The sequence below is a fragment of the Salvia splendens genome, chromosome 1 (assembly GCF_004379255.2).
Source record: "Salvia splendens isolate huo1 chromosome 1, SspV2, whole genome shotgun sequence".
Classification (NCBI taxonomy): Eukaryota; Viridiplantae; Streptophyta; class Magnoliopsida; order Lamiales; family Lamiaceae; genus Salvia; species Salvia splendens.
The window spans coordinates 31053109-31113867 of NC_056032.1; the positions used below are offsets into that span (position 1 = coordinate 31053109).

The following is a 60759-nucleotide window of genomic DNA, read 5'->3' on the forward strand; positions in this document are numbered from 1 at the left end:
TGTCACCACAGAATGGAATACTCTTGTGGCTGCTCTCATTGATCTTTTGAAACTTTCAGTGTTTCAATAAACATGCTACATTTATATTTTTATACAATTGACTAGTTGACATTTTTTAACAAATGACTAGTTGAAATGCACATTAACATTTCTTGTTTTGCAGTATGTGTTTTCATGCCAGAGTGACAGTCTGCCTATGAGCTGTGGAATGTGTTGTTGACATTATTTTTGTTTGTTTTTTGGTCATTGACTTAATGTATTGATGATTGCTACTTGTTAACATGTGTGTGTTGTGTGTGTGATGTGTGGTCACTGACATTTGTGTAGAGACGGTTGGATGCATTTTTGTAGTCATTCTACATTTGTGTTCATTGATGAGAATGAGGAATTGTTGATATCGCTGCATTCCCTTTGTCATTGTTGTTTACACTGACATTCCAGCTTGCCAACATTTCAAGGCTGACATGAAAGAGCTTACATTAACCCTTGCATTTTTTTGCAGAGGAATTTTCTCGGTTTTTATCTCGAGTCGACGGGTCTGAACGCAATGTCTGAAGTAATAATGAATGAGCAAATAACCCGACTGCTAGACTTGCCCTGGAAGACAACCCAGACCACCAATGACTCGGCAGTATTCCTGATGAGACACATGGAGGCCTACAAGGGTAACCCTAACAATTTAATGGCTATTGATCTTCAAGGAGCTAGTGTGAGGATTCTGCAGATTTTGAGTGGGAGGTATTGCAAGAACATGCTCCTTGCACCGTTCAACAATGCCAAAGAAAGGTTCTTGTCCTACATGAGTCATTACATCAACGTGACGTCTACTTTCAGAACAGATTATGCCCGACAAGTGAATGACATGTTGAACAAGGCTCCCAGCAACGAGCAATGCAATCAGCCTGCCAGGAAGATAAGCAAGATGAAATGATTTGATTTGAAGTTGATGATCTTTTTTTCAAATGTTAATGGTAGTTTTTGGATATTGATGTTGACTTGGTATTGGTATTCTCTCCAATTTGATTCGTTCAATGTACCTCATTTTGAACATGTTTCTTTATGACATGGTGTTGATATTGCTATAAACATTGAGTAACCTTGTTGACATTTGTTACTGTTGTTGCTATAATTGGGCTACACATTGACGTTCTGTGTTGAGGGTCTGATTATAGGAAAAAATCCTTGTTGAGAAAACAGTTAGAGACACAACATATTACCGTAATGTATTGACATTGTTGACATTTGTTAAGCTTGTTGACATTTGATGTTGCCGTTGACATTGCTTAACTTGGTCACAATGGAGATCACCGTGTCATAAGGTATCATGTTTCATGAATCGAAATACATTCCTAAGCTACATATCCTGTACACATATGCATTTCATCACAAAATGCCAGAATATGGAACCATTTCTTCACCAACAAAACGTCACCAAAATTATCCTACCAACAACAACCAATTCGGTATATAGCCTACTACTCAACCTCATTCATCAACTAACGCATAAACATCAAACATCATCGTCATTGCATTCAACAATGTGCTACGCCTCTAGTTCAAATTAGCATGAAAAATACCTTGTGGTTGAATGAGAAAGAGATGGTTCGGCAGGTAATAATTCTCATTCCAAAAATGAAAGTAATTGTATTTTGGTATAATGGAGAGGACTTAGGAACTAATGTTTGACCATTCATGTCAGTTACAACTCTGAGGAATCACGTCAGTTATGGAGAGGTAGGAGTAAAATGAGGGGAGTAGTAACCGTTGTATGCAATGAATTACACATAAGCCCCCGGTGACAGAATTTGTAATGTGTGTTGACATTGACATTTGAAGCCCTATGCCAACCGTTGATTGTGATAAAAGAGTGTGTAGGATTAAAGTTTGTAGTTTGTATCAAAGATAGGGGGTTTGCATTTGATCACACCTCCATATATACATATATATATATATGGAGATGCGGGTTATCGATCCCCGTACCTCTCGCTCTACCATTTGAGCGAGCTACATTCCCAATTGATATACAATGGTTGCACATGTAATAGATAAGTTAAACGATTATTTTAGGTTAATTCATTATCATACTCCATGATAATATGACTCATTTTAGTTTTTTTCTCTTTAATGGAAATTTAATCGGAAGAATAAAGGGTATGTGTTCACTGTTCAGCAATCTACTGAAAGGCTGTAGCTTATAGTATTATCTAGTTTTCCTTTTAAAGGAATCTACTTAACCTAGCATTCTAACATAATCCTTCACTTTTGGATCTTCAATTGAAGGTTATGTAGCTGTTGATACAGGCGTTGCATTTATAACAGAAACTACAGAAGTATATAAGTACGAAACTAGAAATATAAATAAGCTAGTGCTAAAATTATAGTGCATAAAAACAATTTGTTATTGCGTATAATAATAAAATATATATTTAAATTATATTTCAATATTTTAAACTCCTTATTTATTTTATAAATTATAAATAATGAAAACAAAAATACATAATGAATTTCAAATACTACAAAATTTAATACTATATATTTTTATATGAGATAATAGTCATTCAAATTACAAAATTTAGTAAAATAATAAGCGAGTCTCATCACATTTGAAATTAGAATATTAAATCATACAATGTCGTAGTTTGATAATGTTTAAAAAGATAATTTTTTCCTAAAATAAGAAAAATATGCATTCTAATAAATTTTATAATTCTACTCTATCCGTCCCTGAAAATTTGTCACTTATTTCCTTTTTCATCCGTCCCTAAAAATTTATCACCTTTCACTTTTACCAATTTTGGTAGTAGACCACACATTCCACTAATTCCTTCCATTCATATTTTATTTTAAAATTAATATATAAAAGTAGGACTCACATGCTACTAACTTTTTCAACTCACTTACTATTACATTTCTTAAAACCCATGCCGGGTCAAATTGTGCCAAATTTTAAAGGATGGAGGGAGTAGTAATTATTTTCTAAATAAAAGTGGACCCCACACAGCTGAAAATTTAATGATAATTATCTCCTCTAATTATCTCTCCTTTTTCCTGTGGTCTCCTTCCCCTTTCCCTCAGTCCTTTCTGTAAACAACGAAAAAGAGACATATGCAGGGGCGGCTACAGTGAGGTTACCGGGACCGGCGCCGGCCAAGCCCCTGCTCCAGTTCCGTCCGTGTGTGTATAGATCTGTTGGCTATGAACTTGTCAAGGCAAAGCAATGGAACACATATAGATAAGCATTTAGCCTCCATTTTTGTAGTCACTGCCATGGTTTATTTTGTTTATACCATTGTTGCGATTTGCTTTTCATCCATGTACAGTAGTATAACATTGCTATAAAAATCGAAACGGAAAACTACTGCAGAATACGAGCAGCATGACAAGAACTAATCATTCGAATACACATGCCATTCTATATGAGGAAACCATAAAGTTCTATAGAGTAAACTAGGACTAACGTTTACCGATATTCTTTAAAACTCTTGCATCGAGTGCCCTCCATCAGCCATAAAAATCAAATGATCAATCTTGAATTAACAATCCTACGAGCAACCAGTTCTTTCAACTCTATCTCTCCGGGGAACCTATTCTCCTTAAGTTTGGAGAATGCCTGCATAAGAGAAACAACGGATTGCTAAAAAACAATGATGTATGCGACTATTCAACTACCACCTATTTGACTCTATTATAAATATTCTAATCGACACCTTCTGCAATCGCTAACTATGGGGCAACATTGCACCTTTTGAGGGGCAACGCATAAAGGAAAAGATCCATCTTCCGCCCAGATTCAACTACCTTGTAGGAGATCACAAGCCCTAACTTATTCCTAATCTCACTTAATTTTTTAATATAGTAGTACTACAAAAGGTTGCATCCCCATAAATCCTATAGTTTCAGAATCTAGGCAAATATGAAACATCATATCTTCCGATAGACAGCAAATCTATAAAGCAAGTTGATAACGAAAATTTATCACCACAAACTATCAGTCCGTAACATATATAAATAAGAATTAGTGATGAAAGATAAGAGAAACATTACCAGTTCACCATTACAGTGCACTTCAAAAGCACCAGAATTTTGCAAGAAGGACTGGACGAAGTTTCCAAGTAGCCAAGTGCTTGCCATGTTCCCAAATCTATTTGCACGCATGGAATAGTACCATTGGGGTGGTGCAGCTAATCCTAGCCTCGGGAAAATATGCTCACCTCCCATTATGACGCCAATCACGCCAAATTGTACAACTGGCACGACCTTGCTCAACAAGCGCTTAGGCAGAGGAGGAGGATAATTTGCAAGAATAACATTGATCCCAGGAAACTGACTTTCTAACATATTCTTCATTGTGACAGCGGTCCCTCTGCCAAAACGGAGGCAGATAAATAAACTGCTACGATATAGGATAAACTTTATTTTTACACTCAATTTCAGCGACTTTCCACTCTTGACCACTCTGTTGCCTTCACGGTTACTCGTGTAACATTCTCAAGCATATATCTAGAGGACAAACAAACTTTTGTAGAAAGATAACAAATCCAATTCTAACATTCCTAAAAGATATTGAATCTCTCTTCATGTATTCTCACACAAGGCACGCTCATTGCACATTAAATCATTCCTTTTTCTTCCTCTTCAATACAAAACATAGTAAGCATAGAGAATCTATAAACTAGTACTCCGTACAAACATTACCAAATCTCAACTGAAATTTTTAACAAGTCAGCTCAACCATAACTACTAAATTTCGATTAGAATTGGGTAATATATATATATATGTGTGTGTGTGTGGTAGTGATAAAATGCAAACTCATATATTGTACAAACTCCAAACTTTTCAACACTGTCAACACACAGTATAAAATTTCAAGATTTTGATGTCAACACAATATCAATACAATGTCAATACAATATCAACACGGTGTCAACCGTTGACACTGTGTTGATATTTTCTACGGCTATTATTTTATAATAGTCCAGATCATAGTTTGGAGTTTGTACAATATTTAGAGTTTGCATTTGATTACATTGCTATGTGTGTGTGTCTATAAATACCTGTAAGAACAGGATGAACAAAAATCAATGCTAACAGTGTTTCCATAACCAATCCCGCTTGTTTTCTGAACCAAAAAGGAAAAGAAACAAAGTGGGTTAAGTCATAAGTGAAGTACACGAAATTGGTAATGAAAACTCATGATTCATAGATAAATCCACACCATCTCAATCCAAATTAAGGGAGCTAAACAAAACCTAATACCATCAACGAAGACACAATATAAACAAATACAGTAATTTACTCATAATAATTCGAATTCAGTAAAATTAAAAATCCATCTATCGCAGAATACAATTAATTCCAATTCACATCCTCAAATTGTTGATGATATCGGGGACCTGAGTAGGAAATTCCAGGGGGGTGTGGCGGGGCTGGATCAGTGGCTGCGAATCGGGGTGGCGGTGGTGGTAGTGGTGGGGAGCGGCTGGCTTCGACGGCGCTGGAGCAAAGAGGCTGAAGATGTCGGAGCAGAAGAGGAAAAGGGGAAGGCCTACCAATAGAAGCTGTGCCCGATCCATTTTTGCGACGGAGCTCCCGATTTTGCCGTGCAAGAGCTAACACTAGGCGAATACAGATATTTGAATTCGAGGGTAAATTTAATTCTTGTACTGCATCAATATAGAGTAAATAATTTAATTTTACCCAAATTGTATATCAAATCATAAATGTATATATTCAATCCAGTCGATCCAAGCCCAAAGAGATGTCTAAAATGGGCCAACTTATTAGACTAGGTTAATTCATAACTCCCTCCATCCGTGATATTCCATTTTGCTTTTGAGATATCCACCATTTAAAGTCACTTTTACTTTTTTTTTCCAATTAGGTAAATAGACCCCACCATTCAATTAACTCATTGCACTCATATTTTATTATAAAATACATATTCCCCCTTCACGAATTTTAATGTGTAATTTGTAAAGTAAAAGAGAATAAGAAAAAATTGTTGAAATTATGTAGTGAATGGTGAGACCCATAAATGATAAAGTAAAGGAGAAAGAGAAAAATGTTTTCATAAATGGATATGGACTATTTGTATGCGACAAACGAAAATGGAAATATGGTTATTTCTATGGGACAGAGGGAGTATATAAAAGTAGAGTCCACATTCCACTAACTCATTTCTCCATTTTTACTTCACGAAGTCAAATAATATCTTGAAACTCATATCGAGTCCAAATGAGAATATAAATAACAGACGGAGAGAGTATATATTTGAGCCACCCCTATCCTCGGTTGGTCAAGAATTTGGACTGAGCTTCTAACAAGTTTGACCCTTGGTCGATCCTGGTTTAGAAAAAGCTAACTCAAACTCGTTACAACATATAAGCCCAGGCACAGCTCAAGCTCCTTCCATTTCTAAAGTAGGCAGGTCCTACTTCCTAGACCAGCCCATAACCATAAGTCGGCCCGACCTATTTGATAAGTCTATGTGCGGTGCACCAAAATGTAGTAGTAGTAGTATGTCATTTTGCAACGCTGTTTCATTATGTATACGGTTTTATGCCTAAATTCAAATCTATTCTCCTCATTCAATGCTAAATTTGAGCCGTTCTTTTACATTCCATTTCGATAAGAATTGTTATATTTAAATAATAGAGGGAATATTTTTTTAGTAAATCAACTATCTTAAATGAGCAAATTTGGTCTGTAACATTTCATAATATCTGTTGAGGTCCATCAACTATAAGTTAATATCAATTCAACTACTTTTGACTATTTTCAATATTTTTCGGATGAAAATGCCCTTAAAGCCATGCAGGGCAATTCAATCTATTCACACTCTCATTTTCATTAAAGTATGTACTATTCCCTCTGTCCCACAAGAATATGCACTCTTTCTTTTTTAGTTCGTCTCACAAGAATGTGCACTTTCTAATTTTAGAAAGTCTTCTCTCTCTAATGAGGTGAGACCCATTATCCACTAACAATACTTTAATTACTTTTCTATTTACCTCTCTCTTACTTTACTAATTTTACATTAAAATCCATGCCGAACTCAAAGTGCATATTCTTTGGGGACGAAGAGAGTACTAATTTATTTTTCTTTCTTTATTCATCCACTTTCTTCTTTCTTCTTTCCCTTTACCCTGAAGACAAATGTTAATTTATGCACAATGCTCCTCCACCACACCACAGTATATTCAATAACCCTCTCTCTCTACAAAACATGAATATAACCCCCTCTCTCTCTACAAAACATACTTCCTCAGAGCATCCGCAGTAGTGCTCGCTGCGGAGGACGGCGTCCGTGCCGCTGGCATGGCACGCCCCTGTCCGCTGTTGTGCTCTTGCCAACGGCACGGCTCTGCTCTGCTCGATACATAGAGCACGTACGTGCCGCTGAGCAGGGCAACGTGGCCCGTTTCTATTGGCCGTTGGCATTTTCTTTTTTTCTTTTTTTAAATCGAAAATAATACCCAAAATTTAAAATATATATTTTCGGATTCCCAAAAATGTAGCCGTTGTATTACCGTTTTTTTAAAAAAATTTTGAAATTTTTTAAAAAAAAATTAATCCCAAAATCATCTATAAATACACACATCCATCATCCATTTGGGCGAAATTCGGGCACGAGTAGTGGGTTTTTTTAATTTTATGAATTTAATTATGTATTTTTTAATTTTTAGGATTTAAATTATGTAATTTTTAATTTTTAAGACTTTAATTATGAAATTTTTAATTTTTTTGTAATTTGTAATAGTATTCCGGGTATTTTTAATGCATTTTAATATTGTAGAAATGTTTTTATTTAAATTGAATAATAGAATGGTGGGACCCTTGAGCATGTCCATGCGGAATAGCATGGATGTGGGTGTTGTGCTCTTGGAAGAGTAGAGAGTGAAAAAATAATAAAAGTGGGTCCGGGCCCACATCCGTGCTCTTGCCAAAGAGCACGGATGTGGATGCTCTCATGCATGGCCCTTTCAATTCTCTCTTTGGAATTCCTTATGGAAAGATTGAATTTTTAGGGAATCTTGGTTCAGGATTTCGGGTCGTTGAAATGAGGTTCATGATTTCTGAGGCGGGGATTTGTTTGGACTGGAATTTAGAATGGTACAAAATTACATATTTTAATGAAGAATAGAGAGTAAATTACATATTTTGGGGTCTTAATATTTAAGGTATTAGAGTCTTTTAGGGTAAAGGGAAAGAAAAAATTAGAAAGAAGAAAGGAGATGAAGAAAGGAGGTGAAGAAATTACATTAGTATATTTTAATTAGACGTCTCCAAACCGAACCGGCCCGGAACCGTCGCCGGCGGTTCCGAACCGGAACCGGAACCGTCACCGGCGGTTCGAACCGGCACCGGAACCGCCGGAACCGCCGGGCCGGTTCCGGTTCCTCATTTTATGCAAACCGTAACCGGCGGGTCGGAACCGCCGGTTCCGAACCGGCGGTTCGGTGGTTTCTGACACAATTTCAGGCCTACTCCCTAGCCTTTTCACAATTTCAGGGTTAAACCGGCGGTTCCGGGCCTAAACCGGCGGTTCCGGGCCTAAACCGGCGGTTTCCCACCGCAATTTTCAAAATTTGAAAATTCAAACGGTCCGTAAACCGCCGGTTCCACCGAAAACCGGCGGTTTCGGCGGCGAACCGGCTGTTTCGGCGTTATTTTTCAAAATTTGATTTTTTTTTAAAAATTTTTAATCACAATTTTCCCCTATAAATACCCCTCCTCTTCCATTTCTACTCACCCCATTCTTGTGTTAATAAGAATTTCTCTCTCAATCTCAATTTCTCTATTCTCCATCCTCATTCTCTCAAGTTGTGTACGTTGTTTGCGCTCATAATTTACTCACGTTGTTCTTGTTCACGTTATCATATAGTCATATTCACATAAACACTACTATCTATTCTCTACTTCCAATTTCCATAATATCATGTCTTCATCTCGTCGTGGTGGTGATCGGGGCAAGGGCATTGCTCAAGATCAAAGTGACTCTCGGCGTCGTCGTGCCCCTTCTAGAGCACAAGTTGCGGAGGAGGTGGGAAGGCGAGCCGCTCTTCGATTACAAGTAAGTTCTAAACTTCTAAATTAAATGTTTTACTATGTTAATATGTTATAATAAGTTTTAATATGTTAGTAGTTTTTTAATATGTTTTATTATGTTATATGATATAAGTTTTAATATGTTAGTAAGTTTTAATATGTTTTAATATGTTATATGATAAGTCTTTAATTTGAGAGCACCATTTGGTATACTTGCTCGGAAAAAGATTATGTGCGGACTACCGCCTTTTCTTATATCCTTGTGCAAGATGGCCTATTGTGGAATGCCTCAGCGTGGTCCTTCCTTTGATTTATATGTTAGTATGTTTTAATATGTTATATGATAAGTCTTTAATTTGAGAGCACCATTTGGTATACTTGCTCGGAAAAAGATTATGTGCGGACTACCGCCTTTTCTTATATTCTTGTGCAAGATGGCCTATTGTGGAATGCCTCAGCGTGGTCCTTCCTTTGATTTATATGTTAGTATGTTTTAATATGTTTTAGTACGTTTTAATATGTTAATATGTTTTAATATGTTTTAATATGTTTTAGTAAGTTTTATATGTTTTAATATGTTTTAGTAATTTTTAATATGTTAGTATGTTTTAATATGTTTTAATATGTTATAATATGTTAGTATGTTTTAATATGTTTTAATATGTTATAATATGTTAGTATGTTTTAATATGTTTTAGTAAGTTTTATATGTTTTAATATGTTTTAGTAAGTTTTAATATGTTAGTATGTTTTAATATGTTTTAATATGTTATAATATGTTAGTATGTTTTAATATGTTTTAATAAGTTATAATATGTTAGTATGTTTTAATATGTTTTAGTAAGTTTTAGTAAGTTTTATATGTTTTAATATGTTTTAGTAAGTTTTAATATGTTAGTATGTTTTAATATGTTTTAGTAAGTTTTAATATGTTAATATGTTTTAATATGTTTTAGTAAGTTTTATATGTTTTAATATGTTTTAGTAAGTTTTAATATGTTAGTATGTTTTAGTATGTTTTAATATGTTAGTATGTTTTAATATGTTTTAATATGTTAGTATGTTTTAATATGTTAGTATTATATGTTTTAATGTGTATAATTCTCGTAGGAGGAAGAAGATCGAAATGCGGCCTTGTTACTTGCCACCCTCGGCGACGAAGAGCCACATTCGGCTTCGCGTTTCGAATACGATGTGAATCTATCATCGGACGAAGGCGACGATGGATCGCATCAATTCCCACCTTCTAGCGCCGGCCAAGTTGGAGAAAATGACGAGGAGGCCGAAGCTCCTCCTCCTCCTTCCGGGAGACAAAAGAAGAAGATGCCTCCAAAGTTGAAATCCGACATCTTCACCAAACATTACAAGAAGGTCCCAGTTGTAATTTCTAATCCTGATGATTCGACCACTACCGTGGAGACAGGCGAGTTCAAAGCTTATTGCAACTATTGCGATAAAGTCTATCCATTTGTAATCGGTGGGGGATATGGTACTCTCACACGCCATTTGAAGGCAAAACACCCCGTGGAATTTGGGCATTCTAGATCCCAAACCCAAATCAACTTCCCCGCCGACTCATCGTCTCAAACAGGTACGCCACTATTTAAATACGATCCCAAAAATACTACCGATACCATGGTAAGATGGGCGGCAATGAAACATTTGCCGTTCAATTTTTTTAATGACAGAAAATATGAAATGACTATGCAACAAGCTTTTAATGTTGCTGCAAAAAGAATTCCCCCCTCTACTGCTCAAAGATCTAACAACCGGCAGTATTTTAAAAAAAAATGGAAATTGCAAAGAGTCTATCCACCTTGGGGCACAAAGTTAATATTTGCTCCGATGTGTGGACGGATTCTTTCCAACGAAATTCTTACATGGGTATTTCTTGTCATTTTATAGACAATAGTTGGTCTTTAAATAAACGTTTGATTGGTTTTAGACAATTTCCTTCCCCACACACCGCACAAGCAATTGCTTCTTTAATTATTCAAGTTTTGAATGAGTATGAGTTATGCAACAAGATATTTTCGGTTGGTTTTGATAACGCAACCGCCAACACCGCAAGTATATCCGATTTAATTGCGGCTTGCTCCCCGGTGATAAGTGGTAAGTATTTTCATCAACGATGTATTTGTCATATTTTAAACTTATGTGTACAAGATGCTTTGTCTTTATGGCAAAGATATATTCAACCTATTACTACAGCTGTATCCTTGATCCACTGGAAGCCTCAAATTGGCAAGGCGTGGAAGAAGTATTGCTACTTGAAGAAAATAAGGTACACAAAGTTTACTTTAGACGTTTCTACTAGATGGAACTCTACATATGACATGTTGCAATCTACAATGGAGCATATAGACTATTTAGTTGATTTTTATAGAACTTACCCTATTGATGATTTATATCTAACATCTTCTTGTTGGGAACAAAGCCTGAGTTTATTTAAATTATTCAAAAATTTTCGAAGTGCCACTATGGAGTTATCGGGTGTGTATTATTGCACATCCGTTCGTGTTTTAGAACATTGCATGATCATATCACTTGGTTTTAAAACTGCAATGAAAAATTCCGCAAACAATCTTGAGCTTATGTGTGTTTTATATTACATGGTTGAAAAATGGCTCAAGTATTTCAATGAGATCCCAACAGTTTTTTTGCTTGCCAAAGTTTTGGATCCAAAGTGGAAACTAGTTGGTACTTTCAAAATTTTAGAATTTTATTACAACAGTTTAGCTTCTATTGATCTTGAACCACTCCGAGCTTTGCAAACTGACGACGACGACAACTACATAAACCTTGCCCAAACATTCCAAATAAACCTCCCCCACCTCCCAAGCCTCCAAAGAAATTTTGAGTTCGACTTGCGGGCTCTCTTTCACGATTACGAAGTCAAGTACAACACTACCCACCAAGTTCGACCTAGACCCCCCGTCAAACACAGAACTTTGGCTTCTTCCAAGTTGATGACCCCGACACCCAATCCCAATTGGCGGACCTATACGCCTTCAGCAGCGGAGGAAGGACGGCACATTCGGTAAGTGAGTTAGATTTATATTTAGACTCACACTTTTCATTCAATGAGGAAGAAGGAGGTCCCGTTCCCCAACAAATCGACGTCCTAGATTGGTGGTCTTCACACGAGAAAGATTTTCCCATCCTTGCATCAATGGCCAAGGAGATCTTTTCGGTTCCGGCTTCCACTGTCGCCGTCGAGTCCGCCTTTAGTGTTGGAGGCAACGTCTTGGACGACCGAAGAAGTAGGCTCACCGGACAAAACATGGAAGCCACCATGTTACTTGATGATTGGTGCTCCGCCGAAATTAGAGACCAAGAACCGGATTGGGACAAACTAGTAGTACAACCCGACCAAGACTACTTCCCCGACGAAGAAGAGTAGGCGCCAATACATCCGATCAAGCCAAATAGGTAAGCAAGGTAAGAGAACTACGTGGACTTTGATTCCAAAATGCAATTGAGCATTGAGGATACGTAGGCATCTCAACTTATATTTCAACTTAAATTTTAAATTTAAGTTTAAATTTAAGTTGAGCTCAAGTCCTTTTCCTTTATTTCTTTTTTCTCCCCTTTATTTCGAATATGTAATTTTGTAAATTGTAATGAAGACTTTAAGTCTTTTGTAATTTATAATTTTGAAGTTGTAATTTCTAATTTTTATGTTGTAATTTGTAAATTTTAACTTGTAATTTGTAATTTTAAAGTTGTAATTTGTAATTTTGAAGTTGTAATTTGTATCAATAAAATTACATTTGTACATCGCTTCATTCTAATGCTATTTACGCAAGTTTTTTTACATTTTAAACTTGAATTACAATTTACAAAATGCAAAAAAAAAAAAAAAAAATCGGATAAACTGCCGAACCGCCGAACCGGCCCGGAACCGGGTAACAACCGACGGTTAGGCCGGTTCAAGTGAACCGGCGGTTCACGGTTCATAAACCGGAACCGTGCGGTCTTCGACGGGCCGGTTCCGGTTCCAACAAATCTTGAACCGGAACCGCCGGTTCCGAACCGTGAACCGGCGGTTCACGAACCGTGGTGACGTCTAATTTAATTAAAAAAAGAGTAGATAGATTGAAATGACCTTCATTGCCTAGAGGGTACTTTGGTCATGAAAATATTGAAAATAACAAAAAAATAGTTGAATTGATATTAACTCATAGTTGACGAACCTCAAAAGATATTAGGAAATGTTATGGACCAAATTTGCTCATTTTCTTCTTTTTTCTATTCTTGTTACTTCCCCCGTTCCCAAAAAATATGAGCTTTGGGTTCGGCATGAGTTTTAATATAAAATTGGTAAAATAAGAGAGAGGTAGAGAGAAAAGGTGAATAAAGTATTGTTAGTGGAGAATGAGTTCCGCCTTATTAAAGAGAAAAGAGTTCTAAAATTAGAAAGTACATATTCTTATGGGACAGCCTAAAAAGGAAAGAGTGCATATTCTTTCTGAATTATCTAATAATTAAACATAAAAAAATTATAAATAAGACCACATCTGGATTCGCAATAAATATTGCATGTTGAACAATTCGACACAATAAATAAACTCTACTTACTTATTGCTTTATGTGATTTCAGCATTTGATCAGATTTCGTAGATGAATTCACCACTAATAATTTCTACATGTATTTTGAGTGCATGACCAATTTCCAATACAATAGTTCTTTATAAAAAAAACTAGATAATCTCGTATTTTGTATGACTACTTTATTATGTATCATATATAGTATATGTACTTTAATTATGATATGGATCCTGGACCAATGGTTTTCTTCATGATGCATTCTTTAATTAATTCATAATCTAGCTATAATTAATTAAGTCACAATATTATTATCTAATCCGTAATATTCCAATTATAATTGCCAATAAAGAAACATTTTCTTTTTATTCATCGAAGGATGATAAAGGTGAATTTGGATGTGGTGGTAGTTTTCTAAACTATTTTTTTACTTGAAATTAAAGAACGTGAATTTGATTTCCTAAGATTTTTATGTAACCCTCACCCTTTTTTATCCCTAGTCAATCCAATATCGCATTGCTTTAGTTGTTATTCTCGTTGGTTCCTGTTTTAAAATGCGCACAATCTCGATAAACATAAAGAAGACGTTTAATAGTTTTACTAAATGCGGTATAAAAATCTATGGGTTCTTTTAACATAAGTTCAAATAGAATTTGTAAAGTCCTACGCTATTACAATTTTAAATATCGAGAATATAGCAAAAAGAGGAGATGAGCCCCGAGTCTCAGCGGTTGTGCACATCCCTGACCTCCATCTTCATTTCGTGCTCCTATCGATTGCTACATCGCACACTTTCGGAACCTACAAAAGATAGATAAATATTAGTCGTATCACCATCACATCTTTCAAATTAAGAGAAGACTTTTGACGAAATCACATCACATCAAGCACGTTTATCAAACGATGACACGCGTTTCCCAAACGACGGCCGTACTTGCTGGCCGTTATTTTGAGTGACAAGATGTAAGATTCTTTCCCATTATGGTAGTATGAATGAAGGATGTGATGCCTTAAGACCCCTTAATTTGTGGGATGTGAAAGAATGATGGGTTGAAGAGACAACTTACCTCATTTGGCAATCAACTCTTTTATCTTTTAGTCAACAAATGTAACCTTCCTTTGATTCATCAAGTAACCATATTCTTTGATACACCAAGAATGTGTATAAATAGATTATCACCATCTCATTGTCATTCAATTTTCTTCAACACCAATTCTATACCACAATACCAAAGTTTTCAAGAATCCTTCATAGTAAGAAGGAGAGGATGGTGAAGGTAGCAAGATGATCAAGTCACCTCACCCGTTCCGTTTTCATTCTTTTCATTCAAGGTAACACTATCAAATCCAACTTCTTTCCATAACAATCCATCTCATTAGCCAAGCATGTACAAAAGGAAATAGAGAGCTTTAACATAGATTCTTGATTTTTTTGCTACCCCAAACAAATCTTATGTTTCAATATCATATTGCAAAGAATCTAGCAACACCAATTTCATTTTATGTAAACAAAGTTTCATCCTATATTCTAAAACAATTGTCAAGAACATCATCACTTTCTCATCAGTCAAGTTCCCAAACAAAATCAAAATCTATAATCACATAGCTACTGTACCAAATCAAATAACTACACTAAGTAAGGAAGGGGTGGTTAAGAAATTAGCTGATGTGAATTCAGGTATTCACAATCATAGAATGCAACGATGTCGAGGGCCATGGGTTGATTGGGGTCCGAGAAGAGGGTGGAGACATGGCAAGGAGCCTAGCCGGATTGGGAGGTCTGATTCAAACCGGAATTGTCCCATGAAGATAAAGTCCAAATCCTCTCTTAAGATAACCATTGTCTTCATCGTCGAAAGAGCTTCGCTTGGGTATCTTGCATGCCTCAATCGGAGCCCGGATGAGGAAGTTATGATCGTTTTAAGAAAGCCGCGCAGTGCAGAACAAAATGCGCGGGAAGGCGTTTTGCATGAGGAAAAACGCCCGGTCGGGCGTTTTTGTCCAGAAACTTCGCTCGGGCGGGAACCTAGGGAAATGCACGGTCGGGCGTTTTGTCCGGGATGTGTCTTTGTGACCAAGAATTATTTTATTTTGCTCCTTTTCCACTTCTAGTATAAATAGACATGTTAGGGTTTTTCTTTGGCAGCTTTGAACATTTTGTAAACCTACCAAAGACTCCATTATGAGCATTCCTCTTCATCTTTGAAGATTTATCAAAATCCCTTGTGGTTGCATTTTAATCTATTGCCGGGCTTAGATTGAATGTTAAGGTATGCAATTCTAGTTCTTGTGTTGCTAGTTTTGTGGAGCCATTAGATTCTTGTTTTGGTGAAAGTTGCCTTGGGTTGTCTTCATTGTTTTGTAGAAGGTCCATAGGTTCCAAGCATCTATCTAAATCATAACACCTTCACCTTCTCCCTTTTCCACCATTTTTATTGTTTCATTTCTTGTTGGGTTTGTTTGGGTTATTGAAATATTTACAAGAGCAAATTCGGGGCAAACATATGTGTCTTGAATCCTTAAGATTCACATTATTTGGTATCAAGAGCCATTGGTTCTTGTTCTTGTAATTGTTAGAAAATTATCAAAAAAAGAGATACTTCAAAATATATCCATGGACTTTAGCTATAAATTGATATATGTGTTCTTGGGTATGTCAATGTGATTGTTCCAAAGTTGTAGACCAAAAGTACATCAATTGTTGGGTCTATTGTTGTTGGGTGAAATTGTGCACACAAAGTGTTTGTTGATTTGTCCCATTGGCCTAGCACCTTACTTTCACTTATCTTTTGGCTTCTAGAACTAGTAATTACTTGCCTAGTTGCATATCTTGTTTGTGAATTGTGCTACCCTTGTGGATTATCATCGTTGAGAGCAAGTAAGGGAGAGTATCCTAGCCACCAAAATTTCTAAGCCTTCCGAGCGACATTGGGTGTGAGTTTTGGGGAAAGGGGTACATATTATGGGAAATGAGCTCCTCACTAAATTCTCCATTCTTGGGTGTGTGTGTTGTTTGTGTTACTAACAAAAAGGGACTTGTCCCTAGTCTTGTGCAATTTGTTTTGTAGGTACTTGAAATGGTGAACTCTAGGCATGACTCGCCTATAAATCAAGTTGTCTCACCATCCGATGTTACTATCGAAGAGATGTTCTCCTCAATCATGAAGGAGATGCATGAGGTGCGGGACAATGTGAATGCTATGCAAGGAGGATTTACGACATTTCATGAGGATATAAGCCTTCTTTGAGATAGAGTTAGGAATAACCATTCCATAACACCTAGTGACTGAGAGAGACATGGTAGGAGTGACTACAAGTCAAGGTACCATGATGATGGACTTGTTAGAGGGAGTAGGAGGGAACGAGCTCCAATGTTTCATAGAGAGTCTCACTCTAGGTGGATGAGGGATCATGATTGTCAAAAGGTGCATGAGTGGTTAAAGGGGGAGAAAGTCTCAAGTAAAGCAAGTACGAGCTCAAGCCCTCGACATGGTGGTGGAGACACAAGCCGAAGAAGCATCCCAACAAAGAAGGTGGACCTATCTCATCCTAGCTATCACACGAAGGTTTCGTCGTGGTTGTCATCCAATTTTCCTCTTTCAAAGAGCTTGATTCAAAGTGAGTGTGGCAATGTTAACTACATTATTAAAGAGCGTGTCAAGCATAAGGTGGATTTTGTTGCCAATGATGATGAAGAGCAATGTGAGGATGAAAAAAAGTCCATGGTCATGCATGAATTAGACGCACGCCCAACTTTTAATGATGGTGTGTCTAGCATAGTGAAAGTCGAAGACGAGTGTGAGCCATTAAAAGCCCTTCAAGTCTTGAGCATTGAAACGAAGCCCAATGAAATTGCTAAAGTAAATGACTACTTGGGGAATGAGCAAGAGAGAAAAGAAAATATAGAGTGTGAGAAAAGGCTAAAAAGTGAGATGCAAAAGCCAAGAGAGAGTGGTGGGGGTGAGTGTGAATCAAACAAACCAAGAGAGAAAAACTACAAGCATGTGAGGAAATAAAGTTGCTTGTTAGATTCTAATATCAACCTTGGGAGGGCTCTAAATCACTCTATTCCTTTTGCCATTGGTGAGGAGAATGACCCTTATTTTACTAACTCTTATGACTTGTCTTTTCTCTTTGATGACTTTAGGAGACAAGAATTGAGAGGATTAGAATGTGAACCCCGAGTCGTGGATGTACCGAGTAACTTCTTACCGGTAATAAGATCATGGAAGCAATGTCAAGATGAATCACTCATTTTTCAAGGTTCAAGTGTACTTGATCGGGATTTGAGGACAAATCCTTCAAAAGAAGGAAGGATATTGTGAATCCGGGTGTCATAAAGAAGAATCAAAGAACCGAATTTGAGGATAAATCCTTTCACAAAGAAGGAGAGGATGATGTGAATCCAGGTATTCACAATCATAGAATGCAACGATGTCGAGGGCCATGGGTTGATTGGGGTCCGAGAAGAGGGTGGAGACATGGCAAGGAGACTAGCCGTATTGGGAGGTCTGATTCAAACCGGAATTTGCCTATGAAGATAAAGTTTAAATCCTCTTTTAAGATAACCATTGTCTTCATCGTCGAAAGAGCTTCGTGTGGGTATCTTGCATGCCTCAATCAGAGCCCGGATGAGGAAGTTATGATCGTTTTAAGAAAGCCGCGCAGTGCAGAACAAAATGCGCGGGCGGGCGTTTTCCCTTATGCAAAACGCCCGAACGGGTGTTTTTGTCGAGAGAGTAGTTTTTGTCCAGAAACTTCGCTCGGGCGGGCAAAATGAACCTAGGGAAATGCCCGGTCGGGCGTTTTGTCCGGGATGTGTCTTTGTGACCAAGAATTATTTTATTTTGCTCTTTTTCCACTTCTAGTATAAATAGACATGTTAGGGTTTCTCTTTGGCAGCTTTGAACATTTTGTAAACCTACCAAAGACTCCATTATGAGCATTCCTCTTCATCATTGAAGATTTATCAAAATCCCTTGTGGTTGCATTTTAATCTATTGCCGGGCTTAGATTGAATATTAAGGTATGCAATTCTAGTTCTTGTGTTGCTAGTTTTGTGGAGCCATTAGATTCTTGCTTTGGTGAAAGTTGCCTTGGGTTGTCTTCATTGTTTTGTAGAAGGTCCATAGGTTCCAAGCATCTATCTAAATCATAACACCTTCACCTTCTCCCTTTTCCACCATTTTTATTGTTTCATTTCTTGTTGGGTTTGTTTGGGTTATTGAAATATTTACAAGAGCAAATTCGGGGCAAACATATGTGTCTTGAATCCTTAAGATTCACATTATTTGGTATCAAGAGCCATTGGTTCTTGTTCTTGTAATTGTTAGAAAATTATCAAAAAAAGAGATACTTCAAAATATATCCATGGACTTTAGCTATAAATTGATATATGTGTTCTTGGGTATGTCAATGTGATTGTTCCAAAGTTGTAGACCAAAAGTACATCAATTGTTGGGTCTATTGTTGTTGGGTGAAATTGTGCACACAAAGTGTTTGTTGATTTGTCCCATTGGCCTAGCACCTTACTTTCACTTATCTTTTGGCTTCTAGAACTAGTAATTACTTGCCTAGTTGCATATCTTGTTTGTGAATTGTGCTACCCTTGTGGATTATCATCGTTGAGAGCAAGTAAGGGAGAGTATCCTAGCCACCAAAATTTCTAAGCCTTCCGAGCGACATTGGGTGTGAGTTTTGGGGAAAGGGGTACATATTATGGGAAGTGAGCTCCTCACTAAATTCTCCATTCTTGGGTGTGTGTGTTGTTTGTGTTACTAACAAAAAGGGACTTGTCCCTAGTCTTGTGCAATTTGTTTTGTAGGTACTTGAAATGGTGAACTCTAGGCATGACTCGCCTATAAATCAAGTTGTCTCACCATCCGATGTTACTATCGAAGAGATGTTCTCCTCAATCATGAAGGAGATGCACGAGGTGCGGGACAATGTGAATGCTATGCAAGGAGGATTTACGACATTTCATGAGGATATAAGCCTTCTTTGAGATAGAGTTAGGAATAACCATTCCATAACACCTAGTGACTGAGAGAGACATGGTAGGAGTGACTACAAGTCAAGGTACCATGATGATGGATTTGTTAGAGGGAGTAGGAGGGAACGAGCTCCAATGTTTCATAGAGAGTCTCACTCTAGGTGGATGAGGGATCATGATTGTCAAAAGGTGCATGAGTGGTTAAAGGGGGAGAAAGTCTCAAGTAAAGCAAGTACGAGCTCAAGCCCTCGACATGGTGGTGGAGACACAAGCCGAAGAAGCATCCCAACAAAGAAGGTGGACCTATCTCATCCTAACTATCACACGAAGGTTTCGTCGTGGTTGTCATCCAATTTTCCTCTTTCAAAGAGCTTGATTCAAAGTGAGTGTGGCAATGTTAACTACATTATTAAAGAGCGTGTCAAGCATAAGGTGGATTTTGTTGCCAATGATGATGAAGAGCAATGTGAGGATGAAAAAAAGTCCATGGTCATGCATGAATTAGACGCACGCCCAACTTTTAATGATGGTGTGTCTAGCATAGTGGAAGTCGAAGACGAGTGTGAGCCATTAAAAGCCCTTCAAGTCTTGAGCATTGAAACGAAGCCCAATGAAATTGCTAAAGTAAATGACTACTTGGGGAATGAGCAAGAGAGAAAAGAAAATATAGAGTGTGAGAAAAGGCTAAAAAGTGAGATGCAAAAGCCAAGAGAGAGTGGTGGGGGTGAGTGTGAATCAAACAAACCAAGAGAGAAAAACTACAAGCATGTGAGGAAATAAAGTTGCTTGTTAGATTCTAATATCAACCTTGGGAGGGCTCTAAATCACTCTATTCCTTTTGCCATTGGTGAGGAGAATGACCCTTATTTTACTAACTCTTATGACTTGTTTTTTCTCTTTGATGACTTTAGGAGACAAGAATTGAGAGGATTAGAATGTGAACCCTGAGTCGTGGATGTACCGAGTAACTTCTTACCGGTAATAAGATCATGGAAGCAATGTCAAGATGAATCACTCATTTTTCAAGGTTCAAGTGTACTTGATCGGGATTTGAGGACAAATCCTTCAAAAGAAGGAAGGATATTGTGAATCCGGGTGTCATAAAGAAGAATCAAAGAACCGAATTTGAGGACAAATCCTTTCACAAAGAAGGAGAGGATGATGTGAATCCAGGTATTCACAATCATAGAATGCAACGATGTCGAGGGCCATGGGTTGATTGGGGTCCGAGAAGAGGGTGGAGACATGGCAAGGAGACTAGCCGTATTGGGAGGTCTGATTCAAACCGGAATTTGCCTATGATGATAAAGTTTAAATCCTCTTTTAAGATAACCATTGTCTTCATCGTCGAAAGAGCTTCGTGTGGGTATCTTGCATGCCTCAATCGGAGCCCGGATGAGGAAGTTATGATCGTTTTAAGAAAGCCGCGCAGTGCAGAACAAAATGCGCGGGCGGGCGTTTTCCCTCATGCAAAACGCCCGAACGGGTGTTTTTGTCGAGAGAGTAGTTTTTGTCCAGAAACTTCGCTCGGGCGGGCAAAATGAACCTAGGGAAATGCCCGGTCGGGCGTTTTGTCCGGGATGTGTCTTTGTGACCAAGAATTATTTTATTTTGCTCTTTTTCCACTTCTAGTATAAATAGACATGTTAGGGTTTTTCTTTGGCAGCTTTGAACATTTTGTAAACCTACCAAATACTCCATTATGAGCATTCCTCTTCATCTTTGAAGATTTATCAAAATCCCTTGTGGTTGCATTTTAATCTATTGCCGGGCTTAGATTGAATATTAAGGTATGCAATTCTAGTTCTTGTGTTGCTAGTTTTGTGGAGCCATTAGATTCTTGCTTTGGTGAAAGTTGCCTTGGGTTGTCTTCATTGTTTTGTAGAAGGTCCATAGGTTCCAAGCATCTATCTAAATCATAACACCTTCACCTTCTCCCTTTTCCACCATTTTTACTGTTTCATTTCTTGTTGGGTTTGTTTGGGTTATTGAAATATTTACAAGAGCAAGTCCGGGGTAAACATATGTGTCTTGAATCCTTAAGATTCACATTATTAGCTTTAGGGCCGGAAGGGTTGTCCAAAGACTACCGACGACGGCGAGGTGATAAGGCCTATTTCATGCATCGGTTTAGGGGTAAAATGTATGGTACTTGATCAGTTTATCGCGCAAAGCGAGTGTTAATTGTGCACGAATGCCGCTTGACCAAGGGCAACAAGGCCAGGTTGACCAAGCTGGTACAGAAGGCGAAAAAGGCCAAAAACCGGGTGGGTTGATCAAGGGAGTAATCAAGCAGTTAGCCGGGGGACCAATTCGTTCAAGAAGAAAGACACGTTAGGCTGATGCGCTGGATGGCGATCATCAATGGGTTATCAAGGACGACATTCTAGAAGGGGACACGTGCTAATACGTAAGACGCAAGGACGAAGCCGATCATCATTCAGTTATTGAGGAGCGACGTCATTCTAGAAGAAGGGCACATATCAATCGATGAGGAGCTCAATGCCAGCAAGGACGAATATTCGCTGCCAAAGACGTTACCCCAGCGGGAGATTATTGCGACGAGCTTATAAATAGAGGATGCACCATCCTAATTAAGGATCTACTTCCTTCCGCTTCTAGTTTAGCTTTTCTTTTTAGTCTAGTTTCCAGTTCCAAGTTTTCTCCAGTTCCAAAGATAGCTTAGTTAGATAATCGCAATGGTTAGTTAGAAGAGAGCGACCGAAGGAGCGCGACAGAGTCATCAATATTTGTTAGCTTAGTTAAATTTCATTTTGTTTCGTAGACTCTTGCTTGTATTCACTCTCCAGTTCCAAGTTTGAAATCTTTTATAAAAATCGAAGTTATTTTGTTTCTGGATCTTGTTTACTGTTCCAGTTTAGCTTCAACTTTAAAATTCTCGATCCAGTGTTTAATCTTGATGAATGGCAAAGGGTTTGTGTTTTCGTAGCAAGCCTAGGTAGTTAAATCCTTTTCCAGGGATGGACCAGCTGGGATATCCTAACTTCCGTTTCTGACGTGGAGATGTGAGCAGATCCAGCTGCTTTGGTGGTTGGTTTTGATAACTTTTTTGTTTCTCCCTCGTATGGTTTTAGTCAGCTTTTTTGCCACTTGATAGCACGGAGGATCTCGACTTGTGGGACCCCTATTTGGCTTCTTCATGTTCTTGTTTAGATCCTAGTCACTTTTGGGCTAAGATCATGTTGTTAGAACATTTTATTTTGATCTTATTTAAGGGTTGGAGGTCTGCCTAAACCTCCCGCCCACAAAGGGCGGTTTTGATTAAAAAAAAAAATCCTTTTCCAGCATGATGAGTTACTTGATCCAGTAGTTAGGTTACATTCCGTCTAGCGTAACCCAGTAGTTTTAAAACTCCCAATTTAAAGCGTGGCAGCAGCCGACCCTTGTTCACTATTCACACACTCAACGCACCGGTTTCTTTGTGGGATCGACCCCGTACTTGCCGCTTTATTGTTAAAGTAGTGCACGTTTGGGAGTTATAAATATATTTGGGTGAACGAGAGAGAACGCCTTGATCAAGTGGCAACGACATTTACTAACTGATCTACTCGGTTTGGTTATCTTATATATAGCTTGATCCATCTGCGCGTGCCACCTTTCGAGCCACCAAAAATGGCGCCGTTGCCGGGGAAGCATGGTGTTATTACATGGAGGTGTTTAGTGCATAGGTGTAAATAGTTTTGTTTCTTTCTTTTCTAATTTGTTTTTCTTTCCGTTCATGAGAAGGTACCACCGCGGAGGACACTGGAATCATCCTCTCATATACAGAGATACAAACGCTCATTGGTGAGTCCAGGAAGCCGGCGTCGTAACCACCCGTTACAGAGCCGCATTAGAAGCAGCAGCCGCAGAACAACTGACCAGTGAGGAAGAAGGAGAACAACCCATGCCACCTAAACCACCAACATTTGAACAAGCAGAAGCAGATATGGCCCTCGTTGACAACGATTCGGGAATCGGCTCCCTACATGCCCACGACGAGAAGGAGCCCACCCATGCCATCGCTATTACTTCAGGAATGCGAACAATCGCGATCAAATAAGGGGTGCTAGCAGTATTGTCAAATTTTTATGGCCTCTCGAAAGAGTGTCCTTAAGCCTTTCTAGAAGAATTTTGCAGATACTGTGATATTCAGCCCGTGCCGGCTGGATCCACATCCGAAGATTATAGGCTCAAGGCTATGCCCTTCTTCTTGAAGGGCGACGCAGGAGTCTGCCTGTCAAGGCTGCCAAAGGGATCGATCAGAACATGGGCCAAGTTTCGCATGATATTTTTAGACCGCTTTTTCCCAGCGTCGAAGACGAGCGTCCTGAAGAGGGAGATCACAGAGGCTGCTCCAAGCATGCCCTAACCACAAGATGGGAGATCGTGAGGTCTATTCAACCTTCTATGGCGAACTCACAGTGGACAGCAAAAACGATCTCAACTTAGCAGCCCAAGGGCATTTCTCAAAAACCCCATTCAGTCAAGCGAAGAGTATTCTGGAGAGGCTAATCGAAGCGAAGATATCGTATGAGACCTCCCTCGACCAATACAAACGAGGGGCCGTGCACACACCAGAGGCAAGAAGTGATGAGAAGCTGGAGGCTCAATTCGAGCAAATGGAGAAGAAGCTGCTAGAGGCAGTGGAGAAGTCCAGAGCGCCTCCATCGCCTGCACCCAAGGAGAAGCCTTATGTGCCACCACTGCCGGAGGAGCACCACTACTATTACTGCGAGTTCCCACCTGAAGTGGAACAACAAACTCAGGTGAATGCCTCAGCCATTGGAACACAAACGACAACTGGATCCAGGGAAAGCAAAAGGATGCTCCACGGAGAGACCATCCCAATTTCAGGTGGAGTGATCAGAACCAAAGCCAACCGCCTCAATCGTCCATGCAACAAATACAAACCTCCAAGGGGCAGCCCAATTGGCCCGCTCGAAATCAAGAGAGACCAAACAACGGAGGGAACAGGATGTCAGGTGGACCACAAGGCAATTGGTCAAGCGGTCATCAAGGGAACTGGTCCAGTGGAGGACAGCCTAACTAGTCAAGCAGACAGCAGGAGGGAAACTGGGGCTACAGACATCAAGGCCCCCAGTCAAGTAACCAGGGGAGACAACCGAACAACCAGGTGGTTAGCTATGTTCCACCGCATCAAAGAGGCAACCAACATCACAACCAGCCACAGTACCAGCCAGAGCACTATGGGCCGTCCGACTACGCTCAACCAAACCATGTTGGGGGATCGTCAAATCAGAGGTATAACCGGCACCCCAATGAAGGTCCAGGAGAAATGATAGTTCCGCACCAACCTAATGATGCGGTGCGAGAAATTCATGAGGCTCAGAAGGAGCAGAGGGCAGCGCTGGACATGCTTACGAAGCAACTATCTCAAGTTGCCATGTCGCTGGGAGAGCTGAGAGGAAATGAAGGGAAAATCCCTGCTACTGTGCAACAGCCTAGGCGTGAGAACATAAGTGAAGACTCCCTGAGGTCAGGGAAGGTATACCAGAGCCCCAGCCCACCTGCGGTGTCCCCAGTGTCTATGCCTGGACAGAGCCACCAAGAGGAAGGAGAGTCCAGTGGAGCTAATCAAGCCAAAGGAAGAGATAAAGGGAAAGTGAAAGTGGGCGGCGAGACCTCAGGGGAGAGTCAAGGAGAAGAAGCCGAGAAGGTCAAGCCGTACCCATACCGCGGAATGGTGACCAGGAAGAAAGACGCCACAATCGATGTGGTCAGTATGTTCAAAGACGTGGAAGTCAAGGTGCCACTCCTGACGGCGTTGAAGATGCCCCCGATCAGCAAGTTTATCAAGGACTACCTGGCGGGGAAGGTCAATGAAGAAGGGTGAATGATCACAGAAGAGAATGTCTCAGCAGTAATCCTACGGAGCGACCTCCCCTCAAAGAAGACCGACCCAGGGATGTTCACACTCCCGATTTCAATTGGGGATATTCAAGTGGAGCACGCCATGTGCGATTTAAGGGCATCTATCAACGTTCTGCCGTATGCTATTTATAAGAAGCTGGGAGAGGCTAAGGTGGTCGACACCAACATCATGATATAGCTAGCTGACAGATCTTGCATTCACCCGGAGGGAATTCTGGAAGATGTAATCGTGAAGGTGAACAACTTTCTGTACCCAGCCGACTTCTTTGTCATCAAGATGACAGAGCCAGCAGCGAAGGAGTCCAGCGGAGTTCTGTTGGGAAAACCGTTCCTGTCAACGACCAACACTATAATCGACGTCCGTAATGGGACAATCAGTCTGGATTTCAACGGAGAATAGTTTACGTTCAACATCGACGAAGCAATGAAGCAGCCAGCAGACAGTGAAAACGTGTATTCAGTGGACGTGACTGAGCCGCTAGTGCAGGAGTATCTGGAGGAGGAGTTCCTGCAAAGACAGTTCACAGATTCCACTATGGATGAAGAAGTTGAGAGTGAAGTCGCAGAATGGTATGAAGCCTTGAACGTCGGTGAAATGGATGATCAAGCCATCGCGAAAGTGATGATGGATTTTTGCGAGAGACCGCAACCAGATGGGTCAAGCGGGAAGGCTCAAGTGTCTAGCCTCGAGAAGCTGCCTGATCAAGGCAAGTCACTGAGAAGAGAAACAGGAGAGAATCATCTGCCTACTGAAACGCCAACACCCGCAAAGGAATTGAAGCCCCTTCCAGCACATTTGAAGTACGCCTATCTTGGGGAAGACGAAACAAAGTCCGTTATCATCAACACTCAGTTGAACCAGGGGCAGAAAGATGAATTGCTGGAAGTGTTGAGGCGAAATCAAAAGGCCATCGGGTGGAAGTTGACAGATCTGGTGGGCATCAACCCAGATTTATGCATGCATCATATGAGGCTGGAAGAAGGAGCTAAGCCCCATCGTGACCAGCAGTACAAACTCAACCCCAACATGAGGGAAGAGGTACTCAAAGAGATAGTCAAGATGGTATCCATAGGGATCATCTACTCCATCCCGGATAGCAACTGGGTCAGTCCGGTTCATATGGTGCCAAAGAAGGGAGGAATATAGGTCGTGAAAAACGAGAAGAATGAGGTGATTCTAACACGACCAGTCACCGGATGAAGGATGTGCATTGATTACAGGAAGCTGAATGCTGCCACAAAGAAGGATCACTTCCCTCTGCCATTCATTGACCAGATGGTTGAGAAATTGGCGGGGAAGCAATATTTCAGTTTCCTTGATGGGTACATGATAAGTCGTATTCTAGGCCTTGGTTACTGGTCAGTATGATGTACATAATTGAATTATATCTGCAAAACAGTTGTTTAAGTGTGCAGGTTGAGTGTTCTAGCCAGTAGGCAAAGCTTCGGATACTTCAGGCGAAAAGGGCGCCAGGAGGGTGCAATACTGGCCAGGATGCATGCAAATAAACGTTCGAGATGGAGAAGAAGGATAGCTGGGACTGGTCAACCGCAATTAAGGGCAGAAAAGTCATTTCGCAATGAGGTTTTACCCTAAAATCAAGGTCAAGCCTCCCTATAAAAGGAAACCACTTGGAGAGATAAAGCGGGGATGGATATAGACACCATCATCACTCTTAGGTAGAAATCTCTCGTTAGTTCAGTTCTTCAGCCCAGTCCAGATTCTCATTCCTCACCACAGCCATGATTACCTGAGTTCCAGAAGTTCGTCGGAGTTCTAATTGTTCTCATTTCAGCCAGTGTGATCGTAGTTTAGCTGTTTCATCGCTCGGAGTGGCAAACAATCTTTAATTGCTTTCGTAGTTTATTTTCACTTGCTTTTCTTACGTTGGATCTGTGAAATTTTCTCTATTTTCTGACTTGAAGTATTTTGGTTGTGATCCAAACGTTTAATTGCTATGAATTTGCTTTTGATGTTTTCTTGCGTTTGATTTCCTTTCCTTCTGCCTAGGTAGCTTAAATCCAGTAGTTACGGTAATTTCTAATGTTGAATCGCATGTTTTCATTTCTGTAGTTAATCTGCCTGAGTTTGCAAGTCTATATAGCTGATAGATTTTAGATCTGAAATGGTTAAATGTGAAAGCTTAGTTTACGTAGTTTCTGCCACCTTGCATGTCACCCAGTAAGCATGATTTCAGTTTCGCTAGATTAATCTTTTGATTTGAAGTTTTTAATTTTGGATCTGAGCTGTGAAGTTTGTTAATCTGTGTTTCTCGTTCATGAAATCTGAGATTGTTGATTTGAGTTTATTCATGTTGAAGAAGATAGCATCCACATCCAAGTTTGGGACTACTTTTACTTTTTAGTTACTTTTTTGCTTTTGTCCTTTACTTTTTCTACCTTTTCAGCTGGTACCCTACAGATCTGTCAGTCTAGTCACCTAACTACCTCTTTTCCTCTGATATTCCGTTTAGCTTTTTATAGTAATCTCGTACCTTACACATATTTTCAAAGACATAATGTCCCCTACTCTCACGTACACAGCTGCTTATCAAACGTCTCTCACTCATCCTATTCAGTAGAGTAACATCTTAACTTCCAGCCTAGATAAAGTCTCAACCCAAAGCGTGGTAGCTAACCAAAACCTCTTCAGAATTTCACCACAATTCCCAAAGCGCATTCATCTCTGTGGGATTCGACCCCTACCTTCACTATACTACCCAGTAGAAGAGGGTTGAGGATTTATTGATACCAGGTTCAGGCTTAGCCAGGGATTCCATACTGATCAGTAGGATATACCTTCGCTTTAACGACACCTGACACAAACCTGCTCTTTCAGTACAGTGGCTACTTCCAGATCGCGGTGAATCCAGAGGACCAAGAGAAGACCACTTTCACCTGCCCTTTCGGCACCCACGCTTACAGAAGGATGCCGTTTAGCCTCTGCAACGCCCCAGGCACTTTCCAAAGATACATGATGAGCATCTTCTCTGATTTGTTGGAGGACTGTATAGAGAACTTCATGGACGACTTTACTGTCTATGGGGACACATTTAATCAAGGGCTACATAGCCTAAACAGAGTGCTGGAAAGGTGCCGGCAGAAGGACTTGATTTTAAATTTTGAAAAATGCCATTTCATGGTCACTGAAGGAATAGTCCTGGGCCACGTGATGTCAAGCAGAGGGATAGAAGTGGATCAAGCCAAAGTGGCAGTTATAGCGAAGCTCCCATACCCGACGAATCAAAAGGAGATCCGAGCCTTCCTGGGTCATACGTGCTTTTACAAGTGATTTATCAAGGATTTTGCGAAGATAGCCCAGCCCTTGACAAGGCTGTTCCAAAATGATGTGGAGTTCGAGTTTTCTGATGATTGCAAAGCCGCATTCCAGCTATTGAAAGACAGACTGATCAGTTCTCCGATTATCCGCACCCCCTGACTAGAGTCACCCCTTCGAGGTGATGTGCGATGCAAGTGATTATGCAGTAGGGGCGGTCTTGGGTCAAAAGATCGATGGGAAAAGTTATGTTATCTTCTACGCTTTAAAAACTCTATATCAAACACAGAAGAATTACGATACGACCAAGAAGGAGATGCTGTTAGTAGTCTATGCCTTCGAGAAGTTCAGACCCTACCTGCTGGGCTCAAAGGTGATTGTCTACACCGATCATGCGGCGATCAAATACCTTCTGGCGAAGAAAGAGTCAAAACCGCGCCTGATTAGGTGGGTGCTCCTGTTGCAAGAGTTCGACTGGGAGGCGGTCGACAAGAAGGGAAGCGAGAATAGAGTGGATGATCACTTAAGCCTAATCATGCAAGAAGACAATGGGGAAGCCATCTCTGACGCCTTCCCTGAGGAACATTTATATCTGATCAAATCAACATCCGAACTTCAGTGGATCAATAGAGCTTAGAGGACTGATCAAGCTGACCGAGGGAGAGAAATCCAACACAGACAAAAAGAGCCATGGTTTGCGGACATAGCCAACTATCTGGTGACGGGAGAGCTGCCCAGAAATGATGAAGTCACAAGGGCACAGAAGCAGAAGCTCAAGAGCGACTCCCGATACTTCTATTGGGATGATCCATACTTGTGGAAGATGGGGGTGGATCACGTCATCCGACGCTGCATACCAGATTGGGAACAAGAGGACGTGTTGGTCCACTGCCACACACTAGTTTGTGGTGGTCACTTCGGGCAAAAGAAAACAACGAGGAAGGTACTTGACAGCGGTTTTTACTGGCCTTCCATCCATAAAGACGCCTACAATTTCTGCAAGAGATGCCCAAGATGCCAGCTGACTGGAGGAATTTCTGCAAGAGATGAGATGCCACAGATCCCATAGCAGTATGCAAGATATTCGATGTGTGGGGAATGGATTTCATGGGACCCCTCCCATCTTCTGAAGGCAATCTCTATATTCTGGTGGCAGTGGACTATGTGTCCAAATGGATAGAGGCGAAGGCGACGAGGATGTGTGAGTCCAGGGAGGTGGCCAAGTTCTTAAAATCAAACATCTTTACCCGGTACGGGGTACCACGAGCCATCATCTCTGATCAAGGGACTCATTTCATCAACAGAACCATCAAAGCTTTGATGAGGAAATATGGCGTCTACCACCGACTGTCCACACCTTACCACCCTCAGTCAAATGGCCAGGTTGAAGTATCTAACAGGGAGATCAAGGCGATCTTGGAAAAAACGGTGAACCCCACGAGGAAAGATTGGAGCCATTGACTGGAAGACACGCTTTGTACGTACAGGACCGCTTTCAAGACGCCGATCAGAATGTCCCCTTACCGGCTGGTATTCAGGAAGATGTGTCATTTGCCTGTGGGAGTCGAGCATCAAGCATTCTAGGCGATCAAAGAGATGAATCTGAATGCCGAGTCTGGTGTTGAAGAAAGGAGATTGCGGCTGCAAGAGCTTGAGGAGCTCCGCCTTGACGCTTACGACTCTACCATGTGGTATAAAGAGAAGACAAAAATATGGTATGACAAGAACCTTCGCAAGAAGGAGCTCAAGGTTGGCCAGAAAGTGCTACTCTTCCAGTCAAGACTCAAGCTGATGCCTGGGAAGTTGAGGTCAAGGTGGATAGGCCCCTGTACCATCATCGCCATAAGAGCCAATGGAGTAATCAAACTCCAAGGAAGCGATCCTGATTCGCCTTCCTTTTTGGTGAATGGGCATACGGTGAAGCCATATAGAGATGGAACGGAGGTGTGTGTGGTGGACGACATTCCACTGCTCATGCCTAACTCTCTCATGTGAAGCAGGTATAAGGAGTGACTTAGTACTTTTTGGGTAGTTTGCTTGATCAAGCAACTAATTTCTAAACCTACAAAACTGATCAAGTGACATCCTAGGGGAACTCGGTCAAGTCTTTGGTAATTAGTGTAAATATTTTTCGTGTATTGTTTTTTTTAAAAAAACTTAGGAAATAAAGAATTGGAAAAAAAGGGGGGCAACTGATCAAGTGGTTATTAATTGAGTATTCATCTGGAACCACCTGTCCACTTGATCAATTGGAATTTGGATTTAATTGGTGGGTTACAGTGATTTGATTGATCAAGGCAGGGTGATGAAAGGGCGCGCTCATTTGAAAAAGCGCGGAAATACTAAACGTCGGAGAAGGCAAACTGTTGAGTTGAAAAGTCGTACTAGAGGAAGTAGCGTATCAAGGAAGCCAAGCCAGCTGTCGCCCTGAAAAGTCACGCTGGTACTCGAAGAGACGCACGGATACCAACAGTCTGCATTGACTTTAAAAGGGAGTTCTCTGCAATGTACTTCACTTTTTCTCCCAACTGCCTACAGTAAGCTTGTTTGCTCTCATCCATTTCTCTCAAGTTTCAGAACCCTAGCCAGAGCACCACCACTTCCACACACACATAGAGAAAACAAACCCACCCCAGAAATCAGAACGATGAAGATTACACAAATCACCACATCATCTAGTGAGGAGGCTCCCGGCGCCAGCAGTAGTGGCCGTGGACCTTCCACTCCAACCACGGCGGTCGCACCGCCACAACCCAGCGCCTCCATTCCACCCCGTGAAGTGGACCCCATTTTCCAGAGGCGACTGGAGCACCTCCTCCGTAGTTTACCCACCGGGGCAGATCCCGCGACGGCTTATGCCACTCTTAAGGCTCAATTAGGAAATTCCGGTCTGATGACCCCACTCCAACTCCCACATCCCAAAATCCCCCACCTTCTCCAACCAAAACAAAATCCCCTCCACATGCTCCTAAACCTACTCCCGTCTCCCCGCTGGTACAGTACAGTGGGGACGACTCCGACGAAGAGGAAGGGGAGGAGGGCCCAGCACAACCTGTCGCCGCTGACACCCAGGGTGTATCTACCCCGCAGCGAGGAGGAGCTGAGTTAGAGCCGCTCATCGGCGATCCTGGCAGGGCTAGCCCTGGACCAGAAGAGGGCACACCCGCCCTAAACATCCCATCACCTGTGAGTGGCGGGAGTTCTAACTCCCCCCCTGTTTAAGGGCCACCACAGATAGAGGTGGTGGAAATCGATGATGATGATATGGAGGACTTTCCGCCTCCTCCCAGCGATATTCTACTACACCAAAGGGAGGCAGAATGGAACTTCATTCCGAATGTGGAGGATGTTAGGTTTAGTATACTGAAAAGCATGTTTCGAGCGAGTTCGCGCGAATAGAATCTTTCCTGTATACGGAAAAACTCTACAATCCACTTTTAACTCGATTTACTATTATTTGAGCAGTTTGCACGAATAGAATCAGTATATTATTACATTGTGTTTGCTTGTGCGTTTATAAGATGTTTTATAAACATGTAAATGCATAAGAAGTAAACAAAGCCTAAGTCTTTTGCTTAGTATACTGGTTGTGGACCGCGTCCAAGTTAAGGTAACTACAGTCGGTTCTATGCAATGCTTTGCAAAAGAAAAAGAAGAATTTCACAACCTAGACAAGCTTTGGCTACCTATGGCGAAAGGTTGCAATGTCAGTCTGATTATTTCTAAGCCTTATTGAAATAAAATGACGTTGGTGTGGTATAACACTGAATGGATCTAACAGCAAGACGTGTCTTTATGCTATCTACTGAAAGACTAGGTCTTGATAAATATCTATTTCTTAATCAATGTACGTTAGCATTGAGCATACGATATTGATTATCTACTACTTTGACTTACCAAAGGTGCGAGTTTTTCGTCACCCAACGATCCAGGTATATTGGGTAGTGGTGATCATTATCTAGCGGTGCTAGGATTGCTATTATGTTGAATCGTGCGCGAGGTGAGTCTCGTTTGATGATGTCCTCAAGAGGAGCTTGAACAAGGTTTTATTATTCGAAAACTGGCCAGTTGGAATTTAATTATTCCATGAATAATAATTAAGTGTTTCTTGTTAAGTCCACTCTAGGAATTAATAAGATGTTAATTAATTAAGTCCATAGCAGACTTTAATTAATTAATGGACATTTATATCTTAAGCGCAAGAAATAAATAATAAACAAAAATGGAAACCCGGATTACTTGTAATTTCGGATTTGGATGGGGAGGTCAATATTACGTCTGTAGTGGCTGCTCGTAATATTCCAATATAAGCTTGTATTAAATTGTGGGTTCAACTTAATTAGTAAAAAGCTAATTGGGGGAGCTCATATCCAAAACCTTCCATAGATCCCTGACTGGGCCCAATATGAACTATTATAAATATGAGAATAAAAGAGACAGAAACACAATTTTATTTGATGAAAATTTCGTCCCTCACATATACAGTGTAGGGGACGAAAATTTCTCAGCTCTCCTTCGTGAGAAAGTTCTGTCTTCTTTATTCGAATCCTAGTGTTTCGATAAGATCAGCCCACTCTGATGTCGGAATACAGTTCAGGACACCAGTCAGAAGATCCGTGGTCTAGTATTGAAGATCATCGTGGAGAAGGCGCGAGCAATCGACGATTCTTTGGAGAATCAAATCGGTAACTCTAAACCGTAGAATTCATGTTTAGGATTTATATTCTATGAGCATGAATTATTTGCGTTCTAGCATGCAATTCTGTGTTAACATGTGAATTGATTAATCTCATAATCTGTCAAATAGATCCTACGTCTGATTTATTTATTTTGTACAAGTCTTCCGATGTGCAAGGGGCTCCAAACCCCAACAATTGGTATCAGAGCCAATTTTTGGCTCTGATTATGTTGATTAATTTCATGTTATGTGAATTGCTTGAATGCATAATCTTTTACATATGAATTGGTTTTACAAATTTGCGTATATGATTGTCCGTACGAATCAATTGATTCTTTGAGGATAGTTAGTATAAACTAATTATGTAATGATTACGTGTAATTATTTCTTTGAATGATTACATATATACATATTATATTACGTGGATTGTAATGCCGTGACAAGAATTCAATTGTTTGAATTCCGTTTTGTCACCATAGTGAATTGATGAATCAATTCGAGTCGTGTGGCCGAGGACGGCGGCTGCAGATACGGCAGGAACGGCAGCAGCAGCGGAGGTCTGGCGGCGACTGTGCGACAGCAGCGTCGGAGATCGCCGGACAGCAGCCGCTGCGCAGGCAGCGTCGCAGCAGCGGGCACGGACGGAGAGGATTTCCCGGGCTCGAACGTCGACGGAGATGGCTGCGTTGTGCACAATTTGTGACAGCAGTGACGTCTTCGAGCAACGATAGTTCTAGTTCGAGTGGGAGCCCGAAGGTGGAGTGCGTGCACCGATGACGAGGACGACGCAGCGGCGACGTCGTCACGCAGGCAGCAGCGACGAATTTCGAGTGAGAGTCCTTCGCGGGCAGTTTCCCGGACTCGAGTACGACGACGCAAGATTAGGCTTTCCCCTATGCGTGACGTCGAGACGCCTCGTTCCGTGACTTCGATTTCCAAATTTGATTAGGGTTTCTAAATCCTTGTATTCAATTTTGGAAATAATTCAAGATAAATATGAGAATAAGATTTGAATATATCTTTTGTGGATTTTATATATTATATAAGATTTGATATTGTATCAAATCATGGATTAATTAGATTTTTTCCTTATTTAATGGATTTATATGGATTTTTATTCCTAGATGAATCCTAGTTATATGTGGATTTAATCCTAGATAAATCTTAGATAGATATGAATAATTATAATATAATATTATCTTATTCTATGGATTTATGTGGATTTACCCAAGATAAAATCCTAGATGAATTAAGATAAATATTTATATTAATTTATTTTATCCTATATATTTGAATAGATTTAATTCTATTAAGACAAATCTTAGATGGATTAAAATAAACATTAATCCAAGTTATCCTGATCTTTTGGATTTATATCCTAGATAGATTAGGATAAAGATAATATATAAGAAAATCCTTATTTAATTGGATTTAGATAAATTTATTTATCTAAGAAATCCTGAGTAATACTTGATATGTTCTAGATGTCTATTCTAAATAGAATTAAGATTTGTATAAATCTTGGTTAATTGAATTTCATTTATCGTATGGATTATGATGGAATCGTTTCTATCTAACAATATCCTAGAACGATTTAAATAATGATAATCAAGTGTCAAGGTTATCTTGAATAGAAGGATTTGATTTTATCGAAATAAAATCTAGAATGATCCTAATTGGATTTAGATAGTTAACACTATCTTGATAAATCCTAAGTGAATTTGGATAATTATTATCCAAGATAAATCTTAAATAATTTCCGTTAATTATCCAGCGTGTTTAAATGCCATGCATTAAATGGAATTATCTGTTTATTTGCTGTTTATCTATTTTAAGTGGATTATCTGCCTTATCTGCTTATGTGATAATTATGCAAAAACCATATAAAATATCTAAGCGATAATTACAACAAGTGCGTTGTATATGGTCTCCATCAATTGGTCTGCAATTTATGAAGCTTTTTTCTAATATTATCGCCACCTGCTCTGTGGGGAAAATAATCCTAAGAAATAGCGAGTTCATGAGGGCGGACTACTCAAAAATAAATAGTATGAACTAGAATATGGTTTCCAATATTATCGCCACCTGCTCTGTGGGGATAATAATCCTAAGAAACTGCGAGATTCAGAAGTTCACAAAGGATTTATGAGATAGCTTGATCTAGTTAGCAGCACATGAGCATTGTTATGAGAGTGTGTTGTAGAAATGAGACTCAGTAATGCTAAATTCGGTGGTCTTGCTTAGGCAACATTAGGCGGCCATGCCACTCTATGGTCTCTAGATTATTCGTCGGTGTTGTGATCAGTAAAATTGTAATATTTTAATGCGTATTGACTTCCTCTGGAGGATACTAAATTTTAATTTTACAGTTGCAAGATACATAATTGTTTTGTGGTTATTTGCGATTATGTATTGAGCATAAGTATGTGATAATAAGTTTATTTACCATATCTTCATTATGTCATTCAGTATCTTGTCTGCAATCCTTAAAGAAATAAACTCGAATGCCAAAATTATGTAGACTGGAAACGTAAATGGATAAGATTCTTATCGCTAAAACTTAGAGTTTATACTCACTGATTCATGTCCTTCATTTCCTCGACATAATTCCACGAAGATTGTTCGAGAATGCTTTTTGCATGTACTTGACAAGTTCTTTAAGGAATAAGGTCAAGCTATTTTCTTTTAAGTAGCACGACAAGTCTTGGTTAGTGACGATGAAAGATGGATATCAATAGAATCTGTCAAGATGATTCGATTGGAATATCCTAAAGGGACATAATATTTTGAGGAATCTTTTGATCACTCAAATAGTTTCTGACTCAAGTCATCGCCTGAAGTAATAAGAAATGACTAAAAGAAGGTTTAACCGAAAAGTAGAAAACCTTCTGAATATTAGTCGTTATATTACTGTTAGAGGAAAGTAACATGATAGATGATGAATTCGTAAAGGCTGCATTTTTCCTAAGTCCTAGTTCGTTTGAACAAAAGACTAGATATGGAAATGAGAGAGCCTGAATTGTCATCAAAGTTTGTTTAAAGCGAGTGAAGATGCTTTGTAAGTTGGTTTGACATCTTTTAAAGAAGGACAATGAGTTACATGACAATGCAACTTCTAAGTAAGAGATCTTAATCCAGTTAGGTTTTTGTTGCAGTGAGAGCTATCAATGCTCAATTATTGTTTTACGGTTGATGTTTAAGGCATCATAGTATTGAAACAATATAGATGCAACAAGATTGAGTATGAAACAACACATCAACTTCTTAAACAATGAATGATAAAGTATTTATGGCTCTTAGTCTTAAAGCCAAGAAAATACTTAGCTATTGTTCAAACTGATCTAGACTATCAAGATTAACAATTTGTTTGTTAAATAGATTGAAAGTCGAGAATGTCTGTTTGATGCACTATGAGTTAGAATTCTGTGATTCAGATTACTTATACAAGTGCAACATAGAAAGACTAGCAAGTCTTAATGGTTTACACTATAAGAAGACGAGCAATGGGTTATGATCAGTAGTGGGAGTCTAATCTCCATTGACGAATCCAAGCATTCTTCTAAAGAATGGGATAGTCATGAAAGAAGGAATCGAAGTCTTTCTAAGACAAGTTTGATTAAGTGATGAGTTTTACTCATGAAAATCTTATCATTGATGGGATAAACGTTAGATACAACGAAATACACCTTAATGAAATTACCAAAATCAGTATCATTGATGGGATAAACTGGTTGTCTGCCCAGTTTACGATAAAGGATTAAAGAGAAACTAATTACATTCTGAGCATCTAAGTGTTTCAAGATTGCTAGAAAGAATGTTGAGATTCTCTTAGGAATCCTATATCCATACATTGCTTGGAACATTTTAGCATTGGAGATTCCATGAAAAGGTTTTACCATTCAAGATGAAATTGTCTTGTCTCTAGTCAAGTGTCGTTTGACACTTAGTGAGAACAAGAATTATGAGACTAGTTCTGCAGATAGATGTCTCATGTATGCTATGATGTGTACTAAGTTTGATATTAGTTGTGCTTTTGCATAGCAAGTATATATCATTTTAACCATGACAAAGGACTTTGATTGAGGTAATGGATATACTATAGTACTTGAGAAAGACTAATCGCTATATTCTAGTTTACCAGTCATTCATGTAATGTCCTTGGGGTTATACTGACTAAGTCTTATGACTAATCGGTGATCGAGTAAGTCATCCTCAATATATGTATTTACATTAGGAGTATACTCCTAGTAGCTTTGATCGTAAGATCGAGTATGCCTATAGTAATTTTACTCTAGCAAAGGCTAACTCAAGGGACACACGAGATCATAAGCTAAGAATTCACATATAGAGGTGAAATTAATTAAAGATCAAGTACGCAACAAAGACATAGTAGTGGAAAAGATATTATCAGAGAACAACCAAGCAGATTTTTCACAGAAATTGTCTTTGTGGCAACACGTTTCAAATATGATGTGAAATGAATAGTAGTTTGATATATCTAGCTCTAATACCTGCTTTGTGTATAAGTGGGAGAGTTTTTGGCAATGGGTATACTCGAAAGCATGTTTTGAGTATAAGTGGGAGATTGTTAGGTTTAGTATACTGAAAAGCATGTTTCGAGCGAGTTCGCGCGAATAGAATCTTGCTTGTATACGGAAAAACTCTACAATCCACTTTTAACCCGATTCAGTATTATTTGAGCAGTTTGCACGAATAGAATCAGTATATTATTACATTGTGTTTGCTTGTGCGTTTATAAGATATTTTATAAACATGTAAATGCATAAGAAGTAAACAAAGCCTAAGTATTTTGCTTAGTAGACTGGTTGTGGACCGCGTCCAATTTAAGGTAACTACAGTCGGTTCTATGCAATGCTTTGCAAAAGAAAAAGAAGAATTTCACAACCTAGATAGGCTTTGGCTACCTATCGCGAAAGGTTGCAATGTCAGTCTGATTATTTCTAAGCCTTATTGAAATAAAATGACGTTGGTGTGGTATAGCACTGAATGGATCTAACAGCAAGACGTGTCTTTATGCTATCTACTGAAAGACTAGGTCTTGATAAATATCTATTTCTTAATCAATGTACGTTAGCATTGAGCATACGATATTGAGTATCTACTACTTTGACTTACCAAAGGTGCAGGTTTTTCATCACCCAACGATCCAGGTATATTGGGTAGTGGTGATCATTATCTAGCGGTGCTAGGATTGCTATTATGTTGAATCGTGCGTGAGGTGAGTCTCGTTTGATGATGTCCTCAAGAGGAGCTTGAACAAGGTTTTATTATTCGAAAACTGGCCAGTTGGAATTTAATTATTTCATGAATAATAAATAAGTGTTTCTTGCTAAGTCCACTCTTGGAATTAATAAGATGTTAATTAATTAAGGCCATAGAAGACTTTAATTAATTAATGGACATTTATATCTTAAGCGCGAGAAATAAATAATAAATAAAATTGGAAACCCGGATTACTTGTAATTTTAGATTTGGATGGGGAGGTCAATATTACGTCTGTAGTGGCTGCTCGTAATATTCCAATATAAACTTGTATTAAATTGTAGGTTCATTTTAATTAGTAAAAAGCTAATTGGGGGAGCCCATATCCAAAACCTTCCATAGATCCCTGACTGGACCCAATATGAACTATTATAAATAGGAGAATAAAAGAGACAAAAACACAATTTTATTTGATGAAAATTTCATCCCTCACATATACAGTGTAGGGGACGAAAATTTCTCAGCTCTCCTCCGTGAGAAAGTTCTGTCTTCTTTATTCGAGTCCTAGTGTTTCGATAAGATCAGCCCACCCTGATGTCGGAATACAGTTCGGGACACCAGTCAGAAGATCCGTGGTCTAGTATTGAAGATCATCGTGGAGAAGGCGCGAGCAATCGACGATTCATTGGAGAATCAAATCGGTAACTCTAAACCGTAGAATTCATGTTTAGGATTTATATTCTATGAGCATGAATTATTTGCGTTCTAGCATGCAATTCTGTGTTAACATGTGAATTGATTAATCCCATAATCTGTCAAATAGATCCTACGTCTGATTTATTTGTTTTGTACAAGTCTTCCGCTGTGCAAGGGGCTCCAAACCCCAACAGAGGATGAAGCAGAGAGGTAGGAGCAGCCGCTACGCCGCCGGACGCGCCGTTTGAGTATGTACAAGCTTTTGGAGGAAACAGAGGCCCTGAGGGCCAATCAGCCGAGGGAGGAGGAGGAGCCAGAATAGAGGCCTCGCGTCGTGCGGTGCCTGGTGGACAAAGAAGAGGCTGCCGATGACAACCATGCACAGAGAGAGAGGAAGAGAAAGGGGAAGGAGATTGTTCTTCCTCCTCCTAAGAAAAGCCGCCCTGCAAGCCAGGGAATAGTGATCAGAGACGCTGACCACCCTGCCACCCCGCTGCCCCAACAAGAAGATGAGGACAATGACACTGAGGGGCATGCGCTCCGCTGGACCCGGACGTCCAGGAGGCAACAAGGAATGCCTGCAACACCCTCTGCCGCCGACTACCCCAAACAAATTGTGGCCTTGACTGTAGACCTCCTCCAACAGATGCTAGAGTTCGACAATCCTAAGTGGCAGGAGGAGGTCAACCAGCGGGGGAAGAAACTCCACCAGCCCTCCCTGGCGACAATACGAGTGGAGGAGCGTTTCGCCGAGTACATTACCGGCATTGGGTTCGAATGGCTCCTAGAGGTGGATGAGATCCCCGTGCCGGAGGTCTTGGCCAAAGAGTTTTTCACTTCCTTCCTGTTTACCGGCAGTACAGACTTGGAGGCCAGGAGCGTCTCCTTCCGGGTATTTGGCCGTGGCTAAAAGATGAGCTTAAACTAGTTCTCCATTAGGATGAGGCTCTATACAGAAGCCCACGTAGCCAACGGGGAGTGGTTTAGGTGTGATATCGGCCTCCCGCACCGGAAGCCCGACTTCGATCTGCAGGCCGTCTGGAAGGCCCTGAGCCACGGGAGAGCGCCAGCCTTTAAAGCCTCTGAGTCCAGGGGTACTCACATCACCGACCCAGCCCTACGCCTTGCCCAGGTCTACCTAGACTGCAACTTGTTGGGTCAAGCCAATACCATGACTATCATAACCCTGGGGGAGCTCTACTTCATGTGGAGTATAAGAGAGCGGAGGAAAGTCCATCTGGGCTTTTGGCTGGCCTACTCCATCAACCAGATTGCTACCCGACCTGCCCGCCACTTAAACATCTGCCATCTCCTAGGAGCATACTTGAGGAGAAACTGGATCCTGGAGATCCAAGAGAGTGTAGAGAGCCCCTGCCGATGCCACAAGCCTGAACTATTTGACCTGGATTTCTATGTTAGAATACATGTACTTGAGAAGTCGCGCGGTGGGAAGCTTTGCTTCTACGCTATCGGCCAGAGGGAGCAACAAAAGGGCCAACAGGAGGAGAGGCAGAAGCAGAGGCCAGCTAAACGCACAACGAGCCCGACCAAGCAACAGAGGCCATAACTGGCTGTGGTGGCCACCCAAAGGACTGAGCCAGAGGAGGCTGCTCAAGCTGAAGATGGATGGAAGCTCCGCAAGGAGAAAATAATGCAACAGCTCGTGGAGAATTCCCATGCCCAACTGGTCCTGATGATCAGGGTTGAGACGGCGATGGAGATGACGATGGAAGCGGTCCGCGACCCAGCCTGCACCTTGGCGCAACAGCCCAGCGCGAGGCGCCCACCACCTCCCTCAACAAGCTCACCTCAAGGACGGCACACCTCCACTCCTACCAGGCCATCCTCTGCCCCACATGCTCAGTCTCCCCGGAAGAATTAGTATATCCCCCCTGACTCAGCTCGTTTCAAACTTCAACACTTTCTGTTATTTAATTTGAAAATTTGGCCTGTATAAATACTTTGATTCTCTGCTCATTTTTACTGCCTATGTGTTTTTGTTCATGTTTTCTGTTTTTTGACATGCTTTGATTTTTGGCACTATCTCCCGCTTAGCCCAGTGCCTGGTCTAAGTGTAAGAAGTTTTCCTTGATTTGTTTAATCTGTGTCGTTGCCTAACCGTTTTCCCACTGCATCAAGTCGCTCGAGGGCGAGCTAATGTGCGGTGGGAGGGGGGAGGGTTAGCCTAATTGAATCATTCATGTCAAGTTATAAAAATGCAAAACAATCAATAGTGATAATTAGGGCAGTATGCATGCAATTGGATAAATGAAAGATATGAATGCCTGGAAAAGAGTAAGAAAAATGATACAGTATGTTTGCATGTGAAACTTGATTGCCTAACTTGATCAGTTTGAACGACGCAAGTATGATCGAAATGCTCAATTTTAAAAACCTTCTGTGAAGCATCTCTATATGTGAGTTATAAGCCAAAGTAGAACACTTTCTACTATTTTTACAAAGAAAAAAATTATTACGAGAGGCTACTTTTTGATATTTAGATGAAAATTGCACAAGTAGTAAGGACTAAAGGCATTATGACTTAACCAATTGAGTCATTTCTTCTTTCGTTTCACGAACCCGCCTCGTCAAAGCAAGGCACCCCCTAGTTAACCACGTTGAGCCCATATACACTTTTACGCGTCTTTTGAAACCGAAACCCACATCTTTGTACATTTTTACAAACACGTGAGGAAAAGGGGTCAAGAGATGAATTATTTCAAAACAAAAAAGGGATAGTAATAGAATAGCCGAATTAAAAGGGTAGCCGGGTTGAGCAAGTTAGTCAATCAGGTTGATCAAGTCAGAAATCAGTTTAAAATAATGTTGGAAATATTTGGAACAAGAGAGAGAAAAAGAGAAGTGTGATAAAGAAAGGGCAGGAAAAATTTTGTGACATGACCCAGTAAGTCGAAAGCTAGGAAATAAGCTAAAAGTTAAAGGCTAAAGGTCGTGGCTTGACCAAGTGAAATATCCAGTGGCAAGGTAATAATTCAGCCTGATCCAGTAAAATTGTTCAAATCTTTGGTCTCTTGACTCATGTGTTTTTCTTTTTCTTTTTACAGTTTATATTTTTAATTTTTAAACTTAGAACCCCTAGGACCCTACCCTAACTCACTTACTCCCCTTAAGCCCCATTACAACCGAAACAAAGACCTTAAGGAACTATCTTGTGCAGTCCGATTCGAGGTATTAAATTTGTGACAATACAGAGTGAACAGTCCTAACATCTCTGGTGAGAAATGAGTGACTGAGTGAATCCAACAGTTGGTTTAAATTGAGCAATCTTGACAAACTGACACCTTGATCAAGTGAACGCGAAAGAGAAGAAACATAAGCTGCTGGCAAATGGATTGACCTCGACCTCGGGTATGATTGTTGGAAGTTTATTCGGTCTAATGCATCTATGTGAATATGTGCTTTTGTTTTGAGTCTTGTTTTCCTCTTCTCGTTTTCTTTCACTTTCTTGAAACGAGTAAACAATGCCTGAAGTTTGTCTTATCTTTTTCTTTTCTTTTTCTTTATACTTGAGGACAAGTATGTTTTAAGTGTGAGCAGTTTGATAAGGCGTATTTCATGCATCTGTTTAGGGGTAAAATGTATGTTACTTGATCAGTTTATCGCGCAAAGCGAGTGTTAATAGTGCAGGAATGCCGCTTGACCAAGGGCAACAAGGCTAAGCTGATCAAGCTGGTACAGAAGGAGTAATCAAGCAGTTAGTCGGGGGACCACTTCGTTCTAGAAGAAAAACACGTTAGGCTGATGCGCTGGATGGCGATCATCAATCGGTTTCTAGAAGGGGACACGTGCTGATACGTAAGACGCAAGGACGAAGCCGATCATCATTCTGTTATTGAGGAGCGACGTCATTCTAGAAGAAGGGCACGTATCAATCGATGAGGCGCTCAATCCCAGCAAGGACGAATATTCGCTGCCAAAGACGTTACCCCAGCTGGAGATTGTTGCGACGAGCTTATAAATAGAGGATGCAACATCCTAATTAAGGATCTTCTTCCTTCCGCTTTTAGCATTTCTTTTTAGTCTGGTTTCCAGTTCCAAGTTTTCGCCAGTTCCAAAGATAGCTTAGTTAGATAATCGCAATGGTTAGTTAGAAGAGAGCGACCGAAGGGAGCGCGACAAAGTCGTCAATATTTGTTCGGCGCCGTCTCAAGTTTCCGACCGAGAGTTTCTCGGCTGGATTCACTTTCTTACTTTCTTATTTTCTGAACTTGTTAGCTTAGTTAAATTTCATTTTGTTTCGTAGACTCTTGCTTGTATTCCGCACTCTCCAGTTCCATGTTTGAATTCTTTTATAAAAATCGAAGTTATTTTGTTTCCGGATCTTGTTTACTGTTCCAGTTTAGCTTCAACTTTAAAATTCTCGATCCAGTGTTTAATCTTGATGAATTGCAAAGTGTTTTGTGTTTTCGTAGCAAGCCTAGGTAGTTAAATCATTTTCCAGCATGATGAGTTACGTGATCCAGTAGTTAGGTTACATTCCGTCTAGCGTAACCCAGTAGTTTTAAAACTCTCAATTTAAAGCGTGGCAGCAACCGACCCCTATTCACTATTCACACACTCAACGCACCGGTTTCTCTGTGGGATCGATCTTGTACTTGTCGCTTTATTGTTAAAGTAGTGCACGTCTGGGAGTAATAAATATATTTGGGTGAACAAGAGAGAACGCCTTGATCAAGTGACAACCACATTTGCTAACTGATCCGCTCGGTTCGGTTATCTTATATATAGCTTGATCCATCTGCGCGTACCACCTTTCGAGCCACCACGAGGCCACGAGGGCAGCTGCACAAACTTCATGGGGCAGCAACGACACTTGCGAGCAACGGACGGCGTTCGACTCAGAGGAGAGTCGACTGCGACGCCGGCTTGACAGAGGCGAGAAGGAGTAAAAGTTTGAATGCTTATAGAAGAGATGGGCTAGTCTAATCTTACTAAGAATGCTTAAAAAAATATTTGGTACGCAAAAGTTTGAAGGATGATAGAGACGACGTCCAAAGCTCACGAAATTTAACTAGGCCTTCCCGAAATAATTAATTTAAAAGAAATGCTATTAACTAAATTTTCCACTATTAACTAAATTTTCTGATTTAATTAATATGTAAGTTTCTGAAAATTTTCTAAAGGAGAACGAAGGATAAAAGGATTAATTAGGGGCATGTATTCATATTAAAGTATAAGAATTTCTTGAGTTTTATTAGTACGTTGTTTGTTTTCAAAAGGCTTTTTTCGCAAGTTAATGGCGGTGTGAGAAAAACTCAAGTTAAGGAACTTTAAGCGGACGAGGTGGGCTTTCTAACCTATGTATTAATGTGGCTTGTGAATTATGTGTTAAGTTTATTTTATAGTGATAATGATGTTATGTGTGGGCTTTCCTATCCTACCTTATTATGTGGATGAAATTATCAAATTCTACGAATAATTTATGAAGTGATGCTTATTTTAATATAGCACTTTTATTTTTTTCAAGTATTGTCAATGCCATAAATGTTTTTGTTTTGTCAAGATGCCTATCTGTTTGGCTATGCCAAAATGAATGAATGGAATGATTACGAACTCCAATAGGACCGAAAATCCTATTCGAGTAGTGTACAAAGGAATGGACCGTGAGTCATCGAGAGGGTTGGCCAGTCAATGTGTCATGGAAGGTGACCACCTTCCCGTCACTAAAGGAATGTACATATATGGCAGATTGATGAAAAAAACTTAGACTTCGGTTAAACTTTAAGCTCACAAAGAACCTAGTAAGCTTGAGCCTTTTAAGATAAAACACCTGAGTGTTACTGTGGTGGCATGATAATAAATCTTTTATGTATATGTGTATCTTTTGGCAAAGTGTTCACTGAGTACTCTCGTACTCAGCCCTGCATATATTTCTAAATGTGCAGATTGAGTCTTGGATGAAGTGGTGCTGAGTGAGATTGGTGATTTCCGTATCTTTGTAGGACCGTCGAAGGCATATGTCTCCACACATATTGCCGCGTTCAACCTTCTTCCGCTGTGCATTTTTTCTTTGTCCTGTGATAGACTTATCGATGAGAACTATGATAGGGATATGAAGTACAAGTTGATGAACTCTTTTCCGAGTCTGTATGACCATGTAAATCTCTTGTGAAATCCGAATATCTTTCGTAATAAAATGAATGTTCGGTTGACGATTGGTTTCCCTTTTTATTTCCGTCTTATTTCCCCTTTATTGTCATGATTTCCGATCTTTGTTATCCTTAGCAAAGTGCGGTCGTGACATTTTATTAGAGACATGAAGGCACTCTATTTGAATTTTAAATAGTGTTTCTGTTGTCAATTACTCAGTCCGTAAAATAATATCTTAATTTGCTATTTTTGAACGTCCATAATTTAAAATTTCAATTACTTTTTTTCATTTTAGGTAGTAAACCCTACACTCCACTAAATTCTTGCATTCACATTCTACTATAAAAATAAAAATATATAAAAGTGAGACTTATATTCCATTCACTTTTTCCACCACTTTCATTTACTATTTCTTAAAATCTGTGCTGAGTCAAAGTGAAACATTAAATCGTGGATAGAGAAAAAGAGTATTATCAATATGGATGAAGTGACACTCTATTTAAATTTTAAATGATTTTTTGTTGTCAGTTATTAATTTGTTATCAATACGAATGAACTGTATTAGCGTAATTAAGCAATTAGTTTGGAATCGTGCTTAAGTATAATACTCATTCAGTCCTTCCGTCTCTGGTAAATATGAACTACTTATTTTTTAGTCAGTCCCTGAGAATTATTAGCTTTCTAATTTAGGCAATATAAACACTACTAATAATGTAGACCTTACTATCCTTTACATTTCCTCTTCCTCTCTCTTACTTTATTAATTGATAGTATTAAAACTCGTGCCCCACTAAAAATTCATATTTATCAGGGACGAAGAAAGTAACATAAATCAGTGACGAATGGGGTGGGGTCGGCCGACCTGGCCACTAGCTTGTGAATACAAAAAATTCTATTAAATTCGATCTTCGAATTTAAGAGCACCCACAACCGTGCTCTGCCAACGAGCACGGTTGTGGGCCCGACCCCACTTTTTCTGCCTACTCTTAGGCAAGAGCACAACATCCACAGTTGTGCTCTTCCGCAAGGACGAGCACAATTCAATTTAAATAAAAATATTTCTATAATATTAAAATTCATTAAAAAAGCCGAAATAATATTACAAATTACAAATAAAATAAAAAGACATAATTAAAATCCTAAAAATTAAAAATTACATAATTAAAATCCTAAAAATTAAAAATTACATAATTAAAATACTAAAAATTAAAAATTACATAATTAAATTCGTAAAATTAAAAAAACCCACTACGCGTTGCCGAATTTCACCCACACGTTTTTGATTAGGTCTTCTTGTAGCTCAACGTGGGTTCGGGTATCGCACATTGTGTGCCTTGTTTTGATCCTCTCACCCACCGTCGTATGCACACCTCGGCGTGGGGGATAGCTCGCACTTGAGCTTCCGGCTTCATCCTCATCGTAGAAGCTAGCCCCCTTCGGTCCTTCATCGGCTATAATCATGTTGTGTAAGATAATACACGTGTACATGATGTCGGTGATATTATTCAAGTACCACAGCCGAGCCGTGGCCTTCACAATGTTGAATCGGGCTTGAAGGACCCCAAAGGCTCTTTTGACGTCTTTCCGCGCGATCTCTTGACGCTACGCAAAAAGAACCCGTCTCGGGTCTTGCGGGTTGCTGAGCGTCTTCACGAAAGTCGACCACCTTGGGTAGATACCATCGGCGAGATAGTAACCCATGTGGTATGTATTTCCGTTGACGGTGAAGTCGATCGCCGGTGCTACACCATTCAACACATCATTGAAGAGGGGTGAAGAATAGAGCACGTTCAAGTCGTTTTTGGATCTGGCAACGCCGTAATATGCATGCCAAATCCATAGGCAGTAGTCGGCGACCGCCTCAAGGATAAGTGTTGGGCCGCCGCCTTTGTGGCCGCTTAAGTGTTGCCCCCTCCAAACAGTCGGGCAAACTTGACTCAACTTTATTTTACCCAATTAATACCCGCAAGTGTACAGGGTTATTGTAGCATTTAGCAAGAAAGAGTATATCGTATCCCACAGAGACAATTAAGTGTAAACCTAAGTACCACGAACAAATTTCAACTACTATCCAGACAATCAGGAAATTTTGGGTTTTGAAACTAACAACTACTAAAAGCATATAAATTCAGAGATTAAATTAAAACACTTAAACAAGAAAACAATTAAGCAAGTTGTATAAGATGATGGAGAAATATGCAGAATTTCAGGATCCGATGCGCAACACATAGTCTAACCCAATTGAAATAGATTTACCATTTGAAGTCTCCAAAATTGTTGAATCAATCACGATTGTAGATTAAACCCCCTCCCGAGGTGAGAAATCAGTAGATTAGGTGTAATAATTGAAGTCTCATTCTAATTCTTAGACCTAACTCCTAATAGTTTGATTAGATTAATGATCCCACTCAGAATCTCAACTCTCCCGAGTTTTATTGAATAAAGGTGTGAATTATTCATCTTTCAAGATTAATTATTTCATCTCCCGATTACTCTAAGAAACCCTACACTCCCAATTGGTGATCAAGCAATTGATAGAAAAAAAACACAAGAATAATTCAAACAATTGCAAGAGCAAGATAAAACGAAATCAATTGGATTAAAACTATGAATTAATGCATCTTCACCAAGAATTCTACATGAAAGGTTTAGTTACTCATGTTCAAAGTAGAAAACAAACAAAAACTAAGGGAAACAACGGAATTCATGATACGGATTACAATTGGCGGAGGAATTGAATCTTGAATCTCCAATCTTCTTCCAAGAGTGCTTCCTAGAGAGAGAGTGTGTGTTTTTGCGGCTAGTGTAGAATAATATGAACCCTATGCTTTTCTCCTTTTAATCCCCATCCAAAATCGCGTTTTTGGAATAAAAATATGCCAAAACAACGGACCCGGCCGGGTGGAATTATAAAGGGTAAAAATCACCCGGCCGGGTGGAATTATAAAGGGTAAAAATCACCCGGCCGGGTGATGATTTTTGACCAATTCCTAACCTTCCAGCGCTCAATTTGCGACACCCGGCCGGGTGAAATTATAGGGTAACAATTCACCCGGCCGCGTGAGATTTTCTAGACAGCGCAGTGCTTGTAACACGGCCATAACTTCTTCTACAGAGCTCCGATTGAGGTTTTTAAGATACCCACGCGAAGCTCTTTCGGAGACGAAGAGAATGATATGCATTGGGAGTTGATTGGAATTCAAAATATCCAGTAAAATTGTCTCAAACTAAGGCTGCTGCACATCCACCTATTTTGCACCTCTTTTTACACATTATTAACAAAATGGTCAACATACCAACATAATACAGAAGTAGATATAAACACACATAATAATAGACGACATATGATCAAATTCATACAAAACCACCCTCTAAAACCATGTAAAATCCAAGTATGTCAACTCCCCCAAACTTACATAATTGCTAGTCCTCGAGCAATGAAGAAAAAAAACTAAAAGAAGACTTGGATTTAAAGGGGTTTTAGACATCATCATCGTCTCAAAGAATACAGAATAAAAAAAACATATCACAATACAAATTCCATCAAGTTAAGCTGTCGAATGTACTTTTACTACTAACTCGTATATCACCTTGGATTCATGCTTCACTCGGGATATATATATGTCTGTATACTCACCTCACTAAAAAGTGTATAAGATATCAAGTAGTCACTCAAATCAAGCAAAAATACATGGTTTACCATAAGCTTGCTCAATGTCTAACCTCTCCTCTAACTCATGTGACAATAAATCAAGAGTCCGAAAGGTCTTTTATTTAGTTTATAATGTAGGCTCTTTGGTAAGGTGAGGAAATATTTGGCTAAAGTGACTGAAATTCCCAAAACGTAATATCCCAAGAAATCACAACAATCAACTTTTAACTTCAACCATTCTCGAAACACTTCTCGATAATAACTAGACTTTGTCTAATTTCTTCCCAACTTCCAAAGACCTCAAATTATTCTCTATATACAATTTTTTTTCTTTCTTCTCTTTCTTTTTTTTTCTTTTTCTTTTTTTTTCTTTTTCTTTTTTTCCGTTCACGCCTCTTTTTTTTTAAGTACAAACTCAACCAACTTTTTTTTTTAATTATACTCTCCCAACTGTTCTTTTCATATCTCAATAAATTTAGAGTCTAGGATTCCCAACCCACTTGATTAGCTTGACAGAAGAAAAGGCTTATGGCTCAAACTTAGCTATCAAGGATGTTATATATTAAGGTTAGTGTTTAAGTAAAAATGAGGCTAACAACGATGGCCTAACATCTTCCCCTATATTTAAGGTCACTATGTAGACTCAAGAAGACCGGGAGCAAGTTCTAGAAACATATGCACAATTGATGATAAAACACACATGAAAGAATTGAAGGCTCAAAAATTCTCACTTGGATAAATAGCATGAATCAAGGTAAACAAGCAATTCGTTGGGAGAGTGATAGCTCAAAATGGATGGTTCTTTTATCATAGACGATTAGTCTTCACCCCAATTACTACCAAATTTTTTTTTCAATTCAAGACAAAGCAATTCTATCATAAAACAAAATAAAAAAACAACAAAAGACAACTAAACAATCTAAAGCAAAAATAAAGCAATAAGATAAGTACCTTATTAGTGTCCCTATCCACCATATCATCCCCCCAAACTTATTCAAAGCTATGCAAAGAATAAGTTTGAAAAGTAGGTGGAGAAGGGAGACTTACATGGTATGCAAGCAACACAAAACACACCAAAAAAACTGAAACGATAAAATTAAAAGTTACCTACTGGGGGTTACCTCCATGACAGTGCCTTTGGTTATCGTCGTTGGCTCGACGTCCTCCATGAGCTGCGTCATGTCACGCCATAACTGGTGGTGTTAGACTTTCTGTCAATCCTAGAAGCATATGATCTAGCCAATCTCTTCTTCCACCAAGTATTTTTCAGAGCTCCATCCGAAATTTTGGTTTCCACTTTGGGTGAATGTTCAGCTTTTGTTTTCTTCTCCTTCAGTCTCCTCTTTAGAACTTGATCCACCACATGAACCAAACATCCACTGCGGCAAAGAAAAATCCCCAAATGTGGACTCAATTTCTTGTGCCTTTTGAACCTCTACAACATGCACAGCTTTGCACTCCTTCTTCATAACAAGTTCCTCTTCCTCACGACTCTTCATAGCATTGTAGATAGATAAGATGTGGCGTTTGTTGCCCATATGAAGAGTGAGCTCTCCATTTGCTATATCTATCAATGCTTTTCCCGTTGCAAGGAATGGATGCCCCAGGATAAATGGTACATTCACGTCTTCTTCCATATCCAGCACTATAAAATCGACGGGAAATATGAAGTCGTGTACCATCACAAGAACTTCCTCAACAATTCCTTTAGGATAGGTGACGGTTCTATCTGCCATCTGCAGTGTGATTGTTGTCGGCTTGAGAGTGTCGATCTTCATCTTTCTGAAAAACGATAATGGCATCAAATTTATGCTCGTCCCCAGATCACAAAGTGCCTTTGTCTGTCTGTCATTTCCAATGACGCATGAGATGTTGAAACTGCCAGGATCTTTAAGCTTGGCCGGTAGCTTTTTCTGAATTATGGCACTACAGTTTTCAGATATGTTCACCGTCTCATAGTCAGTCCACCTCTTCTTCTTGGAGAGCACATCTTTTAGGAACTTTGCATATGTAGGCATTTCTTGAAGTGCCTCCACCAATGGAATATTCAAGTTAACCTTCCTAAAGATGTCTAAGAACCTTGAAAACTGAGCATATGTCTTCTTCTTCTGAACACGTTGAGGATAAGGGATCCTCACTTCAGCTGGACTATGAGTTGTAGGTGGTGTAGGTGAATGTATAGTCGTGTTCTCCTTAGGTGGAGTGGAAATCTGCTCAGTCTCATTTTCTTCGACCAATTCCTTCTCTTCAGCTCTCTTTTCTGCTACTCTATCCTCATTTTCGGATGGCATTGGAGGTCCCTCATAGCTTGTTCCACTCCTCAGATGCATAGCTTTGCAGTCCTTGGGATTGATGATAGTATTTGATGGAAACTTTCCCGATTGAGTATTAGCACTCACAGTTTGGGAAATCTGGCTGATCTGTATGTCAATATTCTTCAGATGAGTGGCCATTCCTTGCACGTCTGATTCAACTTTCTCCATCCTTTGGTTGTTCTGTTCCATGACCTTGTTAGTCTGAATCATGAAGGACTTGAGTATGTCCTATGTGGTCATCTTCTTTTGATCATTAACCATTCCATCAGTAACTGTGAACCCCTAAGGTGGTTGCAGAGCATTATTGGGGTTCCCATAAGAGAGGTTGGGATGCCCCATGTTCCCGTACTGATTATAACCTCCACCCTGATAGTTGGGGCGGGGGTTATTATAGTACCTGTTGTTGTCCCCTTGTTGCACGCAGTTCACATCTTCTACACCTCTTTGGGGTCCTTGAGAGGGCTGCCCCATCGCCATGCAGTCAAATTTCATTGTAAGAGCATCCAACTTGTCGGATAAGGTGCTTATTGGATCATGATCTGTAGTGGAAGCCACCCTATGCACCTTACTCCTCTCATTACTCCATCATTCATCATTATAGGCGAGCTCCTCAATCACTTCCATAGCTTCATTCACTCCTTTCTTGAGAAGATTTCCACCTGAGCTCAAATTTAACTCTCGTTGTGCTTCAGGAACTCACCCTTTGAAGAATGTAATGACTTGCACTGTCGGGGTTAACCCATGGTTGGGACACCGCTTCATCAAGGCTTTGAACCTCCCCCATGCTTCTCTAATATTCTCTGCAGGGTTCATCTGAAAGGCAATGATCTCATGTTGCCTCTTAATAGCCTCACTCGTTCCACCATAGCATCCCATGTTCTAATAGAACCCGACTCCAAACTCTCCAACCACTCCTTTGCTGAATCCTCCAGGGAGAAGGGAAACAGCCTCAGTCGAATCTGTTCATCTGTCACTCCATTCAACTTCGTTGTGTTGCAGATCTGAATGAACTTGGTGATATGCTTGTTAGGGTTATCTGTGGATTTGCCCCTAAAAGCAATGTTCCCCGCCATCTGGATCAGTCCTCTTTTCAGCTCAAAAGTGTTGGCCACGATGTTGTTATGAACAGTTGGGTTTGCCACTCCTTGGTATACATATTGATTTTGCACAGGCACAAGTGGTCCACGATTGACCTGTTGGCGCAACTCCTCCAGCTGTCGTAGAAGCTCAGCATTAGTGGGAGGAGAGGGTGGTGGGTCGTTGTTACCCTCTTCGTTCTCCATCAGACTATGAGAAACGGGATCAAACTGAATATGATCCTGAACTGGTGATCGGATGGGTGAAAGATCCCTCTGATCTGAAGATGCTCCTGCGCGGGTAGGCGAAGAAGTGTGAATTTTCTGCGTGAGCCTCCTATATGCGTTCCTCTTCTGGTTCGATGCTTCGATCTCAGAGTCGAAAGGTTCTAGAGGCCAACCTTTAGAACGTGTGTGCATACAACTGAACAAGAAACACAAATGTGAAACTCGAAAAATTAAAAGAAAAATAAAGTAGTAAAATCTGAATTAGTAATCTTGATTATTATCACGATATCAAGCTATATAACACAAAATTGTCCCCGGCAACGGCGCCAAAAACTTGACTCAACTTTATTTTACCCAATTAATACCCTCAAATGTACGGGGTTATTGTAGCATTTAGCAAGCAATAGTATATCGTATCCCACAGAGACAATTAAGTGTAAACCTAAGTACCACGAACAAATTTCAACTACTATCCAGACAATTAGGAAATTTTGGGTTTTGAAACTAACAACTACTAAAAGCATACAAATTCAGAGATAAAATTAAAACACTTAAACAAGAAAACAATTAAGCAAGTTGTATAAGATGATGGAGGAATATGCAGAATTCTGGGATCCGATGCGTAACTCATAGTCTAACCCAATTGAAATAGATTTACCATTTAAAGTCTCCAGAATTGTTGAATCAATCATGATTATAGATTAAACCCCCTCCCGAGGTGAGAAATCCGTAGATTAGGTGTAATAATTGAAGTCATCTTCTAATTCTTAGACCTAACTCCTAATAGTTTGATTAGATTAATGATCCCACTCAGAATCTCAACTCTCCCAAGTTTTATTGAATAAATGTGTGAATTATTCATCTTTCCAGATTAATTATTTCATCTCCTGATTACTCTAAGAAACCCTACACTCCTAATTGGTGATCAAGCAATTGATAGAAAAAAACACAAGAATAATTCAAACAATTGCAAGAGCAAGATAAAATGAAATCAATTGGATTAAAACTATGAATCAATGCATCTTCACCAAGAATTCTACATGAAAGGTTTAGTTACTCATGTTCAAAGTAGAAAACAAACAAAAACTAAGGGAAACAACGGAATTCATGATACGGATTACAATTGGCGGGGGAATTGAAGCTTGAATCTCCAATCTTCTTCCAAAAGTGCTCCTAGAGAGAGAGTGTGTGTTTTTGCGGCTAGTGTAGAATAATATGAACCCTATGCTTTTTCTCCTTTTAATCCCCATCAAAAATCGCGTTTTTGGCATAAAAATACGCCAAAACAACGTACCCGGCCGGATGGAATTATAAAGGGTAAAAAATACCCGGCCGGGTGATGATTTTTGACCAGTTTCTGACCTTCCAGCGCTCAATTTGCGACACCCGGCCGGGTGGAATTATAGGGTAACAATTCACCCGGCCGCGTGAGATTTTCTGGACAGCGCAGTGCTTGTAACACGGCCATAACTTCTTCTACAGAGCTCCGATTGAGGTGTTTAAGATACCCACGCGAAGCTCTTTCGGAGAAGAAGAGAATGATATGCATTGGAGGTTGATTGGAATTCAAAATATCCAGTAAAATTGTCTCATACCAAGGCTACTGCACATCCACCTATTTTGCACCTTTTTTTACACATTCTTAACAAAATGGTCAACATACCAACGTAATAGAAAAGTAGATATAAACACGCATAACAATAGACGATATATGATCAAATTCATACAAAACCACCCTCTAAAACCATGTAAAATCCAAGTATGTCAGTACATGATGTCGGCGATATTGTTCAAGTACCACAGCCGAGCTGGGGCCTTCACAATGTTGAATCGGGCTTGAAGGACCCCAAAGTCTCTTTCGACGTCTTTCCACGCGAACTCTTGATGTTGCACAAAAAGAACCCGCCTCGGGTCTTGCGGGTTGCTGAGCGTCTTCACGAAAGTCGACCACCTTGGGTAGATACCATCGGCGAGATAGTAACCCATGTGGTATGTATTTCCGTTGACGGTGAAGTCGATCGCCGGTGCTACACCATTCAACACATCATTGAAGAGGGGTGAAGAATAGAGCACGTGCAAGTCGTTTTTGGATCCGGCAACGCCGAAATATGCATGCCAAATCCATAGGCGGTAGTCGGCGACCGCCTCAAAGATAAGTGATGGGCCGCCGCCTTTGTGGCTGCTTAATTGTTGCCCCCTCCAAGCAGTCGGCCAGTTCTTCCACCTCCAATGCATGCAATCAATGCTGCCAAGCATTACGGGAAAGCCATGGACTGATTCGTGAAGACGAAGAAACCGTTGGCAATCATCGGTGGTGGGTGCCCGAAGGAATTCATCACCGAAAGCTGTACGAACGCCCTCGCAAAACTTTTTAAGACAAAGGATTCCAGTGGACTCACCGACATGCAAATACTAGTCGAAGAGGTCGGTCGTTTGCCCAGTTGCGAGTTGTCGGATGGCACACGTACATTTCTCCAACGGCGTGATAATTTGCCGGCCGGCTGCATCTAGACCTGTTTGGAAGAATTCAACACGGGCGGACAATGTGTTGACAATACGCATAAACATGCGCTTTGACATGTGAAAACGGCACCTGAAGTAATCCGCCGGAAACCGCGGAGGGTTGGCAAAATAGTCGGCAACGAGCCTTTCGTGGGCTCCCTCCCGGTCACGATGGATGTAGCGGCGAGTTGATCTAGTTGGTTGAGGAGGAGGGGCGGGGGTATTCACTCCGACATATGCATCATAAGCGACACAATGTTGTTCGTAGTATTCTTGTTCTTCGCGCTCCGCTTCCGCAGTAAGATGGGTGAAATCCATTTGAGGTTTTGAGTGAGAGATGAAGGTGTAGATAAGTTGTATGAAAATTATGAATGGGAGATGAATGAGAGATGATTTGAGGTGTAAACTGGATGATGAATGTGTGTATTTATAGATGATTTTGGGGAAAAAATAAAAAAATACAGAAAAACGGGCAAAAAAATGGCCATTTTTGGGATTGGGAAAATATCTTTTTATTTTTAATCAGTTTTTATAATTAAAAACTAAATTTTTGAAAAAATAAATAAAAATATTCAAATGTAACGGCATAGCCGTTGCCCAATCAGCGCACGACACGTCACGAGCTTTGCTCGCTGTCACGGACGTGCTCGATGCATCGAGCAGCGCCGTGCCAGCGGTACGAGCGCAGCGACAGACGACGTCTTCCGTGCCGCTGGCACGGACAGACGGACGCCGTCCGTCCACCGTTGCAGATGCTCTAAAGACTAAAACTGTATTGAAACTGAAAAAGACAAAAACCTATGTAAAATTATAAAAGGCGAACAACTCCATGTCTCTCCCCTATTAAAAATATTAACTTTATTGAATCTCCTATTAAAAATATTTGCTGCACACACTTATTATTATTTGACAAATGATAGATTCATTAAATATACGAATATAATCTCTTAGGATTGGAAATCTTAGTATAAAACACATGAAATATTTGATGACACATCCGTAGATTTGTGATATATATTCCACATGCAAGACAATGTAAAATGATTTGTTGAATAGACTAAAAAACACAAACGAATAACAAGACTTGGTTTGAGAAGTAAACAGATTGTATTGTTATCTTAAATTGCAATCTCAATTACACTCTCTGTGTTGAAGATGAAAACCGAAAACAGAAGCTATCAAAACTGAAAACTAACTCAGCTAACTAACACTATATACAAGATTTAAATCCAACGGCTAGTTGGATCCAACGGCTAAGATTCACTCTCAGTTTAGGCGCCTCATCTAACGGCTCCTGAAGCATTGGAGTTGTCGACTGATTTCTTCATCTTCCTTGAACAAATCATTCAGCAACTTAAGCATACAAAACTCACAATTCTCCACCTTGGATGCTACTTGCTGAACAATTAATTTTTCTGCACATTCCAACCAACCTCAAGCATTGCTCAAACTTCTCTTTTGGCAAAACCTTAGTTAGCATATCTGTCGGGTTGTCCAAGGTGCTTATCTTGAACATCTTCACCCTTCCCTTCTCTATTTCTTCTCTGATGAAATGCAGACGCACATCTATGTGCTTGCTCCTTTCGTGAAACACATTATTCTTGGCTAATGCTAATGCACTGCTACTGTCACAGCCAATAGCCACTGCAGATTGAGTCACTCTAAAATCTTCTGCTATTCCTTTGATCCAAAACGACTCCTTCACTGCAGATGTTAAGGCTATATACTCTGCCTCAGTTGTGGACAAGGCAACCACACTTTGTAGGCTCGATTTCCAGCTTATGGCTCCTCCATACAAAGTGAAGATATAACCTGACTGTGACTTTCTACTGTCAATATTCCCAGCATAATCACTATCACAGTACCCCACCAATGCATCTCCCTTCACTTCTTCACCCCCTCTGAAAAGGATCCCAACATCCCTAGCTTCATTCAGGTATTTGAGAATCCACTTCAGAGCCAACCAGTGATCCTTCCCATGATCATTCATAAATCTGCTAGTAACACTAATTGCTAGAGCCACATCCGGTCTTGAACCTATCATTGCATACATGATGCTGCCCACAACATTAGCATAAGGGATTCTCTGCATCTCAAGTCTCTCTTGGTCAGTTTTCGGCCTTTGCTCCACAGATAGCCTAAAATGCTGAGCCAATGGTGTTGATGTTGCTTTTGACTCATTCATCTTGAACTTTCTTACTAGCCTTGATATGTAATCAGATTGGTTCAACCATATCTCTTTCTTGGCTCTGTTCCTGACTATATTCATGCCCAAGATTCTCTTTGCATTTCCCAAATCCTTCATGTCAAAAGCACTTCTCAGATCATCTTTGATTTCTTGGATGACTTCTTTGCAATCTCCAGCCACTAGCATGTCATCAACATACAAAAGTAAGTAAGCCACACCCTGACCTCCTTTCTTCTTGATGTACACACATTCATCATATTCTGATCTAATGAACCCATTCCTCAACACATGGTCATCAAATTTGAGGTGCCATTGCCTACTAGCCTGTTTCAGCCCATAGATGCTTTTCTTTAGCAAACACACCTTGCTTTCCTCTCCAACCTTCTCAAACCCCTCTGGTTGTTGCATGTAAATGGTCTCCACCAAATCCCCATGCAAAAAAGTTGTCTTCAGATCGAGCTGCTCCAGCTCCGAATCCATTTTTGCAACCAAAACCAGCAGGGTTCTAATGGAAGTGTGCTTCACAACAGGTGAGAAAACCTCACTGTAATCAACCCCTTGTTCTTGTGTGAAGCCCCTAGCCACAAGTCTAGCCTTGAATCTGATCATCTTGTTGTCAGCAGACTCTAGCTTCTTTTAAAAATCCACTTGCAGCTTACAATTTTCCTCCCCTCAACTCTGTCAACCAGTGTCCATATTCCATTCTTTAGCAAAGAGTCAATTTCTTCAATCATGGCTTTCATCCACTCACTCCTTTCTTTGCTATCCATAGCAGCCTTGTAATTGGCTGGGTCTGCAAACTCTACCTCCTTAGCCACACACAAGGCAAAATACAACATTTCTGAGTCTGCAAATCTTGCAAACAGCTTGATGTTTCTTCTTCTGGTCCTATCTCGAGCCAGCTGGTAATGGCTGAGATCCTCAGTGTCTTCACCTGACTTATCTTGTGGAATCTCATCATTACTCTCACCAACTCCACTCTGAATTACTCCATCAGGCTCCACCTCAGACCAGGCAGTCTGCTCCCCAGACACAACAACCTTCTCCACATCATGCTTTTCTTTAAGTGGCATCAATGATTCAGTGAAAACAACATCTCTGCTCACTATAACTTTGTGGTTCCCCGACTCAATACACCAAAGCCTGAACCCCTTTACACCACTTTGATATCCCAAAAACACACACCTCAATGCCCTAGCATCTAGTTTGCCTTGCTTGATATGAGCATAAGCTTGGCAGCCAAAGATCTTAAGATTTGCATAATCACCATGCCTTCCATACCACTTGAAGTCTGGAGTATCACCATGTATTGCAGAAGAAGGACACTTGTTTATCAGTTTGACAGCAGTAGCAGCAGCCTCGGCCCAGAATCTCTTTTCCATTCCTGAGCTAAGGAGCATGCATCTGACTCTTTCCAATATGGTCTGGTTTGCCCTCTCTGCAACCCCATTTTGTTGAGGGTTCAGAGGGGTTGTTCTGTGCCTCTTAATTCCTCTCTGATGGCAGAAGCTATCAAATTCCTTAGACAAGAATTCCATCCCATTATCTGTCCTTAAACAACCCAGAGACTTGCCCTTCTCTTTCTCCACCAAGATACACCAATCTCTAAATCGTGCAATAGCCTCATATTTTTCTTTCAAAATGTACAACCACATTTTTCTTGAATGATCATCTATAATAGACATGTAGTATCTTCCACCCCCAATAGAATTCACAGGGCAGGCCCCCATAGGTCGCTGTGAGCATAATCTAAGGGGGCTTGTGAAGAATGTTTACCTTTTGGATATGGTAACTTCTTGGATTTGCCAAGAATGCACTCCTCACATGGATTACTACCTTTTGCATCAACATCTTGGATTACTTCTTTCTTGATCAGCTCCCTTATACTGCCATCTGCAGGGTGTCCCAACCTCATGTGCTAGACCCTCAAAGACTCTGGTGCAGCATGATTGATCTGATTCTTTTCAGTTCTCACAGCACTACCACACAGATAGTACAGACTCCCTTTCCTTTCACCAACCATAATCACCATAGAGTTCTTCTTGATCTTCACGACTCCACCTGAAGATTCAAAGGTGCATCCCTTTTCTCCAGCATCCCTAAAGATATCAGGTTCCTCTTCACGGTTGGGATCAGCCTGACATCACTTAGGATTTTTTCAGATCCATCGTCCATTCTGAGTTTAACATTACCCATTCCTTCAACATGACAAACCTGATTATTTCCAAGCACCACTGTGCCAGTGGATTCTTTTAGATCAGTAAAGAACTCCTCACACGGGCATATATGGAAGCTATAACCCGAATCAAGGATCCAAGAACCACCATCCTCATATGCCATCACATTTAAGATCTCAGGGGAGTCTGCATTTTCTTCCACAAAATCTGTAGTGTTCTTGCCCTGTGCAGCCTCGTTCGCTTGCTTTTTCTTCCACACAAAGCAATCCTTTTTTAGGTGACCCGGCTTTTTACACCAAAAGCAAGATCGTGACTCCTTTTGATCGCTTGTGGATGGCTTCGAGCCTTCAAGCTTCTTGAAATTCTTCTTAGTCTTGAACCTTTTAATGTTCAAGCTCTCAGGGACAGCCTCTGTCACTTTGCTCCCCTTTCGCTGCAATTCCTTGGCTCTAAGGGCATTTTGAACTTCAAGCAATGTCACTGTGCCTTCCCTTCCAAAGAGTATGGCATCACGCAATTGATCATATGACTTTGGTAGAGCGTTGAGTAACATAATTGTTTTATCCTCGTCACCGATTGAAACATCAATGTTCTCTAAATCGTCGACTGCCTTATCAAAATCCTCCAATTACTCAATTATGTTTCTCTCCTCTGAGAAACGGTACGAGTATAGCCTCTGTTTCATAAAGAGCCTATTTGCAAGAGATTTCGTCATGTACAAATCTTCTAATTTCTCAAGAATTCCAGCCGCGGTCGTCTCCTTTGCAACCTCTCGCAACACCTTGTCGCCTAAACACAGCACCACTGTATTGTGCGCCTTTGCAAAGACCTCTACACGCTTTATCTTGGCCTTTTCATCGAGCACTTGTCCTTCGCCTTCCTTGCTCGCCGGCGTCAGAGCCTTCGACAGACCTTGCTGGATTAACATAGCTTTCATCTTCATCCTCCATAGGCTGAAGTCATTCTTGCCAGTGAATTTCTCAGCTTCGAATCTTGAAGCCATTCTCTCCTTCGTCTCGATCTTCCTCCGTTTGATACTCTAGCCGTGCCCTTCCCACAGACGGCGCCACTTGTTGAATAGACTCAAGAAACACAAACGAATAATAAGACTTGGTTTGAGAAGTAAACAGATTGTATTGCTATCTTGAATTG

The 60759-nt window shown here is 40.2% G+C and overlaps 2 protein-coding genes across 2 annotated transcripts; both read right to left on the bottom strand.

Moving 5' to 3' along the window:
• Positions 1 to 3229: 3229 nt before the first annotated feature.
• Positions 3230 to 5652, bottom strand: LOC121798095 (selT-like protein). Its single transcript, XM_042196935.1, has 4 exons — positions 5395 to 5652; positions 5056 to 5120; positions 4045 to 4363; positions 3230 to 3610 (listed from the first exon to the last, which is right to left on the bottom strand). The coding sequence occupies exons 1-4, from the start codon at positions 5572 to 5574 to the stop codon at positions 3515 to 3517; spliced, it is 660 nt and encodes a 219-aa protein (XP_042052869.1). The 5' UTR covers positions 5575 to 5652; the 3' UTR covers positions 3230 to 3514.
• Positions 5653 to 50431: 44779 nt separating this feature from the next.
• LOC121770104 lies at positions 50432 to 51625 on the bottom strand. Its single transcript, XM_042166927.1, has one exon. The coding sequence runs from the start codon at positions 51623 to 51625 to the stop codon at positions 50432 to 50434; it is 1194 nt and encodes a 397-aa protein (XP_042022861.1).
• Positions 51626 to 60759: the final 9134 nt, after the last annotated feature.

Coding starts and splice junctions, on each gene's coding strand:
- LOC121798095 (XM_042196935.1), bottom strand. CDS start 5,574: ATGGATCGGGCACAGCTTCTATTGGTAGGCCTTCCCCTTTTCCTCTTC. Junction 4,364..5,055: donor TGTTCATCCTGTTCTTACAG/GTATTTATAGAC, acceptor CCGTTTTGGCAG/AGGGACCGCTGTCACAATGA. Junction 3,611..4,044: donor TGCACTGTAATGGTGAACTG/GTAATGTTTCTC, acceptor TCTCTTATGCAG/GCATTCTCCAAACTTAAGGA.
- LOC121770104 (XM_042166927.1), bottom strand. CDS start 51,625: ATGGAACAGAACAACCAAAGGATGGAGAAAGTTGAATCAGACGTGCAA.